This window comes from Dasypus novemcinctus, chromosome 1 (genome assembly GCF_030445035.2).
Source record: "Dasypus novemcinctus isolate mDasNov1 chromosome 1, mDasNov1.1.hap2, whole genome shotgun sequence".
Taxonomy (NCBI): domain Eukaryota; kingdom Metazoa; phylum Chordata; class Mammalia; order Cingulata; family Dasypodidae; genus Dasypus; species Dasypus novemcinctus.
Window position 1 is genome coordinate 12876769 of NC_080673.1, and position 72089 is coordinate 12948857.

At 36.0% G+C, this 72089-nt stretch overlaps 1 protein-coding gene and 1 long non-coding RNA gene across 2 annotated transcripts; both read right to left on the reverse strand.

Annotated features, from left to right (window-relative positions):
* Window positions 1-4274: 4274 nt before the first annotated feature.
* Window positions 4275-30877, reverse strand: LOC139438684 (uncharacterized). Its single transcript, XR_011648388.1, has 5 exons — window positions 30738-30877; window positions 15896-16074; window positions 14167-14318; window positions 10898-11049; window positions 4275-7045 (listed from the first exon to the last, which is right to left on the reverse strand). It is a non-coding gene; the product is annotated as an uncharacterized lncRNA (long non-coding RNA).
* Window positions 30878-53105: 22228 nt separating this feature from the next.
* Window positions 53106-63796, reverse strand: SPCS3 (signal peptidase complex subunit 3). Its single transcript, XM_071214005.1, has 5 exons — window positions 63486-63796; window positions 61931-62004; window positions 60347-60423; window positions 54199-54314; window positions 53106-53294 (listed from the first exon to the last, which is right to left on the reverse strand). The coding sequence occupies exons 1-5, from the start codon at window positions 63626-63628 to the stop codon at window positions 53162-53164; spliced, it is 543 nt and encodes a 180-aa protein (XP_071070106.1). The 5' UTR covers window positions 63629-63796; the 3' UTR covers window positions 53106-53161.
* Between the last annotated feature and the right edge of the window lie 8293 nt (window positions 63797-72089).

The window sequence follows — 72089 nt, forward strand, 5'->3', positions numbered from 1 at the left end:
ACTTTATAACCTGAAATTTTTCTTGGTATGTGCCAATATAGAAATATCTCAAAACTATCAATATATATATTTTTTAATTAAGTTGCAAATAAAAAAAGAAAATTTAAAAAAAAATTTTTAAATCAAGTTGTAGCAGGAGCATACATACATGTGCAGGCACATACACAGCAAAGCTATACACACATACACAAAAGAGACATAAGCAAGAACAGAAAAGATAAACATCCAACTAAAAACAGTTGTTACCTCTGTGAAGGAACCAGGATTAAAGATAATGAAATAGGTCTTAGACTTTATTTACATTTTTTTTCCCGAAATATTTTTACAGTGAGAATGTATGCAAGGGTTATTTTTTAAACTGAAAAAAAAATGCATAATTGAGAACCCAAAAGAGCTTCCTAAAAGATAGGATTATTTCTTCTTGATTATTATTCTCTGTAAAGCAGCCCAAAACCTGAAGAAAGTACTCCTTGATTGTGCATGTTGATGGTAGGAGTAATGTTTCCTTCTGAGAAGCTTTAAAAATTCCCTGATCAGGGCCCCACCCCATATCAATTAAATCTGAACTGATCAGAGTGGATCTCTCTCAACATCCTTGTAATCCTTAAATTCCTTAGGCAGCTTTGATAGGCACCAGCGTTGAGCACCACCATATCTGGCGTCTGCCTGTCTTTCCTAGTCTTCTCCTAGACAAAATGGACCTTCTTACTTTCTCCCAGGCAACTAATTGTTTCTTCCTTAAGCTTTTGCATTTGCTATTCTTATTTGTCTGGAATATTCTTTCCCCAGATCTCTGCATGAATCACCCCTTCTGTTCACTGAGAGTTTTTAATTAATGAAATCTCCATGGAGAAAACTTTTCTGACAAACTTTTAAAAAATAGCTCCCTATTTCGTAACCCCATCTGACCCCTATCTCATGGACTTGTGTCCTCTTTGCTCAGTTTTTCTTTTCTAGTACCTCCTGATGTTATGTTATATTAATATTGTCTTCCAGCTTCACGGGGTATAAGATCCGCATGGCCAAGGATTTATCAACCAGGGTTCTCCAGAGGAAGAAATAGAGAGAGATAACTATATAGAGATCATTTATTTTAAGCAATTGGCTCACACGATTACGGAGGCTGGCAAATCCAAATTCCATAAGACAGGCCAGAGCTAGAAATTCCAGTAAGAATGATGTTGAAGTCTGAGTCAGAAATCTGAGGAAACAGCAGTAAGTTGGAAACTCAGAGAGGAGTAGAGAGTGTTGTCTTGAGGGAGATTTTCTTCTTCTTTTGTGACCTCTAGGTCTCTGACTTTTGAGGCCTCTCCAGTTTATTAGATGAGACCTACCCACATTATGGAGAGAAATCTCCTTAATTTAAAGTCAACTGATAATGCATGATTATCCCAGCTACAAAATACCCCTACAGCAACACCTAGGCCAGTGTTTTAACAAACAACTGGACACCATAACCTAGGTAAGTTGACACATAAAATTAACCATCACAAGGACTTTGTCTTCTTCATCTGAAAAAAACACTTGTTTTTAAATTAAACCTACTGAAGAAAAGTGTTATTTGACTGCAAGTATAGGATACTTTTAAAAAGCTTAGTTATAACTAACTTTTGACTAGTAAAATGCAATGTCAGAATAAAAGAAATTGCATGTTGCCAAGTAAAATGTCTTTCATTTACCTTTTATGAGAATTTTTTAGGGATAATGTAATATATTTACTGTAAATATAACTTAGTATTCTTCACTGATGTATATCAGGAAAAAGTTGATTAGAATAATCACAGAATTTAAATCAGATTTTTAAAAGATAGGAAACTTACTCATATGGTTGGGGGCATTAACCTGGGGTGTTAAAATAAAAACAATTCTAAGTGGAATCCATTATAAAAGATAAGTATCAGCTTTTATCAGATATATCCTTAGGTAGGTTATGGTGACCAAATTTTAATTTTGGCATATTTATAGGTTATATTTTTTATATGTAGGTAGGTCTGCTTGTATGAATATATTTATATATCATATAAATGTAAGCCACCAGTATGTTTTTTTGTCACTGTGGGAAAACATGTCTATAAATATAACATATTCCAGAGGTGACACTGGATATTAAAATAAATTATTTAAGTTTCCTCTTTTTGGTAGGCAGTATCTGTAAATTAGATCATGAATACAGAGAATTAGATCATATGAGTGAGTCTAATTTAAAGATTACAGAAAACTAAGAAGGCTGTGTTTTTGGTCAGTGCACAAAAATACTGAAACAAATTCTGCTAAAAGGATTTGATAAATTAATTAAAGCCGATTTGAGGATTACAAAACCTCAAGACTGCTAACTTTCACAAACAGATTAAATCAAAATATAATCTAATCTTTAAAGCCTTAGCAATAACAGTTTTCAGCATGGTTTTGATCAAATATATCACTTTTTTTTCAATTAAATAAGCAAAATTAAGAAGCAAGCCATGGATTGTCCTTTATGTATACTTAATGTAATCTGCATTTGACCTTCTCATTTTATATATGTTACAGTATCCAAATGTGAAATATAGCTTATTTTTGTTATGCAGCAATAATGTGAAATTAAATCTCTAGGAACGTGATGAATCAATTTGCCTTCAGAGTGGCCTATAAACAGCTAACAACAGAGGTGGTATACAAGGGCGACTCAGTGACCATTGACCATCTTTACTTAACCACTTTGTGTCTGTTTCCTAATGTTTAAAGTAGGACCTAACTCATAAGTTGCTGTGAGGATTTAATGAGTTAACGCATGGTGAAGCACTAAGATCAGTACCTGGCAATAAAAAGTGTTCGATGAATGTTAACTAAAAGAAATGACATAGACCCAAGGAAAAATAAGTCAGATCACAAATATGGGATTTTAACTTCATTTTTTAAGAACAATTGTTTTTCAGAAAAAGTCATAGTTTCAAATGCTGACAGCCATTTAATTGTTTGTGTGACCTTAAAAATGACAATCTTTCTAAACCTCATTTCCTTATTTGTAAAATAGGAACAATAATTGTACTTACCTCATAGGGTTGTGATAGTGATTAAATGCGATATGCTTATAAATAATCTTGTATGGGACACTGGAACATAGTTCTCAATAAATAATAATAGTTGTAGTAATAGTATCATCATCACCAAAGTATTAGAAAGAAGTCACCAACATGATCTACTTTTAGTTTAGATACCTCTAAGCTCTAAACTGGTTAAGTCTTCCTTAAGTTTTATTTAAGTCATATCTCCATAAGACTTAGTAAACAGTCCCTGAAAACAAGACCCTGAAAAATCAGTCTTGCTGGAAAAGTAAGGGGATATGGGGTTTATAAAGGGGATTATAGGAAATAATCCTACATAATAACTAGATTTGGGTCACAACTATAGCTCTGAAAAGAAGATAGATGCCCAGAAGTCTGCCTGGCAAAGGGAAATTGTAAAGTTATAGCAGACGGCAGATGTTGGGATGTTTATAATAGGACTTTCGTTGTTTCCGCTTTAAATGTGAAGTACAAAAATAGACAAAAATTAGTCAAATTAATTCAGTCAAAGAACTAATGGAATTGATGAAGAATAATTAGCTAATCCCATTACTTAACAGGACAATTTAGTCAAAATTGTTGAACCAATTTTTCTGCCTCAGTACAACAGCAGTCGTACATGTAAATGCAGTGTACCTAAGTATTAGAGATAAGTATGTTTAATATTTGAAGCACATGTATTTACATCTTTCATTTGGTCCATTTCAGTGAGACATCTAATGTCACTTTTTTTTCGTTCTGTGATGTGCCAAGATTTCTGAATTTAAAATACTCTACAAATCAAAATGTGGTCTTTTAAAAACAGTAGCATTACTCTGACTCTGCCAAAAAGTTCATGTTGTGATACATACCCTCAGGGAAATTGTTGGACCAGCTTTACACAGTTATACTAATCCACTGAGTCTAGTCAAAATTGCTGAAAAAACAGTTTAGCTTTACATTAGACACAGGAAATTGGGGAGGTATACTTAGAAAGACTGGAAAATTATTTTTCAGGATTATTGCAATAAAAAGGAGCCTGAGCTAAGGAGAAAATGAAGTTAGTTTATAAAGAACCCATTTGAATTATAAAAATTACATGAAATGGTTAGCTAACTTACAACCGTTTATATCTTTCTTTTTTTTCCTCAAATACTTAGTACATTGACTTGCACTTATAGGACCCATGAAAATATTTGAGGAAGATGTTGTATCAAGAATTGCATTCTTGTGCACTTAGAGCAAATCATCTTTAAAAATTATAAAGAATTTATTATGTTTTTAATATACTTAAGCATGAAAAATGATAACAATCCAAACAGACACAAACATGGAAGTTTGACCTCAGAATACCTTCTGGATTTGCAGGCTTCAGTAGAAAGAAGCAGGGCATTATGGAGATAATGCTCAGGCATATCAGTTATCTTTTATTTTTTCTGCTACTGAAGGATGGCTTCTGGACTTCAATACCCTTAATTTTTAGAATTAAATGGTTCCCATATATGGGGGTTGTAGTATATTAAAATTATCTTCCATTATTAATGACAAATTAGTTAAGAAATCACACATGATAATAACACTTCCCTACTTAAAGTTTGCCACTTTATCAACATGCTCCTCCATTTCTTACACAATAAGACGAAATTCCTTAGTTTGGTTTAGATGGTTTTCCGCAGTTCAGAACCATCACTAGCATTTACTCTCTTCCCAATCTCCTTTCAATGGACTTGTTCCCACTTCTTTTCCTTTCAGTATAGTTTCCACTCCCTGAAATTGTTTTATCTACCCATGTGTCCTTCAAGTTCAACTTAGTCACTACTTTTAATGTGAAACCTTTCCTGATCTATCTGCCTCCTATTTATATATAGTCAATAGCAAAATAGTTATAACCACAATGTACTGAGCTCATACTATCTCTCAATCAATCAACTTTTCCTTAGAAAAGGATAAAGGGTAGTGGGTTAAATTAGAGACTCTGGAGTCAAATTATTTGGGTTGTTATCTTGGCTCCATTATTTAGCGTGTAACCATGGGTATCTTATGTAACCTCTCTGTGCTCCAGGCTCTTCTGCAAAATAGATTTATAATAACTAGTGCCTACCTCAAAGGTTGTCATCATACATAATGAAGTGCTTGGTACATAGTAAGGATTATATGTATGTTATTTCTCATCACAATCCATTTCACAGATGAAGAAATTAAAGTTTAGGATTAAGTAATTTACAAGATGGTAGGTGGTAGAGATGGCAATTAAACAAAGGACTCTCTAAATCCAAAGCCCATAGTCATAACTGCTACATTATTCTGTCTTCAGGAACTTGTTACATCCCTTCTGTTTTAGTTTGCCAAAGACCTGCCAATGCAAAGTACCAGAAATGTGTTGACTTTTATAAAGGGGATTTATTTGGGGTAAAAGCTCACATTTCCAAGGCTGGGAAAGTTCAACTCAAGGCACCGTAAGAGGCGCTTTCTCATCTGAGTTAGCTTGGGTGAGCAAGCTGTGCTGAAGCAAAACAGCGGGCAAGCTCTGCCTGGTCTCTGTCTTCCTCTTCGCACTGCACCTTTCCCAGAGCTCAGCTGAGGGCAACCAGACATAGGGCTTTTCTCTTACTGGGTCTCGTCTCTCAGATTCGGCTGCTCAGCCTTCTTCCTGATTTTAGCTGCAAGCTATCAGGCAAATGGCTCATCTCTCCATGGGACCTCATCTGCTTGAGCCTCTCCTTTCTGTTACATGGTTCAAAAAATGGCAGAGCTCTCTTTTCCAGTGTGTCTCTGTTTTTTATCAGACCCAGCAAGAGGACAGAGACTCAACCTGAGTCACGCCTTACTGACCTAGTCCAATTAAAAAGGTTGCTCACCAGCCCACAAACATAATCTTTCTCTTTTGAGGATTCATCAAATAATTTTAAACTGCCACAGCTTCTGACACCAAAGCATCATAAATGTTTCTTTATTATCACTTACTACATGCCTTTATCATTATCCACTTAAATATTGATCACCTTGAGAATGGGACCTCTGTTTTAGTTGTCTCTGTTGGTAGTCCTACTTAGAGGAACAGCCCTAGTACAATGTGTGGTCCAATGCAGATGCTCATCAATTGTGTGTCGAACAAATGATTAAATGGTTTTTGAGAATATATAGGCAATACCTAGGAAGAATTTCTTCCCTGTGTACCAGGGTATCAAAAATGGTAATTGATGAGACACGTGAATATGTTGGACAGATGAGATTCACATATGGGGTAGGGATTCTTGCTCCTGAATAACATCATGTATAAAGCTACTCATTATTTCTATTCAACTTATTTATTTCTTTTTCTCTTTCAGGAGGTACCAGGGACTAAACCTGGAACCTCACACCTGGGAAGCAGGTGCTCAACCACTGAGCTACACCCGCTCCCCTCTATTCAGCTTAGGTTTCCAAATTCAAAGTAAATTTAAGAAGTACCCTTACTTTATGGTGGTTGTGCTGATCACTATAAATTCCAAAATATTCTTAACCCAGAATCTCATAAAATCTGTGCAGCAAACCTTCAAGTGACCAATACTGTGTCCTGAAACTTGTGTTTCTCTGGTTGTACCCAAGAAGTGAGAATTACACTCAACCAGGAGGACGTGGCTCCCCTCCCATCATCGAACCTCACTAACCCTTCTAGAACTTGTGCCAGCCACAGCAGTCCGCAAACTCCCTGCCCTAATGGCCCCACGCCTACGTCCTTGATTCGTGTGGACTTCTTCCCCGCGAGGGTGAATTTGCCAAGGGGGTTTACACGCCAGGGTTCTAGGAGTGGTCAAGGGCAGCTGTTTGTTGGATGGAGGAGGTGCGGATGGGCATCCGCGCCTGTGCTTGCGAGGCCCCGCGCGGTGGGGAGCAGGGCTCAGCACGGGAAGGGAAGCAGGTGAGTCACAGCCAGAGGTCAGCTCTGCTCCCTGCCCACCCTTTCCAGCCAACTCAGAACTCGGAGTGGTCCAAAACGTTTCAGTTCAAACCTGCATGTCCAAGTCATAATGAAGGTAGAGCTGTTAAAACAGGAGAATGGGACATATTTTAAACACATAGCTTGACTTACAACGTTTAACTATTTAACTAAGTGTTATGAGGGCCTATTGGTACTTTTGCCCCAGATCCCGCTAATGTTAGGGGCAGGCCTGCAAGCAATAATATAATTAGAACTAAAACGAGAGTCATTTCTCTATCCTCCTAAAAAGAATTAAGGAGCTTATGAAGACTGAGTAAAAGCAGTGCCACGTCAGGAGGAAAACGGCGTGGTGGATCGGCACCCTTCTTGATGGTAGATTTAACCAATACAGATAGGCAGCCTCGCTCTTAAGTCTTTGCTAAGAAATGACTAACATGGGAAAGATCAAAACTCCACTTTTTACCATGACAGTTACCATGTTTATTCAAAAATAAATGTCCCCAATGCTATGCTTTTTCCTAACAAGAGCCATATGCAGAAAGGAGAGAAGGTTAGCATCAGAAAAAAAGAAATTTGTCAAGGTCCAGGTTCCCAAAAAGAAAGCCTGTTTTCATTTTGTAGCACAGGGAAGTTTTCACTTTATCATCAGCAGAAAAGCAGAAAGCCTTGTTAACCAGGTTGTAATGTCAGAGATTCTGTGGTGGATAGCCTTGGTAAACAGGGGGTGCAGCTGTGTTTCCACATCAATAAGGAAAAGCCATTTGCCAGTGTAAACTTGGGTTGCATTGTTCTAATGCGGCAGCCGCTTCTCTTATCAGAAATGTGGAAGTTAAAAAAGAAATTGGGGAGGTCTCAAAAGCCCACCTCTGTTCACCAAAGCAGATGCCGTATCAGTTTGGTTCCTGTTACAAGAATGGACATTAGGATTTACAATAAATCTGGGGGGTACTTTTGCTCTTTCAGAAAAGGAAAAGGAACTGTGGGACCTTTAGGAAAGGAAACTGCCAGTGAATCCAATCTGCACAGAAATCAATTTCACACGGCCATAATTCAAGGAAATGGGCAGTATGTGATGACGCGGACACGATTTTGCTTTTTCAAATTTGAACTTTCTTCTTGGCTACTACAGTACTTTTGAAAACAGTTTGATTTTTTTTTTTTTTTTCCCTCTGTCTCTCATCTCCCTCTATAAGCTCTTTTGCTAAACATGGGAATCTACAAAACCCAGACTCGGTTGTGACTCATTACGATTGTTTCCTTGAACTTTTCTCACCATCTCATCCTGCACCATTTCCTTTTTCCCAAGAGAAAAAAAACCAGTGATGGGAAAAATCTATGTTTTAAGACATATATTAAACATATAGTGAGAAATATACTAAGATAAACTCACTAAATCTGCTTTGACTTCCCACCAGTGAATACTTTGAAATTCTTAAAACAGCTCCTGTACAGAATTAAATTATTCACGTGGTAAAATAATTAATAAATTTCTTTCCTTCTTTTCCACTTATAGGGCTAGCAAAAGTCAACATGGTTTTGTTTTTATTTCTATTTCTACTGAAGGTATGTCCATGAGTCTTTTTGCTTAATGTCAACTATGAAGGTTATATTTTAATATATTTTAAATAACAAAGGCATTAGTAATATCAACATTAAACAATGTGTTAGAATTCGAAGAAATGGATAGCCTCATATAACTTGTATACTTGCCTCAAAAAATTATGAGAGGTATGATTTTAAGATTTTAAGCATGATCAATAAACAAACAAGAATGATACAGAGGTTAAATTTTTAAATACAGATAGTAATATCCTAATGGCACCTTTTTTGTTTGGTTGTTTTTAAGGAGGTACCCAGGATTGAATCCAGGACCTCGTACATGGGAAGCAGGTACTCAGTCACTTGAGTTACATCTGCTCCCCCTAATGGCACCTTTTATCCACAGAAATCCAGAGGCAAGATATTTGGCACTGTAAGTCAGATGATCAGAAAGAGAGAAAAAAAGTGTCATTCTAGTTACTAAATCAAAGTCTTTCCAACTATCATGGAAAGTAAATAGAGAGTCTATTGGGGAGGAAGGATAGTGTACTCATTTATAAGTCAAACTCAGAGTGCAATAGTAAAAAATAGTATAAAACCTTTTCCCTGCAATGGGTTGCAGAAATCATTAATCTGACCTTCTCATTTCACAACTAAAGAAGCTGGGACCCAAGGGTTGTAACATCTTAGCCATTGTGTATGTTGTTGTTGTTTTACTTTCATTATAAAGTCCTTTGTTGCACAAGTTTTCAATTTTGATGCATTCTCATTATTTTTTCTTTTGTTGCTTGTGCTTTGGATGTAAAAATCTAAGAAACCATCACTTAATACAAGGTCCTAAAGCTGTTTCCTTATGTTTTCTTCTTGGATTTTGATAGTTCAGACTCTTACACTTAGGTCTTTGATCCATTTGAGATTATTTTTGTAATAATATCCCATTTTATCTAAATTCTCACTCCATGAGTATACTTATTCTAATTATACCATTTATGGTATAATATACCATTTTATCATGTATTAAATGGTGTGAAGTAGTTTACCTTCTTTCTTTTGCATGTAATAAAACCTAGACTTAATAGCTTCATAAATATTGCTGAATAGATACACTTTTCCTTAAGGCAGAGAATTTTAAAACATAAATTAACATTATATTTATTCATTTATTTTTGCCACTACTGGATTTCCAGCATAGAGGCAGCATCTTGGATGAGAAAAAGCATGGATGTCAGAGCACGAAGGATCCCACTACTGCCAATTTACCAGATTTTGCCAATAAAAACATTACTTAAACTTCATGAAATTTAGTTTTATCATGTATAAAATAATGATAAAAATCACATGACTTGAAGACTTTTGTGAAAATCAAATTAGATTATTTTAAGTGAAAATACTGAGCATTGTGCCTCCCAGCTAAAAGGTACTTTAATATAATACCATAGTAAGAGGAATGAAATTTAATTGGGGATATGAAGCAGCATTAATTTTTTAAAAACTAGATAATTCAAAACCAGTCATTACCTTTTGGAAGTATGGCAGAGAAAAATTATATAAATAGATGCTGAAGAATTCAAGTGGCAAAAACAAAAAGAATCCATGTTGAGGGATTCTTTAGCTAGGTTTTAAAAGACATAGAATATCATGATTGATGGAGTAGGCAGACAAAGATGTTCCAAAGCAGGCTAGGAAGACTGGAGATGAGAAGAAACAGCCATGAACAAAAGATATAAGATGACCTTGGACGTAGGAGAAATGGAGGAAACATTCTGGAAAGTATTGAAGCTGGAATTAGGTAAATAAATGGAAACCAGGTAAACAAAGGCCTTGAATGCTAACCTGAGTGGTTTGGATTTGATATAATATTAGATTCCAAAGTAGAGGAATGATAAAACTAATGATTTAGAAAAAAATCAGGCAATCATGGGCGTGATAAATTATATTAGAAAAAAAAATCTTTAGATATATAAAAGCATGGATTAAAGCAATTCTGATAATCCCAAGAAAAGATGATATAAACCTGGAATAGGATGGGACAGAGAGAATTAGAAAATGTTGAATCTAGATGAGATCCTAGTTCTGATCATCATCCTTGTTTTAAGCAAGTCTTCTACATTCTCAGTGATCAAGAACATAAACTATAGTTTGTAATCTGGTCTGTACCTAGGCATGATTAAGTTATGATTAGGGCTTTGAAAGGGCCACATCATTAGCCCTTGGTGGGCAGGGACTCACAGATAAAAAGCATGGCATAGGACAGAGTTGGGGGCTTTTAATGTTGGAGTTTTGATGTTAGAGTTTGATGCTGAAGTATTAAGCTGGAACCCCAGGGAGAGAGACAGAGCTGTTCACCTGATAGTATACTGCTGACCCTGTGGAAAGAGGAAAAGTCTAGAGAGGCTCATGGTCTACAGCTGACCTTGTCGGGAAAACAGAGGAGCTGAACCCAGAGAAACCCAGGAAGCCTGAACCCTCGCAGACGTCGGCAGCCATCTTGCTCCAACTTTGGTGAGGGAAGTAACTTATGCTTTATGGCCTGGTATCTGTAAGCTCCTACTCCAAATAAATACCCTTTAAAACAAACAAACAAAAAAAGAATATGAACTACATTTGAAAAACAATTGAAGGGAAAATTTATCAATATTTAAAACCTAGTTTTAAATTCTATAAACAAGGATCATTGAGGTATTTCAATTTCAAGTTTATATAAAATATACAAAAAATTCAAATCTCATGGTATAGACTAATTTGAACAAAACCAGCATTTGTAATGTAAATCCAAAAGTCAAGCTATCTGTAATTACTGTATTCAAAAATTGCTGAAAAATAGTAAAGCATGGATACCTAAAATCTCATAAAACTGTGACAATGATTGAATACCTGGCAACTCTTTAAAAGTAGGGTTATGGGAGAATGGGAAAGAGAGGTTTATATACTTCTATCATACCCATCGCTGAGACTGAATATTCAAGTTCATGCAAAAGCAGTGTGTTTATTTTACTGTGCGTTGATATTGCGATAACAGTTGTAACGCCTTATGGGAATATTGGGGCATAGCAGTTGCAAGAGTAGTTCAACAATCAGTGTTTCTCAAATGCTAGCAGCTCATTAGTACAACCTGCTCGAGAGGAACCAGTATCTCTCCCTTCTCTGCTTCATCCTGCAATGTTTCACGCCCTGAGTCATCATCACCGTGGACATTCCTGCTCTTCCTTCTTCCTTTCTGTTGTCATCTGTCCACTCTCCCACATGGGCCTAAAGCTTAGATCACTGAGTCCTTGGCCACTTAGATAACTGAGTCCTCAGTCACTTCTAAAGTTGACAAAATGTAAATAAATGAGGGCCAAGCATATTGCCCTTTTTCTTCACCTTGTAAGTTTTGATATGTGCATTAATAACATAACATTTAGGGTATTAGTGGGCCTCAAGGAAAAGATCTAGTATAAAAATAACTTTAAAAATCCTTTCTAGATGCAACTGTTATGTTTGCAAAACTCCTTCCATGTAAGATATTTAAAATTTAGTAATAGCATTATTTCTTACCCATTCTCTTAACCTGTACTATTTTTCATATTAATCATTAAATAGTTATTTGATATGGAACTGTTTTTCTTCTTTCCCTAATTTTACAGGTTTGGCATCTTTCTGTCACTGATTCTTTCTGTGAGTTACCCAGTAAATAGTTATAGTTAAATATATATAGTTTAAGACTGGTTTTTTGTATTTAAAAGCTGCATTATATCTAAATTCCCCAATAGTTGAGCCAAAAAAATCCTCAAGAAATAAAGTGAAGAGAAACTTGGTGATTTTGGCATGTAAACAACAATTATCTAAATGTGGAGCAAAAGCAGGTTAAGCTGGGATCCTCTCAGAGGCAATCTAACTACCAGAATATGGAGTAGCTACCAAATACGGTTTAAACCAATATTGAATTGTAGCATTAAGCCAAACCAATTTGAAGTTAGAGTAAAAAATGGGCTTGCAAAGAGGTTATCTGTTTCCTCATAATAAATTCAGGATTTGTTGAGAAAGAAAGATGACAATATTGCTTCATTTTAATGAACATACTCTTCAAGGATAAACTAATCCCTAGTAAAGTGACAAGGTAGATTTAAAACACAAAGACGGTTTGAGAAACATCTAAGGATACACTGACTTTTGCATTTACTATGTTCTCTTTTAAAGCAGCACTTTTTCTTTTAGTAACTGGAAAAAAATTACCTCATATAAATTAAGCTTGTTTTACCCTGGTTTTATAAAATCTGCTCTTAACTAGCAAGCTGTATGCCAGCACCAATGAATGGATATAATGACCTTCTGTCATTGATCCACAATGGTCAAAAAGCACAACATTGCACACATATCTACGCAAATATACACCATAAACTGCATGGCATTTTTTATTCAACTATACAGTGTTGTCAACTTTACATTGACATCAGTAGGGATTGATCTTATTTCATAAGAGTACAAACTATTTCATCACAAATTCAGATTCCTTGCACATCCTTCCCTTTTTGTCATTTACTTACTGGTCATACATTTTGCAAACTGAAATGGAGATTTTTTTAATTAAATGAGGAAATAAAACTTCATCATGGTTTGAGTACAAAATGTCTCGAGTCCAGGAGAGGTTAATGGGGAGGATTATTATTGTTATGGTTCAACAAACATGTCAGACTTCGACATAACTAAAGGTGATTTCTCTTCAGCTGCTTCTAGGTAGATGAGAGTAAACATAGACTAGCTAAAGAGAACGACTGACATCTGCTGGATTATAAGAGCACTGAAATGAAAAAAATTTAAGTGTATAAAAGCTCAGAGTTAACCATTCTATAACCCAGATCTACAATCTGTAACATGACAACATTAGCATTAAATTGTCAGGGAGGGAATATGGGTATAGGTGCAATAAAAAAGAAGTGTAGTGTGTAATTCTGTGCCATTGCATTATGGTAGACTTAATCAAGATAACTTCAGCTCTGGAGCAGTTATACAACTGCATTTCTTTTGTCTGTGATTTTCTATGTCTTATTTTGATTTCTGTAGTCTGTGGGTTTATATCAGTTTGACTGTGACCAGGTCTGTGCAATCAACCAAATGGGCTTCGCAAATCTAGGGCAAGGAATTGATCAGTCTCAATCAGTTGATGAAATTCATCATTAGGCAGGTCAAAACACAACCCTCCAGGTAGGCAGATCCATGGCATCAAGCATTAATGATCCATGCTGTAAAATTGAGCTTTCAAATGCATTTTCCATTTTAAAAACTATTTCTTAATGAGTTAAGGAAATAAGCATTTATTAAGAGCCTTCTACACTATTTCATTTAGGCTGCACTTCTTTTCTATGAGGTAGGTATTTTTAACTCCATTTTATAGATAAAATGACTGTCTGAAAGGTGCAGTAACTTGCCCAAGCTTACATAGATGTAAGTTAAGGAACTATAAGCACTATTCAGTTCTACCTGACTCCAGTCTGCACTTCTCATTATGCAAGCTGATTCTGGGGAGTTGGCATTTTTGTATCTTATAGCACCAATACCGTTTCATGCCACTTTTTAACTGTACAAGTTTTATTAAAAATAATAGTGTTCATAAAAACTGACAGGAAACCCTGATTCTTCAATTATGACCTAGTTTAGTTTGGGGACACTCCATAAGCGAGTCCTTGGTGAAGACCTACAAACCAGTTAGACTGAACTCAGCACAGTGACAGGAGAGCCCATCTTTTACTTCCTTTCTAAGTACAGTTGAAGATGTGGTCTGTGTCCTCTGTTTCCTATTTGTCCAGTGATGGAGATGGATTAGAGAATTCCTAAAGTCTTTTCCAGCTGTGCATCTAGTGAGGGAAGACAGCAAAGAAAAATAGATGGAGCTGTTTGGTTCATTTTTGTTCTGCGATAACATACTTAGGGAATCAATACAAGTTGTCATATATTGTATTCAGCATTCACTATTTGGAAGAAGCACTTTCCAGCATTTTTGCTTTTGTTTATAATGTCTAATGACAATTGAAGTAACAAAATATGCACACAAAGATAGTTTGTTTTCACATACAAACACACCCACTCAAGATGTCTTCTCACCTGATTAAAAAATTGGGGAAAATTTAACTTCATGTTATTTTCTCCTCCTCTTTCAATGGTCTGAAAATGAAATTTATATTTTGCTTGAAAAGAAAAATAGTTATGGCCGAAGGTGAAAACGTGATGAAAAATGTTCTATAATGATTTTTTTAATGAACTACAATACAAAAGATCAGCTATTATATCTGCTCCTTAAGTTACTAGTGTTTTCAAATTTTCAGAGAGGTTTATACATTGCCTTACTTCTAAAATGGATAAACATGGTCTGAGTATTTTTTTAAATATTAATGTAGAAGGGGAAAGTAGAACAATGTAAATGTCTTTATAATTAGTCAAATTCTTGCTCTAAAATATACAGCAGATTGAATATTGAACTCAATAGTACCATCTAGTGGAAATCAATCAGAAATGCTATTATTGAATAATTGATGCTAGTTTTCTTCTGCAAGTACAACTGCTGTTCTTCCCACTGTGTAGCACTAACCAGTTCAATAGTCTTCCTGATATATTTTTTTCTTAATAAAAATGCTATTTGCTGGGAATAATTTAAACACACTAAAAACTATTTAACCCTGAGCTTATTCTTGGCAACCAGTTTCTCATCATACCAGACATTGGTAAATTTTCTTTAGCAAAGAGATGGCCTGAATGATACAATAACTCATACTGAAAAGTAGAAAAACCATGGGCTAAACAACCAAACTGACTGGGATGAGCATACTGGCATCATCAGTTACTCACCGTGGGATAGTGGGTTTCAGTCTTTTCATCTGAAATATGAAGTTCTAACTAATTTGGGGGGTTTCTTTTAAGAGGCTAAATGTTAGATATATTTATTAAACATGTAACTCATTTATTAGCACTCGTTCTTATTCATTTTCCCTTTGTTAGAGAACAGGGTTTACAGAACAATCATGCATAAAATACAGAATTCCCATATACCATCCCACCAACAACAACTTGCATGGGTGTGGAACATTTGTTAAAAATTGATGATAGCACATTTTTATAATTGTATTATTAACTAAAGTCCATAGGTTTACCTAGGGTTCACTGCTTGTATGAACTATAGTTTCATGGTTTTTTCTTTATTCTGTATCATATATACAATCTAACATTCCCCCTTTTTAACCAATCATTCTTACTCTTAATCTGTCGTTTCTTTCATCTTATTCTCTACTTCTGCTGCTGCATGTTTATCCACACTAGGCTCATGCAAATTCCTGTTTGCTGCCTAATCTGCTGGCACTAAACAGTATCCCAAAGTTGCACGAACTTTCTCTTTCTTGCTATTTCTATTACTGTTGCTTCCTGAACTATCCTGGATTACCTGGTTTATGATGCATTCGCTTCCATATGGTTCCATGCTTGATGTATTAAAAAGATGCCCATTCTTGTGCAGGGTAGTTATGAAATTCTCTTCCAAGCTAATTCTGGGTGGTGGTCAGGCCATCTTAGTGGAAGCAAACAGCTGGCTCCTTGATACATTGCCACCAGAAAGAACAGTCCCTGAGGAACAGACTGACTTGTTATTTATCCCCAAGAGCAACCATAGTCAAGACAAAAAGAAAATATAGGCCCATCGCAAATTCAGAACTAAAAGACAGCTGATAATTCTGTACTGTGCACATAGATTTCAAATATTCCTCTTTCTCAAAGCTAGTCTGAAAGGCTAGAATTGAATACACATTCTGTCTCTCTCTCCTTCTTAGTAACACTGTGTGCTCCAAAAGAAAACTGGCGAAGTAGAGGCCTTTTTTTTTTTCTTTCCTTTGGGATGAGCAAGGTAAAAGGATAAGACATATAGCAAATAATACAAAAATGAGAAAGAAAGAAAACCAAGAAGGGGCCAGCTTTACTAACTAAAAGTTAATTACTAAACAAGTTTAGGAAGAGCAAGAAAGACCCCTATCCCCCAAAACACATTTCACACATATCTGCTAATGCCCTAAACCCCACAATTTTTCCCTCTGAGTTCGAGTTTCTTATGCCTTGTTAAATTGCAAATACACCTAAGAAAAATAGCAGATTAGGCACTAATCTGTAGCAGCTCTATATCCATCCCAACCCTTAACCTTGGTTAGCAATAACATGATTTAAGGAATTGACCCCAACTTGAAAAATGGGTCCTGGTTAGGCCAAATTAATTATGGTAACTCCTTTCTCCTTTGTTGGTATTAAGCTTATATCAATCTGCCCATGTCATTATTCATATCTCAGTTTTGATCTACAGCACACAACTAAATTGAATGTCTTTATGGTTGGGAGTGAGGTTTGGTCTCCCACTGAATATATACAAGGAAGTACGTGGCCCTAGTTGCATTGGCAGCCACCAGATAACTATAAAAGAAGCCAGCTTTAGAACAAAGCCAACACCCAGGAAAGGGGCCAGCTGAGAAAAGAGCGGACAAACAGCGTTGAAGCCACTGTTGCCCAAAGTCTAGAGCCTGTTTTGGTCTTGCCTTTCAATTAGCTGAGCCAACAAAAATATATGTTTTGGTTAAACCAGTTTACATCTATCTGGTTTCTCTTAGTTACAGCCAAATGCACAGTAATTTACATAAGACCTAGTAATATATATAAGTCTATCAAATCCTGCAGAGTGAGCAAGATTACATTAAGGTAACTGTGTGGATAGTAAAAAGATTAAGAAGACACTTGGGTTATCTGAGATGAGCCACCTAGGCAATAAGCTCTAAACACATTTAATCATGCACCACAATCAGTAAAATATTTTTAAACATGAATCTTCAATAAAGATAGTTATTTACAATATATATATGTATATCACCCTACTCATATATTAGCATATTATAAAAACATCATGTAAATATTTTTAAAGAAAAAGACAATTGTCAAAGAAACAATATTTCTTCACCAATGTTATAAAAAACTTTTTTCTCTCAGAAAGGTTTGCACTCATTTTTTAAAGATTTTATTTTTATTTATTCCCCTCTCCCCCCATTTCCTCCATTGTCTGCTCTCTGTGTCCATTCACTGTGTTCTTCTGTGCTTGTATTCTATCCTGGGACCTTCCAGAGTGGGAGAGGCAATTACCCTCTTGTGCCAGCTCATCTCCCTGTTCTGCTACGTCTTCTTATTTTTTCTCCTCTGTGTCTTGCTGTGTCATCTTGCTGTACCAGCTCTCTGCATTGGCCGGCACCCTTGTGCAGGGTGGCTTTCCTGCGCGGGGCAACATTCCCACTCAGGGTGACAATCCTGCATGGGGCCACATTCCTGCATGGCCCAGCACTCCGCGTGGGCCAGCTTGCCCTCACCAGGAGCACCTGGGCATTGAACCCTGGACCTTCTACTTATTTGGTAGACGGGAGCCCAATTTGTTGAGCCACATCCATTTCCCTGAACTCATATTTTAAATGCTTATTTCTTTTTTGCTAAGTGTGATAGCTTCATAATATCGTTAGCAATAATCTCAAAGCAAAATACATATTTAGGTAGAGGATCATTGTTAGCAATACCAAATATAAATCAATATTTTGGATAATTTATAGATTTATTGATAATTTTGAACTGTCTCTGGCAACTTCTTAGCTGCACTGTTAGGAATACATTTTACTGTAACATAGCAAACAGTCCCTTAGAAACCAGGATGTTCATTCAAGGCCTGACATCTTCTAATAAGTAGACACTTTCAGTATGGTTAATTTTTGGTTGGTTGGTTTTTGTGCCCCCATCCTACTTACCACCCACGTCCTCCTACCCCTACCACTATCCCTTTTTAACCCTGTGCTCTATACTAGTAATTGTTTTTATTCCCAATGTATACAACATCTCACCAAGAAGTTACAGCATGGGGTCTAGAAGTTGGGACCCAAAAGACAGTCTGAACTCATAGCCCACAGAGGAGCCAGCCCCCACCCAGCAGCAGTCTCCCAAATTCCATTTTCAGAAAGGAATTCAAGGCTACATGGACACGTGCATGTCAATGCACAGAAGAAAACACAACAAAGTCCACTTGGGAAAAGAGTAAAGAAAGGAAAATAAACTTCATATTTGATATTTATTAGGAGGAAAGAGGACTGAACATTTTCTTGTGTAGAAACAGAAAGACAGTATTTCTATTAGTCATTTCCTGGGGGAAAAATAATATTTTAAGGGGAAATTATGGAAACAATCTAAATGTCCTATTGCTGTGCTGGTGGCAGGGTTTATTGTCTGGTTGGTTTCTCCTTCTTTGGGTATGTGTGAGTGCTTGTGTGTTTGCACACATGCCCTTCTGCTCTTCTGGAGGGGAGGAACTGTGTGTGTGAGCACATGAAGTTAGTTGGGGGCCTTAGAGCTGGAAAAGAGCCGCAGAACGAAGCACATCCAAGTGCCCCGGTTGTCAGGAGTATGGGCAACCCCCGCAAATTACTGATACCTTTACCTAGCATGTGTGTTTGAGCTGTGCATTCAGGCAGCTGCCACATTCCAGTGCTGGAACTGTCACTGATTTTTTGCACCCTAGACAAGCTAATCAGGTTCACCAGCTCACTCCCAGTAGCAACCAAGTCAAGTCTACAGCTCCATTTCTGCCTGAGAATTTGGTGTTTGGAATGTTTTCTCACTCTTGGGGCGGGGTTTCTCGCCTTACCATCCTCTCCTCCTCACTGTGGAATAATGAGGAGGAGAAGGAGAATCTTTATCAGAAACTGGTTTTGTGTAGTTGACTTTTGTGTTGTTTTGTTTTTCTATTTGTGTGTGTGTGTGGTTTGTTTGTTTTGGTCTGTCTGCAAGACCTGCAGCTGCTGAAAAAATCAGCTTTGCCTTTAATGAAACCATGTTCTCTCCAATCTCCCCAAAAAAGACTATCATTACTTTATCTCAAAATTTGATTGACAGAGCTCTCTGTACTTGACGTTGGAAAGGTATCAGCTTTCTTATCATCTTTGATATTTTATTTCACGTTTATTTTGTGAAGATGGGTACTCAGTCCTTAGAGCTGTTCATAAATATATAAACATTCTGGTTTTCCTTTCCTTCTGGACACATGTAGAATTGTTCTTCCCCACCGCTTTTAATTTTGCTTTTGGTTAGTTAGATTCTGCCACATAATTTACTTTGGCGCACATACAAAAAATGTGGTTGAAAGTGACATCTTTACAAGCCAATGCATGAATGCTTCCCCATGTTCCTTTTTTCTTTCTTATCTTCCAGCTTCAGAGATCCTGAAGTTTGTACTGAGATAGAGTACAACAGCCCAGGTCACAGGCTCTGATCTTTGTCATCTTTGCCACACTCTTATGCATGCATCATGAGCAAAAAGAAAGCATGTGCTGTTATTAAGCCACTGAACTTTGGACTGTTTGTATTCCCAGCTTAACCCAGCCAATCCTACCAAAACAAAGGATTAGTTCAATGTAAAACTATGTAAGGCAACTCATAAATCCACTTAATTGAGTAAAGGGAAATATATCTTCATATGCTGAAAACAAACAGATGAAAGTATTACTGAGTTCCTCTGCATTGTGGAATTGCCACTTTTTCCTCACAATATTTTATGTGACATGAATTTCTCATAAATTGAATGAAGGGTCTCCTCTCTGATCTCAATTGCTTCTCCTGTAAAAAGACACACACAAAAATATCCTTACCTAAAAGTAGGCTTAATGGACATCAGGGTCCCTTCCAATTATAAAATGCATGATTCTATAGACAAAGTGGTAGGTAAAGATCTCCAATATTAATGCACTGGAATTTATGGAGTTATTTATATAAAAGGAATATAAAGTGGGTTTCCAAGAAGAGAAAACCATTTAGGGATCAATGACTAAAGAAATGAGGTCCTGGGGTTAAATCTGATTTGACTATTGTAAACTGTTGGTAGAGACAAAAGCCATTTAATTTCAGTCCTGTTACTGATTTTTTCCTGCCATCCTTTTTAATCTTCTTTCTTATGGCTTAGTCTGTCCACCACCCATCTCCACAGGCCACAAATCTGAGAGTGGTAACTTACTCCATGAACTTTCCAATTGTTTAGCCCTAGTGATAGCACATAGGGAAGCAAAACTTTAGTTGAGTAGTTATTACATAAGAGAAACTGTGATAGAAAATGTAAATATATTATGTAATGTAATCTCCACAATAACATTGTGTAGTATTATAATATGCATGTATTATAAAAATAAGGAAACTGAGACTCTGAATAATTGTTGCACAGTAGTAAATACAAAAGCCCCTGGTATTTTGGCTGCATGACACAGTAGCCAAAGGAAATATTTCTAAAAATTCATGGGCAATACTAGCAAGGGATGTGAAAAAAACAATCACCAAAGAAGAAACATAATGAGAAAATAAATATATTAAATTTTGTTCAGTCTAACAAGTAATCAAACAAGTATAAACGTAAAATGTAGGTGAATTTTTTCCAAATCAGCAATTTTTAAAATATAATGAAATTCAGTGTTGGCAGGTGGGTGCATGAGAAACTCCATGAATTGTCAAGTGATTTATAAATTACTACAGTTTCTCTGGAAATCAACTTGGTAATATGAAATATAAAAATATTCTCCAAAATATTTTTTATCTTCTAATTCCAGGCCTAGTGATTTATCCTAGGGAAATAATTGTGAATATATATAAATATATGCACATAATTATAGACTAGAATGTTTATTGAAGCATTGTTTTTACTATTTTGTTTTGTGTTTTATTATAGAAGTTGTAGGTTTACAGACCAAGTGTGCATAAAATACAGGATTGCCATATATATAAACACATTGCACTGGTGTGAAACATTTGTTACAATTGATGAAAGCGTATTTTTATAATCGTACTATTAAGTACAGTCCATGTTTTAACTTAGGGTTCACTGTTTAGTGTAGTTCCATGGATTTTTTTTTATTCTGTTACCATATATACAATCTAACATTTCCCCTTTTAATCACATTCAGGTATATATTTCAATGCTGGTAATTATGTTCACAATCCTGTGCCACTATGGCCACCATCCATTACCAAAACATTTCCATCATTACAAATAGGAACCCATACATTTTAAGTCTTAACTTCTCTTCCACTATCCTCACCCCATCCCTTGGCAGGCTATATTGTAGATTCTGACTATGAGTTTGTTCTTTCTAATTATAGCATGAAAGTGAGATCATAGAATATTTGTCCTTTTGTGTCTGGTTTATTTCCTCAATATGATGTCTTCAAGATTCATCCATATTTTTGCAGGACTTCATCACTTTTTACAGCTGAATAATACTCCATTGTGTGTATATACCACATTTTGATTATCCATTCATCAGTTGATGGACACTTGCGTCGCTTCCATCTTTTAGCAATTGTGAATAAAGTCACTGTGAACCCAGTGTGCAATATATCTGTTTGGGTCCCTGTTTTCAATTCTTTCAGTTGAAAATCCCAGAAGTGGGATTGCTGGGTCATATGGAAATTCTATACTGAGCTTTCTGAAGAATTGCCAAACTGTCTTCCACAGCAGCTACAACATTTTACATTGTCACCAGCAATGAATGAGTGTTCCCATTTCTCTGCATCCTCTCCAACACTTGCTATTTTCTAGGTGTTTTTTTAAAAATAGTAGCCATTCTAATGGGTGTGAAATGGTATGTCATTGTGGTTTTGATTTCCATTTCCCTGATGGCTAATGATGATGAACATCTTTTCATGTGCTTTGTGAGCATTTGTATATCTCATTTGAAGAAATGTCTATTAAAATCTTTTGCCCTTTTTTTGTTTGGTTTGTCTTTTTGTCATTCAGATGAAGAATTTCTTTATATATTCTGTATATTAAACCTTTTTCAGATATGTGGTTTCCAAATATTTTCTCCACTGTGTAGGTTGTCATTTTACTTTCATGATAAAGTTCTTTGAGTTGCAAAAGTTTTTAATTTTGATGAAGTCCCATTTATGTGTTCTCTTTTGTTGCTTGTACATTGGGTGGAATGTCTAAGAAACCATTACATAACACAAGGTCCTAAAGATGCTTTTCTAAGTTTTCTTCTAGGAGTTTGGTGGTTCTGGCTTTTATATTTAGGTCTTTGATTCATTTTGAGCTGATTTTTGTAGGTGTGAGGTAGGTGGTCCTCCTTTTTTTGCAAATGGCTATCTAGTTTTTCCAGCACCATTTGTTGAAGAGACTATTGTTTTTCAATAGAGTGGTCTTGCCCCCTTGTCAAAAATCAATTGACCATATTATATATTTTATCAAAACCTGTAAAATTGTGTGGTACAAACTGTAAACCTTGATGTAAACTCTAGACCATGGATAGTAGCAATGTTTCAATATGTGTTCATCAGTTGTAATATATATACCATACTAATGAAAGATGTTGTTAATGGGGAAAAGTGTGGAAGGGAGAAGGGGTGGGGTATATGGGAATTCCCTATATTTTTATGTAAAATTCATGCAATCTAAGTCTTCTTTCAAACAAAAATAAAAAATAAAAATAAAAAATCAATTGGCTATAAATATGAGGGTTGATTTCTGAGTGTTTAGTTCAATTCCAGGGATCTATATGTCTTTGTACCAGTACCATGTTCTTTTTTTAGGGTGTCTTTGTAATAAGTTTTAAGATCAGGATGTGTAAGTCTTCCAACTTCATCATTCTTTCTCAAGATGGTTTTTGTTATTTGGAACCCCTTATGCTTCCATATAAATATGATTATTAGCTTTTCCACTTCTGCAAAGAGGGTTGCTGGAATTTTGATTCGGGTTACATTGAATCTATAAATTGCTTTGGGTAGGATTGGCATCTTAGCAATATTTAGTCTTCCAATCCATGAATATGGAATGCCCTTCCATTTATTTAGGTCTTTGACTTCTTTTGGCAGTGTTTTGTGGTTTTCTTTGTACAAGTGCTTTATATCTTTGGTTAGTTTTATTTCTAGATATTTGGTTCTTTTAGTGACTATTGTAAATGAAAATATTTTTCTTGATTTCCTCTTCTGATTTTTCATGGCTTGTGTATATAAATACTAGTGATTTATGAGTATTGGTCTTGTACACTGCCACTTTCCTGAATTCATATATTAGCTCTAGGAACTTTGTAATGGATTTTTCTAGATTTTCTGTATATAGGATCATGCTATCTGCAAATAGGGAAGGTTTTACCTCTTCTTTTCCAATTTGGATGTCTTTTATTTTTTTATTGCCTAATTGCTCAGACATGAAGTTCCAGTACAATATTGAATAATAGTGGTGACAGTGAGCATCCTTATCTTGGTCCTGATATTAGAGGAAAAGCTTTCAGTCTTTCACCATTAAGTAGGATGTTAGCTGTGGGTTTTTCATAGATGCCCTTTATCATGTTGAGAAAGTTGTCTTCTATTCCTAGTGTTTTCAGGGTTTTAATCAAGAAGTGGGGCGGCGGACTTAGTCCAGTGGTTAGGGCATCCGTCTACCACATGGAGGTCTGCAGTTCAAACCCCGGGCCTCCTGGACCTGTGTGGAGCTGGCCCATGTGCAGTGCTGATGTGCGCAAGGAATGCCATGCCACGCAGGGGTGTCCCCGCATAGGGGAGCCCCACGTGCAAGGAGTGCGCCCTGTAAGGAGAGCCGCCCAGCATGAAAGAAAGTTCAGCCTGCCCAGGAATGGCGCCGTACACACAGAGAGCTGATACAACAAGATGACACAACAAAAAGAAACACAGATTCCCATGCCACTGACAACAACAGAAGTGGACAAAGAAAACGCAGCAAATAGACACAGAGAACAGACAACCAGGGTGGGGGGGGGAGGAAGGGGAGATAAATAAATAAATAAATAAATCTTTTAAAAAATAAAATAAAATAATCAAGAAGGGGTGCTGGTCTTTGTCAAGTGCCATTGCTGCATCAATTGAGATGATTATGTGTTTGTTTGTTTTTTTCCTTCATTGTATCAATGTGGCATAATAGATTAATTAGATTTCCTTATATTGAACCAATCATACATGCAATGGATAAAACTCACCACATCATGTTGTATAATTCTTTTAATATGCTGGTGAATTTGGTTTGCTGGTATTTTGTTGTGGATTTTGCATCTATATTATTCATAAGAGATATTGGTTTGTAGTTTTTTTTTCTTGTGGTATCTTTATCCAGCCTTGGGATGAGGGTGATGTTGGCCTCATAGAATGTTAGGTTTTTGGAAGAGTTTGAACAGAAATGGAGTTAAGTCTTCTTGGAATGTTTGGTAGAATTCCTCCTGTGAAGCCATCTGGTCTGGGACTTTTCTTTTGGGGAGGTTTTTAATTACTGATGAAATCTCTTTACTAGTAATTGGTTTCTTGACCAATTTCTGTTTCTTCATGAGTCAATGTAGGTATCTTGGTGTTTCTAAGAATTTGTCCATTTTGTCTAGTTATCTAATTTATTAGCATACAATCGTTTTTAGTAGCCTCGAATGTTTTTTATTTCTGTTGGGTTGGTAGTAATGTCCCCCTTTTCCATTTTAATTTTCGTTATTTGCATCATCTCTCATTTTTCTTTGTAAGTCTAGCCAAAGGTTTGTCAATTTTATTGAACTTTTCAAAGAACCAATTTTTATCTATTTTTTTTTTCTATTTCATTTATCTCCACTCTAGTCTTAGTTATATCCTTCCTTCTGTTCACTTTAGGTTTAGTTTGCTTTTCTGTTTCTAGTACTTCCAGTTTTGAGGTTAGGTCTCTGATTTGAACTCTTTCTGCCTTTTTAATATAAGCATTTTGAGCTAAACTTCCCCCTCAGCACTACCTTCACTAAATTCCATAAGTTTGGGCATGTTGTACTTTCATTTTCATTTACCTCAAGATATTTCCTAATTTTGCTCATGATTTTCCTCTTTAACCCATTGGTAGTTTAAGAGTATGTTGTTTAATTTCCAAAAAAATGTGTGAGTTGTCCATTTCCCCCTGTTATTGATTTCTAGCCTCATTTTGTTTTCATCAGAGACTATACATTGTTTGATTTCAAAGTTTTGAATATTCTGAGACTTGCTCTATGACCTAACATATGGTCTGTCCTGGAGAATGATCCATATATACTCAAAAAGAATATGTATTTGTTTTTGTTGGGTGAAGTGTTCTATACATGTCTGTTAGGTCTAGTTGGTTTAGAGCAGGGGTCCTTAACAAGGGGTCCATTAGCTTGAAATGTTTAAAAAAAAAACATTGTTCTTGTGGGGAAATGTTGGTGCAGTTATGATATACTTATTAAATATTACACCTTATAGTATGGACTTAGTAAGGGGTCTGTGGTTTTCACCTGACTGGCAAAGGAGTTCATGAAACAAAAAAGGTTAAGAATCCCTAGTTTAGAGTATTGCTCAAGTATTGTATTTCCTTATTGATCTTCTGACTACATGTTCTATCCATTACTGAAAGTGGTGTATTAAATTCTCCTACTGTTAACGTAGAACCAGCAATTTCTCCCTTCACATCTTTCAGTATTTGTTTTATATCTTTTGGTGCTCTATTGTTAGGCACATATATATTTATAATTGTTACACCTTTTTGTTAAATTCTCCCCTTAAACAGTATATAATAATCATCTTTGTCCCTTGTAACAGTTTTTGACTCAAATTCTATTTTATCTGATAGTAGAATAGCTACCTCAGCTATCTTTTGGTTACTACTTGCATTGTGTGTGTGTATGTGTGTGTGTGTGTATATATATATATATATTTTTTTTTTTTTTTGAAGTACAGGGGGCCAGGAATTGAACGTGTGACCTCGTATGTGGGAAGCCAATGCTCAACCACTGAGCCACATTGCCCCTGAGTTGGTTTTTTCATTTGCTTTGCCTGTAGTTGTTTGTTTTTTCTAAGAGGCACTGGGAACTGAACCTGGGACCTCCCATGTGGTAAGCAGGTGCTCAACTGCTTGAGCTACATCTGTTCCCTATATTTTTTCCATCCTTTCACTTTCAACCTACTTGTATCTTGAAATTTAAGGTGAGTTTCTTGTAGACAGCATACAGTTGGGTCATGCCTTTTTATCCATTTTGCCAATCTCTGCCTTTTTACTGGAGAATTCAATCTATTTACATTTCAAGTCACTACTGATAATGCAGAGGAGTTTCTTCTGCCATTTTGCTGTTTAGCCTTTGTATGTCTTATTCCTTTTTGTCCCTCAATTATCGTGATAATGCTTATATTTATATTTATTTGGTTTTTGTGTGATTCCATATGGAATGTCTTCTCTTTACTATCTAGGTGTATATTTCATCTATTTTCCTTGTGGTTACAGCTGTGTTAAAATTTAACATCCTAAATGTATAACAACCATATTTGGTTTGATACCAACTTAACTTCAATAGCATACATATATACTTTTTCCTATACCCTTCTATCCCCTTCTCTTTTTTTGTACTTGTTCCTTGTATCTTTGCATGTTGTATATGCAGAAACATAGAGTTATGCATTCACTCTTTACCACTTGTAGGAAGAAATGGAGTTACTTACAAAACAATACACTACAATGATACTGGCATTTATAAATACTCAAATGGTTACCTTTACTGTAGGTCTTTAATTCTTTAGGCTGCTTTGAACCATTGTCTGATGTCCTTTCCTTTCAGTCTGATGAAACTCCCTTTAGCACTGCTTGTAGGGCAGGTATAGTGGTGATGAACTCCCTCAGCTTTTTTATGTCTGGAATGTCTTAATCTCTCCCTCAGTTTTGAAAGAAACTTTTGCCAGATATAAAATTCCTGGTTCGTAGATGTTTTCTTTCAGCATTTTAAGTATTTCAACCTACTGACGCTGGCTTCTATGGCTTCTGAAGAAAAATTGTCACTCAATCTAATTGGGATTCCCTTGTACATAACACATTGTTTTTCTCTTGTAGCTTTCAGTACTCTATGTTCTTTTCATTTGATTGTATGATCAATTTATGATGGCATGTATTTTTCTTCAGGTTTATCCTGTTTGGTGTTCTCCAGACTTCTTGGATGTGCATATTTATGTCTTTTATTAAGTTTCAGGTGTTCTCTGTCATTATTTCTTTGAATATTCCTTCTGCCCCTTTTTCTCTTCTCCTTCTGGAGGTCCCATAATACATATATTGTTACATTTAATTTTGTCCCAGGGGTGTCTTTGTCTTTGGCTATTTTTGCTTTTTATAATTTTTTTCCCCCTTCTCCCCAGCCTCACTCATTTCAAGTGTGTTATCTTCAAGTTCACTGATTCTTTGTTTTCCCAGATTCAATCTGCTCTTGAAACTGCTGGGAATTTTTCATTTCAGTTATTGTGGTCTTCAACTCCAACAGTTGTGTTCAGTGCTATAACATTTCAATCTCTTTATTAACATTAACTTATTGCTCATTCATTATTTTCCTGATATCCTTTAGTTGTTTCTTTGTATTTTCCTTCATCTCCTTGAGCATTATTAAAATCATTCTTTTAAAGGTTTTGCTTGGTATACCATCTTCTTTGATGTTTTCTGGATTTTTAGCCTCTTCCATCAGAGGGACCATCATTTGCTGATTCTTTGTCTTGTACTTTTTTGTTGTGCACTATAGATTTTAATATTTTATCATGTTAACCCTGGGATTTATTCCCTAAGATGTCTGTTTCTTGATTTTGTAATGACCTAGTGATAAGAGATGAAGTTTTTTTGAGCTTTAGCCCTCCTGTCAGGAAAGTCTACCCAAAGCAAATGCTGTGTACAGGGTTTTCCTTGTTGTTCTCAGCCCAGGTCTTTTCCTGGGCTTTTGCTTATTAGTTGTTTTGGAGTTCCTCTGTTTACAGGAGTTCATTATCCCTTCTGCTTCCCAGAGGAGAGAGCTCCCTCTTCTGGGCACTTGAGGCCAGCAGTTCTTTATACCAGATTGTCCACCTCTATAGTTTCTTTCATTCCTTTCATTATCTCAAGCTGCTTTGGCCTAAAGGGCAAATTCTGGGAGGAGGGCACACTGGAGAGGACTTTCCCAAATCAGTCTGTCCCAGTCAAAACAGGACCAGAGATCCATGAAAGGGGTGAAGACTCCAAAATGCCCTGGGGAGGGAATAAGGAAAGGTACCAAACACTTCTTCCTTGGCTTCCCATAGCTGAGCTTTCTTGACTGACCCAGAAAATCCAGCCCTTCAATTAACTGGCCCCTCAACCATGAGGAAGTGTAGCACCTTTATGTCTCCTCTGCCAGGGCTTTGTCCAGGGCGAGTTGAAATAATGGCCCCTCAGAGCCAGGCCCCCAGTCATCTGAAATTGCTAATCAAAATCCATAATCAGTGATTGGTCATGCCTACCCCTGGTTTTGGGGAAGAGGATTTTTACATCTTTTTCTGTCATCAGAGAGCTGACCAGGGCATGGACCCCATGACAGTCTGCCATAGGATTCTTGGTAGCCACTGCACAAAGAGAACAATTTACTGTTCTTTACCATAATGTATTTGCCTCCTCCTCCTACACTACCCTGGGTACCATATGGTATTATTCTGGCATCCAGAGTTTCCCAACTGTTGTTTCAGAGAGTTCCTGCCTGTTTAATAGTTGTTCTGGTGAAAGAACTGAGTCTTGGAGCTCCCTACTTTGCCATCTTCCCACAGTCCTTTGAAGCATTGTTTTAATATTAGAATATTGCAAAAAAATAGTTCATAATGGTAATCCATACAATAGAGTACTTTTAGTAATCCATACAATAGAGTACTTTTAAAATTGAAATAGAAAATATTTAATAACATAGTAAAATTTCCATGATATAGTAAATGAAATAGATTGGAAAAAATGTAGAAAACTTTCATTTTCATTAATATATTTATACATTTATTTAAAATGTACACTTATATTTTGTATAAATGTAAACTATAACATGATATATTATAAATATGCACGTGCATGTATATATGTACTCAAATGATAAAATCTCCATTCACTTTGACAATTAATTTTGAGGGAAAAGAGAAGAAAATGCCTCCTCAGGATCAAACCCCTTGATTACTGCTTTTCCAGTAGTTTATTTCAGTCACAGCCTGGAACTGATGAAGTTTTTTTTCCTTTTGTTTTTTTTACTTTTGAAGCAATGATACTACCTTCCCAAGAGTATGAAAGGCTTTTCATTTTTCTTTAGAACTCAATTCTCAATCACTTGACATTATTAGATTAGAGTGTCTATCAGTATGTGTGTATATTTACACATACAATATTGGTTAGATTTTAAAAGTTCAAATGATACAAACTATTCTAGTTTAAGCAGAAAGGGCTTATAAAGAGCTTTCTTGACACCTTGCAGAATTAGTGAAAAACTAAACTAATAGATTCTAGGCTAAGTTCACAGAAACAATTTCATAAATAACACCATAAACCTGTCTGCTATGATCAGGATGCCACTGCTATAGTATTTAACTAGACAGAGGAAAGCAGAAATACATCTTAATATGCTGACACAATTTGTATAAACAAAATGGGTTCCCCCACACTGCCTCTCTCCTTTTGTGACAAAGTTCAGAATCAATCTTACATACATACATCTGACTGGTAGAACCTAACTCATACGTGGAACACTAGCTGCGAAATTCTGAGAAATATGATTTTACTTTTCTAGTGTCTACACACTGGAAAACCTCTGCATGGTGGCTGTCGACATAGTCAATCCAGTTTCCTTGCGTGTTCATCCCTTTGACAAGACAACATCCATACACACCATCCTTCCAACATTTACATTCAGAAAAACAACACATTTTTCTTACAAATGAAGACTATCATGCAAACAAATATATGCTCACCCTGTCCCCAAAAAGAGAGCCCAATGTCTTATCAGTCATCTTCCAATTTAAGTATATTCCCATTTTAATATTCTCAAAGTTATGGACTAAACTTTTGGAGTAAAAGTAAACAAAAGCAACAAACTTGGTATAAAGGGAGAGAAAGCAACAAACTTGGTATAAGGGGGAAGTTAGGTATATATACCTGTGAAAGGAAGAAATTATTGCTAGCTGTTATAGTCCTTTGCAACCAGTAAGAAGCCTTAGATGGTATTTGCAATTTCCTTCCTGCACTACCCATTTGCACTTCAGTTGGCTGAGGACTTTTACATGGTGGTGTGACCCAGGTCTTTCTTAGGACCTCAGGTGGTCCTACCTACACTGTGTTGCTATATATACTCTCTTGTTAACATTGACCACAGTATAAAGCAATACCAGAAGGCACCTCTGACAATCTCCTGATTTCCAAATGTATTCCTTCCAGCTTCATTATATATACACAACCATATTTCTCTTTGATAAATAAGAGAAAGAATAACCTTTTTGCCCCTTTATCCAATAGCTGAGGATTTCAAAGCGGTAAGTTGCTGTTTCAACTTCCAGTTCAAAGCAACCATTTTCGTGTGTCCTAGGAAAAGTATTTCTCCTCTGGATAACAAGAACTTTAGACTAGCAGATCCTAAGTCAAGAAAACGTAAACAAAAACAATAATGTCAGTGGGTCATGGTGTTAACGTGCAAAGTGATACTCCCTCTTCTACTCTTATTTCTTAGACCCCTAAATATGGCTGTGAGAAAACAGCATTAGTTGCTACTTCTAAGTATAGACTGAATCCTATAGAATAGCACTTGCAATTTGCATCATGTTATATTTCAGGTAACTCTGTAAATAAGTCTTCAAGAAACCATTCCACCATTCTAAAATGGCAGCTAATCTGGATGATGGGATAAGATCAATTATCCCATAAAAATCAGCCTTTTTTTTTCTTTTGCCATAAAACAATCTTAGTTCAGAAACAGTGTTGTACTGGATACTAATGCTATGAATTAGGCATTCAGAAAGCTCACAGCTATTTACTGAAATGCAAACCTATATTCAAAATAAAGGTTCATTCCAGTGGAGATGACTCCTTGCTTTCTCCATAATATAAGGGATCCAAAATAGCCAGTTTAACCGGACAGGATTACCCTCTCCCTCCCCCATAAGGTAGGACACTCTACTGGAGACCTTCGGTTGGCCAATGCTGCTGGTAATTCAGATTCTCAGCAGTGGTAGTAGCCACCTCAAATTTGGCAAAGGGGAAATCTTTGTGCTTCAGCCCATGAAAAACTGCCAACTCTGAAAAGATGACCACTTTATCCATGAACCCACTGAACAAGCATTGGAGTAGGTAAAGAAAGAAGCTAACGTGCACAGAGCAAATCATCCTTATACCTGGTTATTGAGAGTCTCTTCTTCAATGGGTGCCCTTTGGGGAGCTTTAGAGTCATGAATGTTCTCACATTTTGGGTCTATTCATAGAGATTCATTCATATTCTCCTTCCCCAAAATTATCGTCAGCAATTCTCTTATTTTACTTCTTCCAAATAACTGACCAGCCACCCAAACTATAAGCAAGTCCTTAAGTATTGGTGTAGACCCATATTTCTTGTAATCTCTTTTTCAAGGAAAGAAGATCCTGGGACACAGTACTTAAATTTTATCAGTTCACTGAGATTTCCTTCTCCATTGTGATATAGACCTTACTAAGAAGGTCAGTAATACTAGTGCATATCACTCCAGGTTAGTGCTAGAATATCATGCAGAGCCCTCTATACACCAGACTAGATTTTATTTTTCTTCCATATTCCTCCATATGAGATCATAGATGTGGACTGAGAAAGGGCTAGCCATGAGTTTACTAGTTCATTTTCTTTTTTTTTTTTAATTGATAATTTTTTTTTCCAAATTCTACTCAATTTATTCCTTTTTTTAAAAGATATTACATTAAAAAAATATGAGGTCCCCATTCGCCCCCACCGCCCCCACCCCACCACTCCCCCCACAATAACACACTAGTTCGTTTTCTGATCCTGAATAATCCCTTCGATTTAATGTTAGAAAACTATAATGATTTGCAGCTTAAAGGATCAAACAAAACTTATTTTATGAGGGGAAATTTTAGGTTGTCTATACATTGCTACAGTAAAAAAAAAGTTTTAAGGCCATAGGACTATACAACATAAACAGTGAGCCCTAATGTAAATTATGGACTACAGTTAAGAGTACAATTACAGTAATATTTTTCCATCAGTTGTAACAAATGTACCACACTAATGCAAGGCATTAATTAAAGGGGTTGGTACTATGGAAGCTCTGTATTTTCTGCATAATTTTCTATAAACCGAAACATCTATATAAAAAAAAACTTATTTTATCATGGATCTCTCAGTTTTCATAGTTCCCTGGCATTTCAAAGTCCAATAATAAGCCAAGAACTATTTTCCAAAAGAATAGTTGCTATCTCAAAAGGGTAGGGCTTTTCTCCAAAATCCTAAATTTATTCACTCTGATTCCCCCATCAGAGCTGGCCACAGGCTCCACATAGCGTCCCAAGCTGGCAGACACTTGAAACACCCCTGGATCCATGAGCACGTTGAAGAACTGCTTGCACAGCAAAGACTGGACAAATTTCTCTAGTTTTGGGTCACATTCACAACTATCAGTCTATGGATTATTCAGTAAATGGCCTGGAGCAGTGCATATGTTGCTTCTTAAACACAAGATACCCAAGAAGAAGGGCTGCTGTCACAGTGGTAGTGGGCATAGAGGGCTGCCACTTGTGTTTCACTTTAGACATGGCATACAATTATGCTTTCGATTTCTGAACCTTCAGACAATTCACATTAGTGACAGGTCCCCGAAATTTTTAGGAGTTTCTACCCTCTGATATAAATATATATTTATAGATTACCCAGAGTCCTTCCTACTCACACGATCCTATCAGCAATATGTCATCAAAGTAATAGCTGTATTATATCTTGTGGGATGGTTAATAAGACCCCAGGTCAGTACACTAAACTGGGTCCAAACAGAAGAAAAGGCAAATTTTCTTTGGAGGAAAGTATCACCAATTTAAATCCTCAGCATTTTACAGAGTAAGTCCAAACAGATATGGACTTAAAATTAAAAACAAAAACAAAAAAAAACACACCAATACCTAAGGAATAAAATACTATGAGTGGCATTCAGCAGAAAAAAATAATGGCCTTCAGATATTGGGATTTTCAGAGATGTTAAATCATTTTAAAATGTTTAAAAATAAAATATGGAATTAAGTATATAAAGAAGAACCAAGAAACCTAAAAAAAAAATGAGAAAAAAATTTGAAAGAATAAAGTGAACTTTAAAAAAGTTAAAAAATAGTAATTCCACAGGTGGGTTAAACAGTTAACCACAGCTAAAGAAATAATTAGTGGCTTGCAATACAAATCTGAAGAAATATCTAGATGGAACCAAGAGAAGACAAGAGAATAAAATATGAAATATTGAGAGTTATTAAATATAAAGTGAGATCTAACATACAGGTAATCAGAATCTTATAAGGAGAGAAAAGAGAGAATAAAAAAGAGGCAATATTTGAAAAGATAGTTAGAGTTTTCCAGAATTCATAAAAGAAATAAACCCACAAACACAATAGACAAAATATCAGAAGCTAAAACATAAACTGAAAATAGAGGAATAATATCTTCAAAGTGTTCAGAGAAAAAAAGTCAACATGATCATGTACCTAGCAAATCTTTCTCAAAAGCACAGGCAAAATAACATATTTTTTATAATCAAAAGCCAAGAGCATTACCATTAGTTCTTCATCAAAGTCCTTTCTAACAGACATTTCAGCAAGAGGATTGGTGAGACAAGAAAATGGTAAGTATATATATAAGTATAAACTGCCATTTATTGTACTGATGATGATGTCAAATTTGTTAGTAACTAAAATAATGTGTAACAACAATATGTAAGCCATGAAGGATGATTAAAGTGTTCTAAGGTCCATGTATTGCCTGGAAGTCTTCTGGGTATTGGGAATACAATAAAGACAAAAATCTCAGATCTCATAGAGTTTACATACTTAATATTTTATGTTCTTAAGTATTAATTTAAGAATTCCTAACTTAAGCATTTGTTACATATGAATAATAGTTCAAGGTTAACACCTGTATTTTCATTGGCAATGACCATAGGAATGTGAGAAGCCTAATTTATTCCATTAGTCTCATTCTAAAGATTCTTTTTCCTCATGAAACTGGGTTTTGAGCCTAGTCTCAGATTATGAGGTTAGATATTGCCTTCTCTCACCTTAAACTAATGGCTTTTGGCAATTTTTATGAGGCAAGGCTAAATTAACTGAGAAATGCACAATCAGTCCCATGGATAATTTTTCTTCACACTTTTTAGTATAAAGAAATTTGTACACAATAAAAAGCAATATATATAGCATGAATTAGAGCTGTTATTTGTTTTCACCAGTTTTATCACCAGAGGGCACCAAAGCACCAGTTACCAGTAAAAGATAAACTTTTGAGAAAAAGAGTTTTTCACAAGAACATATGTGGCCATGGTGAACAATTTCCACTGAAAGCAAAATGAAATACAGTAGCATCAAGGAGTAGAGTGTACAATGCCCTGCCGAAAGCATTCTGTGAAATACTTTGGCAATATAACTTTTTATTGTAAAGAAATAGATTTTAAAATGAAGAAACAAGGAAAATTTTATGGCTGAAAATGACTTCCCTCTCTAGTGATTTTATGGATTATTTTCAATTAATATTTCACTTATGTAAAAATCTTCTATATTTTCTCACTAAATAATTAATTGAAACAGCAGTGAACCGAGGAGAATGGGTATATTTGCCTCTTCCTCCTATTAATTTAAAGCTTGTTGGGTCTGAGTGTCATTCTGCTATTGACAATTCCCTTTATTACATGATTTCTAGCTAGAACCACTTACTCCTTTAGTAGACCAAGAAATGTGAACCATCAAACATTTAAAAGTTGAGAAAGGATGGATTAAACCCTTAACTTGGTGCATGACATATAGCAGGCAAGCATTTAAATAGTAAATTTTTATTATCTGTAATGGAGAAAGCTGATTTTTGAGTCAGCTGTGTTTAGATCTCCCTAATATTGTCCTTAACTAGACTGGGCTTGAGCTAAATTTTCTGAACTTATTTCTATATTATTTCTATAAGTATTTCTATATGATACCTCTATCCTGTTCCTAAAGTGTGTCAAGAATTCTCTTGCCAGAGGGTCTTGCTCTTGCTATTTATTCCCTAAGCCTGGTTTCTCTTCTACCAGATGTCCATATGGCTCACCTCCACACGTTGTTCAGGGGTCACTGACAGCCTTATTTAAAATAGCACACTAACACTCCCTACCCCTTTCCCTGCTTTTTTTCCTCCATAGCACTTCCAACACTGACACAAAACACATTTTACTTTCTCATGTACTTATTAGTGGTTCTCCCTACTAGAATCTAAGTGCCGTGAGTACAGATATTCCTTTTCTGCTTTGGTCACTGCTCTCACTCCAGCAACTAGAACAGTGCCAGGCAAATAGGAGCGTAATGTATAACTGTTGCATAATGAATGAATTCCAAGAATGTTATGACTGATAATGTTTGCAAATCACCTAAAGCACATAATAGGAACCCAATAAAATGTAGCTGTTATTACAAAGTTTTGTTAGGCTCTTAATTTTCGTGATTCCTATTAACTGTTTGAACTGACTTAACTAGATTGCTATTTTTTTAAAACTGGTCTTGAATTTGATTTACTATGTCACAACCACCTAGTTGTGTTTATGGAAGGCAAGAAGAGTAAATGAGCCTATCCCCAGTCCAAGTATTATTTTGTGACACTCTAGTTGGAATTTTCATGTGTGTTGTGTCAAAAAAGCTGATATAGACACTGATACAGATAGAATATGTTTTATGTTCTGAAGATCTTTTAATTCCCACAGGATGTCTCCATTGATGGGAGGGAAATGACCACAGGAGGACTTACATTTGGAAAAATTATTCCCTCTGGCCTCTTTAGCAATATCAATCAGGTAATGTAGCTGACCTGTTTCCCTTTGCAAGCACTTTGCTTACATCACCCAAGAGGAGAAGATAATGCAGCTCAAATATGTTGCAGAAGAATTGGATAAGAGCATCTGTTGGATAACAACATCCATTGTATTAGCAATGCGGCCAACAGCTGTTTTTTCCTTAGAAGGCTGAGCAATTTACTGGGTGATGGGCCAAACAATGGTTAATACCATTCCACTAAAATCAGCTTTCCTAAACCTGAACACAGAACACAAGTTATTTAGGCAAGTGAAGTTCCTTAGTGTTATCACTCAGGGCAAGGACTCTTAGCCATTTAGAAATTTAACCTTCCTAGCACATTGCACCTACCAATAGGATAATGGATAGGTGGTTCAATGTGATAAGTGATGTTATCCTCCCACAGCAAACCCTCTTTAATATATTTATTCTTTAATCATTGCAAGTACAATACTTCATATATCCTGATTTTCTGTGTTACTGCACCCCACTCCAGCTGCAAGCACAGCATCTGGTCCGTTAAAGATGTTGAACATATGAAAATGAGTCAACTGGTGAAATCTGAAAAAAAGCCTATGGATTATATCAGTGTTAATGTCAAAGGTTTGATACTGAACTCAAGCTATGTAGCAATGTTACCATGGGGTGAAACAGTGAGAGGCTACATGGGACACCTTAGTACTACTTTTTTTGAGATTTTTATTTACTCCCTCCCCCATTGTTTTGTGCTCGCTGTTTGTTGGGTCTGCTCATCTTTTTTAGGAGACACTGGGAACCAAACCTGGAATCTCCCATGTGGGAGGGAGGCGACCAATGGTTTGAGCCACCTCCACTTCCACTTGTTGGGTCTCATCGTGTTTCTTCATTCTCTCTCTTCAGAGTCATTTCATTGCATCATCTTGTGTCTGCTCACCATACCAGCCTGTCACATCAGCTCAGTCTTGCTCATCTTCTTTAGGAGGCACCAAGAACCAAACCCAAGTGATAGTTGGGTGCCCAACTGATTGGGCCACATCTGCTTCCCTGTACTATTTTTGTAATGACAAGGAAGTCTACAATTTAGAGATTTTAAAGGACTTTAAATGGTATAGTCAGTCTTCTTCCCATCCACTACCTTTCTCAAAGCTGAAATTGAATTACCTAGCAAAAATGTTTCTAATTAGTAAGGATGGGTAAGCAAAGGAAAAAAATTAGAATCTGTTAAATCTTACAGAAATATTTCACTGTCAGAGAGAAATCAAGTAGACAAATGACCAATGGAAAGAAAGAACAATGTAATGCACTGGTTTTAAAATGAAAATAAAAACTTAGGACTTAATAAGAGATGCTGGGTAAATACTTGCTATTGACTTAAGTGGAAAGAGGTGGTGGTCAGAGAACTACCAATCTTTTAAGTTAAAAGTTATAAACCATTTGAAATAGTATTGCCTCCAGTGCACCTTTTTGGTGTGCTTAAGTCTCCTGACTAGGTTTCTCATGTGTCACATTGACCAGTCAACTTCCTGGGCACCAACCCTTGGCTTTATAGCTGAGGCTTCTCATTTTCCTTTGCTTCCTACTAGCAGTGATGGACTTCATCTGAGTCCTGTGCTACCAGACAAGTGATGGCTGAGATCCCCATAGCCTTAAAGCCCAAGAGGGCCCACCCTCCCCTGGCCTGTTCCAATAACCACCTCTGCCCTTCCTCATGACACACGTGACTGTGTCCTTCCTCATGACTCCCTTGTGTACCTGCCTCTAAAAAACCTCATGTGGTCTTCTGCAGGAATGAACGTCTCCCCAGTGCAACAGCCAGAATAAAATCATCTCCTTAACTGTTGAGTGCATTCTTTCACACCAAATTCTAGCTTGTGTCAATGTTTTGCTGTTTCTTGATTTTTCCCCCAGCCCTTATGTCAAATACTTTAAAAAGATAAACATTTTCCATATTTTTCAGCATCAGTAATAAGTTAACTTATATGATTAAGAAAGTTTTGACTGAGTTTAGAACTATATCCTTTCTTCCCAGGAAAACCAAGGATGTTTTGTCTTCTACTTTAAAGTCACTTTGGCAAAACTTACTGTTCTGAATAAAGTTCTGTATAAAGTTAAAAAATCTTTACAAATTGTACAATAATTTGTAGAATATATCCAGACTATAACCTATTCAGTTATGTTCCTCAGATCCCTTTGCTTCATAGAATAAAATGTTGTCATGTGCCAGGAATGAGACAAAAGTCCTTTTCATTTCCCATAGCAATTCTGAAAGAAAGTTGTGATCATTCCCATGATTCTGAGGAAACAGTATGGCCTGCCTGGGGCAGTGTTTAGGCTCTGGCATCAGATGCTGCATTTTGAATGTTGGTCTTACTGCTACTTACCTATCTGAGTTACTCTGGACAAGTTACCTATCTTTCAGTTTTCTCATCTGTAAAATGGGGGTGATAATCGTACTTACCTCATAAGGTCAATGTGAAATTTTAAATGAGCTAAGTGTAAGCAAAAAGAATAATGTCAGTACATATAGCTCCCTTAATATCAGACATTATGCTTGGGCAAGTAACTTTCTATTATGAAACTGACTGTGTACCCTTCCCAAGTTCATGGAAGAACCAGAATCCACACCCAGATATTTCTGATTTCAAAGTTGATAGTCTTTCTATTATAGAGTACAACATAAGCTGGTAAAACTAACCAATAATAGAATAGAATGATATATCTGGTTATATTAAAAACTGATTTATCAAAAGACACTATCAACCAAGAGAAAAGGCGAGATATAATACATGTAATTAACAAAGGATTTGTATTAAGGATACATATAAAACTCCAACAAATAAGACAGACAATAGAAACTGGGCAAGATTGGAACTGGCACTTTACAATAGATATCAGAACAGGCAATAAACATATGAAAAGGAATCAAGCATTTTAGAAACAAAGGAAATGCAAATTAAAGCCAAAATAAGACACCATTAAATATCTACAGCTTTGCAAAAGCTAAAGTTGGCAAAAACACAAGTAGGGAAGAGGCTGGAGCAAAGAGGACCCACACACTATTAGTAGGTATATAAATCAGAAAAAATATTTTGGGAATCTGGCACAATATTGTAAAATTGGTGATATGCATTTCCCCCAAGACTAACAAATTTCCAAACATAAGTATTTATGTTAGAGCAGCAGTCTTCAGGATGAACCAAAGGGTAAAACCTCTGTGGCAAGGACGATTATTTGACAGTTCCTTTAATCAAAGTACCAAAAACTAACCCCCACATCATCAACTTCATCTTATTAAAAGTTAAAATTATTTAGCAATTACTTTTCAAATTTCCTAATGTATATTGTTTTTATCAGTTATGTAGTATTACAATTACAGAGATAATTTATTCCAGAATAACTCTTAAACACTTAGAATGTAGGGTTGCAAAATTTTTTTAAAGATCAATTCTAATTTATGTGTGTACTCTTGTTACAAAGAAGTAAGACAGAGTTTTCAATAACTCTGAAAAGAGTTCCATCTGAACTATGACACTAAAATTTTATTAGAGAAGAGGAATGTAAATGAGATTTTAAGGAGAAAAAGGAAAGATAAAATTTCTAACCATTAAAGAAGAATTTGTTCATATACAGCCTTATGAAAATGATGGTTGTATCAAATCATTACAGTATTTATATTCCACTGGATACATTTTTAAAAGAAATGTAGTAGTTTGTAATTTAAAATGTCAATATTTATAGTATGCCAGAATTACATCCTTTTACTATTTAAACAAGATTAAAAATTTAGATGTTAATAATGTGAAAGATAAACATTTAAAAAAAGCTTTATGTGCTATGCAAACAAAAATAGGTTCAAAGATAACTTCCCTAGACACCTTACTTAAAACATAACCACCAGGGTACATATTCAAGAATGTACATTTACAAGAATATTGACAGCAAATGTCCATTATGAGAACTGGAAAATAATTGTGCTTTAGTCATACACTGGATTACGATTTAACAATGAAAATGAACTACAGCTACATACAAACAATCTTTTAAATTTAATGGTTAGTGAAAGGAGCAAGATAACAAATGCTTCCCATCATAAGATTCCATTTATGTACGTTCATAACCAATTGAATTTATACCTTTCAGGCATGTGTGATAAATTATAACATTGCTCTAACAGTTCTCTTCCCTTGTAAGAGGATTACCCAGTTCCATGTGACTTGCACTATTTCTCTAAGAAAATTTATATCCTCAACTATTTAACTTTCAGTTTTGCCATGTGACAAGCTTGGGCCAATTAAACAAGTAGACATGATGCTTGTCATATTCAGAGGCTCTAAGAGGCATCAAGAGTTACCACTAGCTCTCCTGCTTTTAATGTCCCAAAAGGAACTACCCTTTCAACCTGAATTTTGTAATAAAGAGAAAAGTTGACAGTAAGCTCTCACTGATTCAAGAAACATGTTTGTTTTCTAAGCCACTGGAAAATTGTTTTTCATAATGGCAGCAAATCTAACTAATGGAATGCACACATCAGTAGTAAAATAAACAACTAGCACAAAGGTGAGAGCAGTGGAGAGGGAAGAGATTGTGACCCACAATATAGGGAAGGAGGCATTGTTCTAATTGTTGATCTGACTAGTGGTTAGAGGTAATTTATAATTACTCATTAAACTGTACATAAATATTCCACACACTTTTCTTATGCATTTCATTTTTCCCATTATAAATATAAAAAAGGAAAAACACAAAATAAATTCTTAAGACAGTTCTCTCTACCTAACCCATGTGAAATATAAACTCCATTCTTTTTATCTTTTCCCAGACCTCAAGAAGTCACCCCTCCTTAGACAGTAGCCAAAGATGAGTATTCTTTTTATCACTTGATAAAAATGATCTCTTCTTTTTAATCGTTTGAATATTAAACATTTTATCATGACAAGATATTAACATGAGGAAACTTTTGTGGTTAATAACCAGCTGATTATTGGAAAATTCATCAAGAATGTTCAGAAATGCCATCTTACAGTAAGTAAAACACCCATGTAAACCAATAAAAGTAAAATTTATTAATCATACTATCTTCTTGCTTTTAATTCACTTAACCAGTATGTATTAAATGTCCCAAAGAGTTATGAATAACAAAAACCCTCACTATCAAGATACTGAAGAGTCAATATGTCTTATCAGGTGGCAACAAGAGCTATAAAGCAGAGGAAGAGGACAAAAAATGGCAGGAGTGCAATTTCAAGAGGGTGGTCAGGAAATAAGGAGATGAAGGAGACCCTCTTGTATATTTGAGGAAATAATGTTCCAGGAAGAGGAAACAGTATGTGCTAGGACCCTATGGCAGGAACTTTCTTGGCAAGTTTGAGGAGCAGCAAGGAAGCCCATGGCTGATGTGTGTATATTATACAGTGGTGTGTTTTCAGTGGCACACATTTTGCTTAGGCTCTTGTAGCAAAGATATGGTGTCCCAGAAGTTTTGCTGCTTCCTGAAGTGTTCATTAAAAGGCCCCCTCTCATGTCTATCTTCCAAACCCAAAGAGCAAAGACAATTCAATCAATGTTGAATGGCTGCATTGAGCAGCATTCACTAAAAGAGATTTTTTTGCATATTTGAATTCTTAAGTGATATGAATAGCAGCAACCAATAAAGAAATGAGAAATAAACTGGGTGCCCCATCATAGAAAGCTTAAAAATTAAAATTAAAAGTTCTGGGTCAAGTACTAAGCTAGAAATTAAACACTTCACAGGTTAACTCTCATGCTTCATGAGGGCTTTGAAACTGAACTCTTAAAATCAAACACACTGTTTCTGTCAACCAAGATGTAGTGAAGACACTCTAGGGTAACATTTACCCACAGAATTTTTTAACAACTAGCAAAAACTGCCAGAGCCATCTTCCTCAAAACCCTGGAAAACGGTTCAAGGATTTCAACAACTGGGCAAGTGCAGCATAAAGAAAATATAGACTGAAAAATGAAAGGAGAGCTGGTGGCACCCTTGACGGCCCCCACTTCCACTCCTCCATGTTGTGGTACGGATTCCATTGCAGGTCGTTGGTCCTGTTCTGGAGTGAGCAGAGAAATCCCTGTGAATGCTGCGGTGCCTGCATGTATGTCAGTGCCAGACTACTGGGTGGCAGCCTGGAAACTTGAACCAGGAAACTCCTCTAGGGCTCACCCTCCAAGAACATGACCTTCAGGCAGAAGCAGTTTGCACACAGGTGAAGCAATGTGAGAAAAAAGCAAGCAAGAGCTGAGGAAAACACACACTACACAAAGGATCTTGTACTTCATTTCAGCCTCAGGGCAATCTTCATGATAGGCTAAACTCTGAAGAAGAGCACCAGCCAACCCAGAGTCAATCTGCAAGGACTGTGAAAAGTGTTTTTTGTGTTGATCTGTTCATTTAGGTAGATACTGGTAATTAAGGAAATCTCCGTCATATAACTAGTTGGATACAACTTAAGAAACAGACAGCTCCGGGACTAAATCCCAAAGATGACACTTTAAAATATTAAAATATACAGATGCAACAAATAAGAGAAACAAAGAAATAGGAAATGATAGCTGATCCAAAGGAATAAGATAAAATCAACGTGATCACTAAAGACCAGATTTTGGACCTATCGGACAAAGACTTTTAAAAAATGTTCCTCAACATGCTAAAGGAAATAAAGGTAAACATGGAAAAAGAATTAAAGGCTATCAGTAAAACGATAGCTGAACAAGATGAGAATTCAATAAACAGAAAAATGTAAAAGGAACCAAAAAGAAATATTGGGGTTTAAAACGACAATAACTAAATGAAAAACTCCCTCAAAGGAATCAACAGCAAATTGGAGCTGGCAAAAGAAAAAAATCAGTGAACTTGAAGACAAGACAATTGAAATGATTCATGTTGAGAAATAGAAAAAAAGAATGAAGAAAAAACAACAAACTTAACCTAAGAGCCTGTGGGACACCATCAAGCATAGCATAATATACCCCTTATGGGAGTCCCAAAAGGAGAGTAAAGAACAGGGCAGATGGAAAATTCAAAGAAATAATAACAGAAAATATCCCAAATTTAACAAAAGACATGAAGAAACACATTCAAGAAGCCCAACAAATTCCAAAGAGGATAAACTAGAAGGGAACCAAGCTTAGACACACCATCATCAATCTGTAGATTGCCAAAGAGAAGAAGACTGTTCTGAAAGTTGCAAGAGAAAAACAAGTTATATACACGGAAGTCCCACTAAGATTAAGTACAGAGTTCTCATCAGAAACCAGGGAGGCACAAAGGCTTGGGACAAATATTTGAAGTGCTGAAAGAAATCAACTGCCAACTAAAAATTTTGTATCTGGAAAGACCGTTTCTCAAAAATGAGGGTGACATTAAGACATTCCCAGATAAACAAAAGGTGAGGGAACTTGCAAGCACTAGACCTACACTAAAGCAATGCTAAAGGAAGTTTTTCAGTCTGAAAGAAAAGGGCACCAAAAAAAAAAAAAAAAAAAAAAGAAAAGGGCACCAAACAGGGGACTGAAGCAGCATAAAGAAAAAGACTTCAGGAAAAGGTAACCATATGGATAATTAAAAATGCCAATACTACTGTACTGTATTTTTGGTATATAACTCACAGGTTCTAAAAGATAAAATTTTATACAAAAAGAAATGAGAAGGAACTTTAAATGGTACACTCCAAAAAATTAAATATGAAAATAAGCATTAATGTGAGAGACCAAAAAGATGTTACAACATACAAAGACCAAATAGCAAAATGGCAGAAAAAAGTCTTGCATTAATAGTATTAATAGTTACTCTAAATGTAAATGGTTTAAAGTCTATGAAAAGGCAGAGATGGGCATAATGGGTAAACAGCATGACCCAATTATATTCTGTTTACAAGACACTCACCTTAAATTCAAAGGTGTAGGTATGTTGAAAATGAAGAGGTAGAAAAATATATACACCATGCAAATAGTAACCAAAAGAGACTGGGGTACACTGATATAGTAACATCAGTTAAAACAGACTTTAAGTAAAAAAACTTTCAAGGGACAAAGACAGTTACTATAAACTGGCAAAGGGGTCAATTCAGTAAGAAGACTTAGAATTATGAATGTGTGCACCTAAGTGGCAGAGCACCAAAATGAAATGAAGCAAATATTGACAGACTGGAAGACAGAAAGACAGTTCTACATTAAAGGCAGGAGACCTCCATTTACTACTTTCAATAATGGATTGAACATCTAGTCTGAAGATCAATAAAGGAACACAAGATTTGAATGATATTATAAACCAAGTAGACCTAACAGGTCTCTAACACACATGTATCATTCTTTAGAATAGATAGACCATATGTTAGGTCACACAACAAGTCTCAATAAATTCAAACATACTGAAATCATACAATGTATTTTCTCTGACCACAATGGAATAAAACTAGGTATCAAAAACAGGGAGTACTGGAAAATAACAGGGAGTGTGGGAATTAAACAACACAAACAACCAACGGGTCAAAAAATAAATCACAAGGAAAAATAAGTATCTTCAGAAGAATGAAAACAAAAACACAACATACAAAACTTATCAGATGAAGCAAAAGCAGTCTAGATAGAGAAATTTATAACTCTAAATACTTACATTAAAAAAGAAGAACTCAAATCAGAGACCTAACCTTACAACTGCAAGACTGAGAAAAAGGAGAGCAAACTAAACCCAAAGCAAGAAGGAAAGAAGTAACAAAGATTAGAGCAAAGATAAATGAAATAGAGAATTAAAAAATCAACAAAACCAAAAATTGGTTCTTTGAACAGACAATAAAATTCACAAAACTTTAGCTAGACTGATCAAAAAAAAAAGAGGAAGACACAAATAACCGAAATCAGGAATGAAATGGGGACCCTACTACTGACCCCACAGGGTAAAAAAAGGATTATGAGAAGATACTGTTAACTACTGCACACCAACAAATTAGATGACCTAGATGAAATGGACAAATTCCTGGAAACGCACAAACCCCCTACACACCAACCCATGAAGAAAGAGAAGATCTCAGCGTACCAATAACAAGAGACTGAATCAGCAATCAAAAACTTTCCAACAAAGAAAAGCCCATGGCCAGATGGCTTCACTGGTGAGCTCTACCAAACATTCCCAGAAGAATTGGCACCAATCCTGCTCGAACTCTTCCAAAATAAGTGGAGAGGAGGGAATACTTCCAACCTCATTCTAATAAGGTCAAAATCACTCCAATAGCAAAGCCAGATAAAGATACCATAAGAAAAGGAAATTACAGCCAATACCCCTTATAAATACAGATGCAAAAATCCTGAACAAAATACTAGCAAACTGAATCCAATAGTACATTAGAAGAATTATACACCAGGATCTGTGGGATTCATCCCAGGTAGGCCAGGGTGGTACAATATAAGAAAATCAATACTTGAAATACACTGCACTAATAGAATAAAGGGCAAAAAAATCACATGATCATCTCAATTGACACAGAAAGACATCTGACAAAATTCAGCACTCCTTCTTGATAAAAATACTTAAATTACTAGCAACAGAAGGAAGTTTCAACATAATAGCCATATATGAAAAACCCACAGCTTAAATCACACTCAATGGTGATAGACTAAAAGCTTTCCCTCTAAGATTAGGAACGGACAAGGATGCCGAATGTCACGATTGTTTTTCAGCATTGTACTAGATGTTCTAGCCAGGGCAGTTGAGCAAGAAAATGAAATAAAAGGTCTCCATATTGGAAAGGAAGAAGTAAAACTTGCCCTAGTTGCAGGTGACATGATCCTATATATAGAAAATCCTGAAAACTCCGCAACAAAGCCACTAGGGCTAATAAACAAATTTAGCAAAGTGGAGGGGTACAAGATCAACACTCATAAATCAGCAGTGTTTCAATACACTAGTGAAGAACAATCTGAAGAGGAAATCAAGAAAAAAGTTCCATTTACAATAACAACTAAAAGAACCGAATATCTAGGAATAAATTTAACCAAGGATATACAGGACTTAAATATGGAAAAAAACTACAAAACATTGGTGAAAGAAATCAAAGACCTTAATAAATGACAGGACAGTCCATACTCATGAGTTGGAAGACTAAATATTTTTAAGATGCCAAATCTACCCAAAGCAATCTATAGACTCCCAATCAAAATTCCAACAGCCATCTTTGCAGAAAAATTAAAAACTTCTGTCCAACAAAGGACTTCATCAAAACAGGAAAAGACAACTTACAAAATGGAGAAAATATTTAGAAACACATATCCAACAAAAAGACAAACCCACTAAAAAATGGGCAAAAGATGTGAACAGATATTTCCTTAAAGAAAATATACAAATGCCCACAAAGAACATGAAATGATGCCCAACAACATTAGGCACTGGGGAATCATGAGATACTATTCCACAAATATAGAAAGGCTAAATTTTTATTAAAAATTGGAAAATAACATGAGAGACTATGGAGAAACAGGAACACTCATTCATTGTTGGTGGAAATGTCAAATGCCACAGCTGCTATTTACAGAGTCTGAAGGTTCCTCAGAGAGTTAAGTACAGAATTACCATATGACCTGGCAATTCCACTATTTTTATATACTCCAAAAATTCAAAGTGGGGCTCAAACCTATTTTCATACCAATGTTCACAGTGACTTTAATCACAATTACCAAAAGACAGAAGCAACCCAAGTGTCCATCAATCAAATGAATAAACAAAATGATATAATACAATGAACTATTATTCAACTGTAAAAAAAAAAAGCATTGATACATGCAACATGGATGAACCTTGAAGATATTATGTTGACTGAATAATCCAGACGCAAAGACGAATATTACATGAGATCACTGATATAATCAGAATAAGGAGATTCATAGCCAGAAACTAGAATACAGGTTACCAAGGTTGGAGTAGGGGTAGGGAACGGGGACTTACGTTTAATTGGTACAGAGTTTCTGTTTGGGCTGATGGATAAGATTTGGTAATAGTGATGGGAGCACAACACTGTGAATGTAATGAACTCCACTAAATTATATATTAGAATGTGGTTAAAGGGAAGAGATTTTAGGTTGTATATGTGTAAAATTTCTTAGAAAACCATAGGACTGTTTAACACAGTGAATCCAATGTAAACTGTAGACTACTTAGCAGTATCTTTTTAATTGTTTCATCAATTTTAACAAAGGTAGCACACTAATGCAAATTGTTGATAAAGGGACAACTGTGAGGGAGTGCATAAAGCAACTATTTTATGCATAATTTTTCTGTAAACCTACAACCTCTCTAATAATAAATTTAAAACTAGTATACTCACCTAGAGAAAGTATTCTTAATACCTACATACCACATAATACACAGAAAAATATAAATATATATGTAAGAATGTTCACAATAATCAATTGGTCACATCCTGCTGGGATATACCATGGAGCCGGTCAGGTAAAGTTGATAAGCATAAGCAAAATTAGTTGGCTAGCTATACAAGAACAATTCATGCTCCCCACCAATTATATAGCCATTTATAAAAAGTGACTGCCCAACTCAAGAATGTTTCCCAAATGTCCCTTGCATCCGCATGGTGCCCGACAATTTGTTCTCACCCACAGAAATGAATTGGGGTCTGTGACATTTTGAGGCCAAGTTAATTAGGGAGATGCCCCTCTATCCCCATCAGCCAGCTTAAAAGTGAAGGACTGTAGGATGCTACCTCTGGGTGGCAGGGTCACAAAATGGAAGGCACCTGGGTCTTTCAGTCCTACCATGTGGACTGCTGATTGCACACCTACATAGGTTTCTTGTATGAGCAAGAAATAAACTATTTTCTTAAGCTATTTGGTATTTTGATGATATCTATTGTAGGAGTTTGTATTATTTTAGGTAATGCACAGAAAATGTAATTGGAATCTCAAATTTAGATCTCAGAGCAATTTTCCTAACACAATGGCATTTGCAAACATTTTATAAAATGTGAGCATAATCCACCCAATTTAATAATTAATAGTTCCTGGTCATCTCTGCATAAATAGGTTACAGCACTTGACTGCTAAAGCAGCAGCAGAGACTGCAACAATGAAACAAGTCCAACTTAAATAAATCTGGGAGATGTCCACACAACAGTGGGAATACTTCTAACAGGATCCAATTTCCTGTAAGTTCAAGATGACTGTTTCAGATCCCTCAGAGCATCTTAGCGCCCTCCTCCTCCCCATTCACAGCCATAAGATTCCTTACCCGCCTTTGTACTCATTTGTACTCATTGACCATGTTACAGTCATCCCAATCCACTAACAAGAGAGAGGGGTTTAGGAGCAATTAAGTGGTAGCCTTTAAGAAAGGGGCAAAGATAAAGACTCCCTTTGTCTCATATACTGCTAACACCTTCTTTACTTCTTCAACCTGCCATTACCTACTTCCAATCATATTCAAGACTTTCAAGTGGATTATAAGCAAACTACATACATGGAAGTGTACCTTTGCTATTCTCAAGTGGGAAAGAAAGGGCTAGATGAGAAGCTACTTTAAGGCTGAGCTTTGCAGGGATATATTGCAGTGGAGTCTTTTCTTCATGCAGGGAGGACCCATTAATCAGGCAATGGTTTAATGAACCCAGAATTCTTGCTTTAACACTTCACTTGGAGATAGAGAAAGTGACCAAGGAGTGCACATGAAAATATCTAAGGGCTAAAGACAAAATTGTGACAGAGTTCTCCAGTTTGGGAGAAAAAATAAAAGCAAAATCTAATTCCACCCCCATATCATCCCAGATAGAATAAACCAGGGTTAGAAAAGGTTTAACCCTCTAAACTTACTCCTTTTATTTTGAAGTTTTTCTGTTGTTTCAATAGTTTGAGTTCACTAACAAACATTACTTCTGAGAAATTATATGTTTTGAGTTAAATAAGGACAAAAAGTAGAATTATCATAACTCAGTGAGTGCTATCCTCAAGCCAGATGAGCTAATGCAATAAGCCAAACCAGCTAATGTGCCCAAGAAGCTGGGAAAGGCTCAGCAAGACACTGAACTTTCCAGGAGTCACCTGTGTATTTATGACCCATTTCTCATGGAGCAGAATAACATATCTTGAAATCTGTAGAGTCATGTCTATGTTAAGGTCTCGTAATATTGTTTTAAGGTGAAGCAATTTGTCTATCAATCTTGTCAACTAGCCACGTTTCATTTGGATCTCATTACCAAAAGTCAAAAGAAAAGTTGAATTTAAGCAGCATTTGCCATGACTGGGTAGTCCAATTCAGCTAGAAAGGAAAGAGGAAGAGCATTCATCTGATGCTACCAGGAGCTCAAGAAAGGCAAAACTTACAGAGGAGGAGAGTGTTAATTACAAACAGTCCCCACGGTTTGGTCACAACAGAAACACAACCATTCATCATCAATATTTACTGGGAGCCTATTATGTGCAAGGCACTATGCTAGGCACTGAGGAAGATCCAAAGATAAATGTAAAGATCTGCCCTCAGAGAGCTTACAGTCTAGTACAAGAGTAGACAGTCTCTGTAGAAGCTATTTTAGGTTTAACTGACCTTCCTCACCCACCCCACAAAAGGAAAAAAAAAAAAAAACTTCTGAAGTGTACTAGACTTCCATTTACTTTTAGGTCAGGAGATTTACACAAAAAGCATAAATCTGAAAGTCTTAAAATGCAAACTTATATTCATAAACAAAATTCCTTTTCATTAAAAAAATGCTTAATATTTATTGCAATTAAGAAAATCAGCAAACATATCTTCATTTTCATGAATTTTTCTTCATGAATCTGTATTTGTGAAGTAAACAATTTCCCAAGTTGCATTAAAAACTTGCAACAATTTTCTGAAACAGATCTCTTTAAACGAACTGGCAGTCACATATAATGTACACATAGGCTCTCTGCTAAAAGAAAGGCTTCTAAAATAGATGGATGTTTGCTTACTACCCAAGTTCACAGCTAATGGGTTCCCCCCCCATAAATCCAATTGCATATCAATGTCAAATAAAATAATACCTCTGCTAACCTATAGGCCAAAGTCCCAAACTTTCAGATCTCTAAGCTTTAATAGAGAATATAGTGAAAAATGTTCATAATAACCTTAAAGCCCACCTCTCAGTGCTATTAATAGGCTGGATGGACCTACCAAAAACTGTAGTTACAGGAAAGTAAATTCTAAACTCGCTTTCCTATCACTTTCTAGGAAATTTCTGAAGTTGTTATTTTCCTTTAGCACAGAGAAACCAAATTTAATCAATGTGGGAATAAAAAACACTGATATAGCTGCTTAGCTAGGTTAAACTGCTAGAGAAAAGGGATTTTGAGTTCATTTTAAACTTTATATTACTGCCCTGTGACCATTATTCTCTTTTTTCCAGAATCATATGCAGGTTCAGACAATTCTAATCGTACTTAGGGGTTTACAAATCTGAAGCCTTGTTTCCTTGTGGGAACTTTGAGACTTCTTTAGAACATTGGCATTAAGATAGATGATATGTTATTAAGTCAAACACAAGTCAATTTTTAAAATTTATAATTATGGTAATCTAATAAAGCTGTGCACACCCAAAATGAGTTCCTGAGAGGGAGATTCCTTATTCCCATGTTGAAGCATTCTTTTCCTGAGCAGTTTCTATTAGTTAAGGAAAACAAAAAAACAATTTTTCCATTGTGCTAGTTGGGCTTCTTTACTCTTCCTCACCATATTCCAAAGAAAAAGTGGGTTTGTCAAATAAACAAGTTAAATTGTAATTCAAGTAAATTCAACACTCATATCTACCAAACTAAGATCCACTCATCATAGAGGTATTAATGAGCTACTAAACTGTCATCCAGATTCTGATGAAGACTGCAGGCTTATGGTGCGTACCTTTCTTACTGAGTATGTAAATAATTTTTAAGCTTTGATACCCACAGACTTTAAGTTTTCACGACTAGTATTTGCACAAACTAAATAAAGCCAAACTTTCTTGATGTAAACTCTAATGAAGATCAATATGAGTTATGTGTTAAGTCTTTCCATCATTTTCCTGTCTTTGCATTAAATAGGTGCTCTTCTGATCAATCTCTTTGCTGAACAGAGACAATAAATTTTACAGAACTGTGTGATAACCTTTTAAGTTTATGATATAGAGCAACTATGTCATTTTACAGATAAAAAAACCGAGACCCTGAAAGGTTTAATGAAAAACCTGGGAGGCAAACCCAGACTAATATTCGTAATATACTACTGACTTTTCTGCTTAAAGAGGTCATACAAAAAATCTTTCACATGAACTGTACGACTACATACCACTGCTGTTAAAACTAATGTTGTAATTATATGCTGATGTATCTCATATGAGGTATACTCAACAAAATGTTAGCTATTAATTTAAACTGTTCTTAGAAAATAGTAGCCCTTTTTGGTTACTGCTTTGTGTGTAACTACAGTGCTTGGTCTTGCATTTAAAGTTAATTGTTTTGCTGTTGCTAAGTTTAAGGATGCTTATTTGCCCACTGCAGAAAAAAAATTATGCTAATTATGATCATGTATTCAATTATGTATTAGTATTTAATCTCTAAATTATTTTTAGATACATGTAGATTTTCCTATACTTGTAAGTAAAATGAACTCATGCAGAGAATAAAATGAGATTTACCTCTATATAAGTTGTTGGCAGCTTGAAAATTAGTCATTTCCATATAGGATGAGAAATCTCTTCAAGAAGTGATAGAAAAAGGTGTCCACAGTAACAAAAATATAATGAAAAGTATATGTGAGTTCTGATTAGTCTGTAATCTGAGGTACAGGAGAGAAGGTAAGCTTAGAAAGTAAAAAGAACTGAGTTCAAGTTTTAAGTCCATTCCTGGATAGCTATTTGATCTTAGGAATTCGTTAAACTTCTGGGTTTCAGTTTCTTCATCTGCAAACAGAGATAAAACTTGCACTATTTACTTCATTAGATTATTGAGGATCACATAGAATACATGAAAGTGCTTTGTAAATGGAAAAACACAACACAAATATTGGTTATTATTATTACCCCAATAAATTATTAAAATATGAACCTAGAGAAAATTTTAAATAATTACCACTCTGTGGCAAAAGACATGCTCACTAGAACAAGCCTGACTCGGAGAGTAAACCATGCAAACATTTTCAACTTTCAATGGCAATGTTAAAAAATTATACAAAGATATGATAAAAAGGAATGCTTTAAGAGAAGGTACTGAAAGACAAGTGGCTGACTTGAGATACTAAAAAATGAGTTAAAATGACTTACAGCATATAAAGAGGTATTTAGTCTTTAAGTGAATAAAGTTGCTAGTCATCAGTAAGACAAAGAAGAATTATGGGCTTTCCTAAGATTAAGGGAATAAAATTGTGTCACTTCTGGCTCTGTTGTAAACCTGGCTTCTAACAGATATCCCTATTAATGTTTCCAGTAGTCAGAAATATATCCCAAAAGAGACAGAAGAGAAGGTCTACTTCGAAATCATGCCCAATGTGATCTTGCATGATTGGAAGGTGTAAAATAGAGTTCTTATGACTCTACAGGTACCTGAAAGTTTTAACGACCCTTCATGCTCACTTTATAAAGAGTAATGGATATACAGGGAATACATTAAATATATATATATTTTTACAAATCCTTACCATGATGTTGTCTTATTCTATTAAGGTAATAGTCCACTTTGGTGGCCTTTCTTTTCTGTTTTATTAGTAAATTTATGTTTAAATAGTCCATTAACCTTTCCCTTCAAATATGCCTTTTGAGGTTAGTTCTGATACCAAAAAAATTTAAAAGAATAATAATAACCAAAAGCAAATGAAGACACACAAGGGAAGAGATAAATGAGATACAATTCATTAAGTATAAAAATAGGTTGTTTCAAATTCAGAATAATTTAATAACTCTTCGTTATTTCATATGTATCTGGGAATGGAACAGATACATGTCCTGATCCTGTTACAAGAGGTAGAATTCCAGCATTTGGCACAACATTCCAAGAGAGGGTTAAGGTGACATTCCTGTTTCCTCTGTAAAAAGATACAATAAACAAAAGTCAGCAGAACCACCTGCAATTCAATAAAAACATTTGAATTCAACCACTGAGACATCAAATATTTTATAACCAGCTAGTCCTAATAGAAATTCTCATCTGTAAACAGAACTGTTTTCTCACATCATTTGAAATCTAAGAACAAAAGCAAGCATCCCATAATGTCCTACCCAAACTCACAATTATTAGAGCTATCAACAAAAAGCTTAAGTGAGTAAAACACAGAGACTGTAAAACAGACTTGGGCTAGGAATCAGAAGAGGATGACTTGAAGCCTAATCCTATCATTATCAGGATGGGCAAACATGAACAAATCAAAATCTCTCATGGTCTCAAATTTTTCATCTGCAAAAAAAATAGGTTTGGTCAAGAAGGCTCTCATGGGGAATGAAAGAGTAAAAAATGACCTGAGAAATCATATCATTCTAATTCCTCATTTTGTGTAAAAGGAAACTGAGGTTCAGAGAAGGTGAGTTAAGAAAACCAGGACTAGGAACCTTAGTACATACTCCTATGCCAATGCGCTGCTTCCTTATAATGGTTTTCCTGGCAAATCGCTCCTAAATTCAGAAAAGAGCCCTTTATTTTCACAATCACAGTCCTATTTCCACATGAGCATGCCCATGCACCTCATACAATTAAAGTAGAAGCCTTTATTAGTTTGACTACTATTCATTCCACATACTACAAGCATTTATCTTAGATCCCAGTTTGTATTTCCAACCAATCTTGCAGGTTAGATCTACATAAATCTTTCCTTCTCTCACAATCTTCTCCTTTTTACCCTCTAATATTTTTCTTTAAATTTTTAAAATACATTCCATCTTTCCCTCCCCTTAACAACTCATTAAATGTAAAAAATGATGTAAAGAATTGCTTACTTGAGACCATTTCCATCATCAAAGAAAAAATATTTTGTTTTCATGTCTTTCAGCAACAGCTTCGGATTATCACCTCTCAGAACAATCTTGTCCCAAAGGACAACTTGGTTTAGAGCCTACAAAAAAAGAAAATGAATTAGATAACTCATCAGAAATGGTATCTTGTCACTTCAAATTAAAAGTAGTGGCAATTTTTGGCAGAAATGGGAAAGTCAATAATGAAATTTATTTGAAAGGGTAAAGGGCCCCAAATAGCCAAAAGTCTTAAAAAAGAACAAAGTTGGAGGACACTCACTTCCTGACTTTAAAGCATATTACTTAGCTCCAGTGGTAAAAACAGACAGACTGACCAATGGAACTGAATTGAGAACTCAGAAGCAGACCCTCGCACTTACAGTTAATTGATTTTTGGCAAGGCTGTTAAGCCCACCCAGCTGGGCCTGAACAGTCTATTCAACAAATGGTGCTGGGAGAACTGGAGAGAAAGCCATATCCAAAACAAAGAAAGAAGACCCCTATCTCACAACTTATAAAATAATTAACTCAAAATGGATCAAGGACCTAAATATAAAAGCAACAACCATAAAACTCCTAAAAGAAAATGTGGGACAGCATCTTCAAGATCTTGCGGTAGACAGTAGTTTCTTAAACCTTACACTCAAAGCAGAAGCAGCAACAAAATAGTTAAATGGGACCTCCTCAAAATTAAGCACGTTTATACCTCAAATGACTTTGTCAAAAGGGTGAAAAGGCAGCCAACTCAATGGGAGAAAATATTTGGAAATTATATATCCAATAAGGGTTTATTACCCATAGAGATCATATAACTCAACAACAAAAAGACAAACTATCTGATTAAAAAATGGACAAAAGACTTAAAAGTATTTCAAGTGGTGAAGAAGCACATGAAAAAATATTCAACAACACTAGCAATTATGGAAATGAAAATCATACTATAATGAGGTATCATTTCATATCTTGCCACCATTAAAAAGTCAGAAAACTGTAAACGTTGGAGAGGATGTGGCGAGATAGGAATGCTTATTTACTGTTGGTGGGGATGGAGAATGGTACAGACAGTGTGAGAACTGTTTGGTAGTTCCTAAGAAAGTTGAATATTAGCTTGCCATGTGACCCAGCAATACCATTACTTAGCATATACCCAGAACAGAGGGCAGTGATACGAATAGACATCTGCACACTGATGTTCACAGCAGCATTATTCACAATAGCCAAAAGCTGGAAAGAACCCAGTTATCCATCAACTGATGAATGGATAAACAAATTGTAGTGCATACACACGATGGACTATTTGCAACGGTAAGAAGAAATCAAGTCACGAAGCAGATGACAACATGGATGAACTTGGAGGACACTATTTGAGTGAAGCAAGCCAGACACAAAAGGACAAATACCATATGACTGTGCTATTACGAACTAAATATATTATGTAAACTCATGGAGTTAATAATTAGAATATAGGTCACCAGAAAATTGAATAAGGGTCAAGAATGGAAAGCTGATGGTTAATCTGTGCAGAATTGGTTAAAAGATGGTTTGTATATCTTCGAAAATAAATGGAAATAATGAGCACATTATGGTGTTTGCCACTAGCAGAGTCATTACATGGGTATGACAGTGGTTGGAAGGGAAAGTATTAAGAACATGTACATTACTAGAAGGAAAGCTTAAAAATGTAACATGGGATTGTGTAATAGTGAAACTGCACATATAAAATACAAATATGGTGATACTGCATATGTAAGACTTTTTACAATACATAAATACAAATAAACTGAAGAGAAGGAAACAGGATAGCAGCTATGTACAGGAGGGGAAGCATAGAGAGATCGAGAGGTGATGAGTTTCGTTTGTTTGGTTTTTTAGTATTATAACTGGACTAATGAAATTGCTCTAAAAATGATTAAAGTGATGAATGCACAACTATGTGATTATACTGAATACCACTGATTGTACATGTTGGATGAATTGATGCTTTATTATGTACCAATAAAATTGATTTGTGAAAAAAATTTAATTTAAAAATCTTAAAAAAGAAAAGTACTGGCAAGCATAGCTGACATCTTAAGGTTTCATAGCTTAATAAAAGTTTGTAGACATATATGCTCTCCAAGAAGTGAGGCCCTTGGAGAAACACAAGTATTAAAATCCCTGAAATGTAAGTATTCTTTTAAATTGCTTTTCCTTTTAAAATTTCTGAGACCCTCCAGCCCTGGGCAGACACTAGAAGGTAACAGGGAGAAAGAGAGAACTAACTAATCCCTGTTCCATTACACTCTTAGACTATGGCACTGATGCCAGATTAGTTCATGAAAATCTATGAATCCCTAAAGACTCTAAATTACAGAGAATCACTAAAGAAAAGAAGGTTGTGAAGACCTTTTTCCTTTTTAAATAAAAAATATATAGGCACATCATTGTATTGTGGCACAATTCTACAGGCTTGACAACTCTTTTAAATCACTGTGTTGACATATTATATACAAGTTCCATTTATATTAAAAGAGAACACCTACCTATTTAAAACTAAATGAAAACTGGGGGCATATGAAAAGTAAACACATTTTTAATCTCTATCAAATTTCAAGAAATGTATTCTTATTGGTTAGTTGGGCCAATTGCTCAATGTATGGTTTACCACATTAACTGTAAAGAAATGTAGAGTAGTTATTTCTAAAGTAGGGTTCAGGCGCCTATATTTTCAAATCATCTTTCTAACATTAAACAGAAATATCAAGAAGGACAAACACAGAATCAAAGATAAGCCAAAGTGAAATGACTTTTTTATGTAGCCTTAATTCACTCACCAAAGCAATAATCTGTCAAATGCCAAACTGCATTATTTTATTAGTCATGCTGGGATAAGCCAGAATTATAAATATAACTTAGGTGCAACTGCCACAAAATTTATCTAGATAATTTATTGAGAATTGTAGAATATGTTCCATTTGTTACTCTTATCTTCATTTTTGCTTGTATGTTTTAACATTTTATTGATTCTCAAGGGCAAAGGTCAAAACTTATTCATTCCAATATTACTAGGTGCCTAACAAAATACCTGATATAAAATAAATACTCAAAATGTACACTGAACTTAAATGCTAAAAATTCCAGCTAACTGAATTAAACTAGTAAATTTTTAAAATTGATCGATTTGTCATCTTTGAAAATAAAGAGTCCAAATAAAATGCAGAAAGTACACCCAACTTTAACTATAAACTACCTCCAGGCTATGTTTATGACAAATGTAGAAGGTAAACCAGGTAAAATCAAGATATAAGTATATTTTAATGCCACAGATTTCACGTCTATATTTTGATTCACCTATGAGAACGCTTCATTTTATACTTTTAGTATCAATTATGTATTTACAAGTATAGTAATCAGACTGTGATATCATGTAAAGAATAAAATATGCTTTGAAATGTTTCATTTATACTTTGAAATTTGTTTTTTAAACAGTTCATTTATATTTGCCTCCAAGCCTTTTAAACTAGCAAACTAGGTCACTTCGTTTGTGTTATCTGTTTAATTTCTAGAGTATCTATAGCCTAGAGGATTATCTAAGATTATGCTTTTCAATATTTCCTATCCCAGTTCTAGAAAAACAGTTTGTAACTCAATGGTGGAAAGCATCAATAAACACAACACAATTAAATAATAAACACTAAAGTAGGACCTAAGATGATTTCTATTTTAGCAGGATCTGTATAAACAGCTCAACTCCTACCCTACCTACAACAAAAGATCTAAATCAGACTGGACTAATAGTTTTTAATCATGAACTAGTAAGTTTTAATAGTGTTTTAGTAGGTCCCAATCTACTAAATAGCTTTCAATTATAAAACTAAGTTTCAATCATAAAATGTAACTTATGAGTAAAAAGACTAAGTACTCAAAATGGTAAATTCCATACACCCTCATCACAAAAGCAAACATTCCTCAGTAGACATTAATTGTAGACACATGGCTTAATAGAAGGACCAAAACCTGCAAACTCATTGTATTAAAAAAAGAGAAAAATATAAATATTGAGAATTTTAAAATAATCTTAGAGATGATTTAAAAAACAGTAATCTACACAGCTTTTTTTTCTGTACAGCTTTTAAGTACATATCTAGGTAAGGAGTTTTAAGCACAAGTCATAAACTTTGTTGATTCAAATAACTTGCCATCTTTCTCTCTAATCCTAGGTGTGGAGAAATGCTATTTTAGCTTAGAGTCCCATGGCTGAGCAGCAATACTATACCCTGCATTTCCTAAGCAACTATGATGCTCAGCAGCAGCAGTTCTCATCTTACCACACAACGTGGTATCTGAGGGTTTTTTTTAATCTTTTAATTTTTATTAGTTATATATTACCTAAAACTACATCTTTTAATCACATTCATGTATATAATCCAGTGCTTAGTTATACTCCCAATAATGTGCTACCATCACCACCATCCTATTCCAAAACTTTCAAACAAGCTAAATAAAAATTATGTACAAATTGAGCATTAACTTCCCATTCTCTATCTCCAACTCAAACCCTGGTAACCTATATTCTAGATTCTAACTCCATGAGTTTGCTTATTTTAATGATTTCCTACCGGTGAAATCATACTATATTTGTCCTTTTGTGTCTGGCTTATTTTACTCAGCAGAACACCTTCAAGGCTCATCCATGTTTTCACATGCAGCAGAACTTCATTCCTTTTCAAGGCTGAAGAATATTCTACTGCATGTATCTACATTTTGATTACCCATTATTCATCAGTTGATGGGACACTTGTGCTGCTTCCACCTTTTGACAACTGTGAATATGCCACTGTGAACACTGGTATACTCCTACCTGTTCAACTCCCTGCTTCCAAATCTTCGGGGGCACACACCTAGTAGAAGCAAGTCCAGGTCATATGGTAATTCTAAACTTAGCTTTCTGAGGAAGTGCCCAACTGTCTTCCACAGTGGCTGCAGCATTCTACAATGCCACCAGCAAAGGATGAGTGTTCCTATTTCTCCACATCCTCTTCAACACTTGCAATTTTCCATTTTTTTTAATAGTAGCCATTCTAGTGGGTATGAAAAGGTATCTCACTGTGGTTTTGATTTGCATTTCCCTAATAGCTAGTTAATGTTGAGCATCTCCTCATGTGCTTTTTAGCCATTTGTGTATCCACTTTGGAGAAATGTATATTCAAGTCTTTTGCCCATTTTTCAATTGGGTTGTTTGTATTTTTATCGGCGAAGTCTCTGGGGGTTTTGGATCACAAATTATTTTAAGCACAAACTCCAAAATCTCTATCTTTATAAATTATGTACCTAAGTTATACTTATGTACCTATTATCATTAGTTAATATCATCATTAATTACAATGAATAAAAACCTGTATTTCAAATAGTCTTCTTGAATAATGTTGATTTTCTCAGCCAACTTCTTGTTAAGTTGCCTTTTTTTGGTAATCCTTCATTATGGCTGAGCAGCTTGTAAGAGGAACAGTCCTGCCACTTTCCTGCTGTTTGCATGTGCTTGCACTACTCACATTACTTTGAAAGAGCAATTTCTTTGCAGGACTCTTGATGCCATCTGTTCATTTTGTGAGGATTATTTAAAATATAATTCACTTACTTGGACATATACTTCAGTATTTTGCAAAATGCTTAAAGTGAGCGAATGAATGGAGGAAGGTGGATAGCATGATCAACCTTTTGGCTTACAGAATTCCTCTTCTCTAGATTATTTACATGTTGTAGGAGTCACGTGACCATCATTATAAGGAATGAACCCAAGCCTTAATGTCAGTCCATATAGCAAGTAATAGTAAAATTTAACTTTTTTTCCTTTTATCTTACATTGAAAAAAATCCATATATATTAAAAGTCTTATGGTTTTTCCCTTGAAAGTCTAAGAATTCCTTGCATGCACCCCATTCTGAAGATCAAATACTCAAGAACTACATGAAAGAAAAAAAAAAAAGAGGCTACCAATGGAGTTAACTTTTCTTATTAGAGCAACCTCTCCATGGGCTTGTGATTTTCACTAGGCTTTTCGGGCCAGATATTTTGAATATATAAAATTTACCTTCTTTCATAAAGAGTGAGGTTTTAAATAACTATTAAAAGACTTCTAAACATATATACTTACATTAGTTTTTGTTGAATATTCTGCTGATAAATAAAGAAACAATTGCTTAACATTCCAATCAAATATATTCTCGAGATGTAAACAAATTAAGGAACATATAAATCATAAAGCAAATGACAACTTTAAGCAGAACTTAAGTTATCCTTGGATTAATTATCCACAGGAATACTAACACTAAAAAATAATTAAAAAGTGGGAGGTGGCCCAAAAACACACTAAGCCACTTGTATGTTAAAAGGAATAAACTGATTTAATAAAAATCTATAGAAGGAAATATAATGTAAGATACAAATCATTCCAAAGCCAAACAAATATCAGCTTGAGATTATCAATATCCTCTCTCTGCCTCTTCAAGCATTACTAGCTGAAATACTTAGCATAAGAAGAAAATGACAAAGAAAGCCAAAATTCTGTTTTCTGTAATATCAACTCACTGAGTCTAAAAGAAAGAACTTAATATTTAAAACACATAGGATTCCCTCCTGGAGGTCTAACGTATAATCAACCATCACAATTTAAATTTACCTATATGAAATCCTAATCAAGGCTCAAACAATTAAACCAAGTATAATAAATTGTAAATATTGTTTTTGGTCACAATAACCTAGGTCAAAATGTTTCATGAAGTACTTTGGTTAGAACATGCAGCGGAATACCAGCTTGGCTATATTCAGCTTTCCTAGGTGAAGAAAACACCAGAATTAACTAGAAGAAGGGTGCTACCACTGAGAAATAAACTGAGTTATTGTTTACCTTTTTAGCATACATGTAAACTATCATTTTATTATATGCATTTACTTACTAACAGCAAAGCATTATAACTAACTTTTAGATAGCTATAGCCAGTAAGAATCACTGGTTTAGAATTTAAGACACCTAACTTTCTACAAGCACAAATACAAGCTTTAGCAGCACCATTAAGATATACACTATGAATGATAAGATTGAAAATATATAAATAAAATACTTGAGATATCAGGAAATTTCACTGTAATTCTCTAGGTACACAGTTACTATTTTCACACTAGATCCAAATTCCTGCTTACAAAGAAAAAGGTTATGAAGACTCAAAAGGAGACATACAAAGTATTATAATAGCAAACTGCTAACATGGTTTGCCAATAATCATTTTGACAATGATCTTCTGAAGCATAACAGATGCAATTCACGTTTTTAACATGTTTCTTTCCACTACCATAAAATAAGGATATGTTATTTGAGAGTATACATGAAATATTCTTTCTAGACAAGCTGAGCACTGGTGACATTTTTCTATCTTTAATTCAAATGATCTAATTTTATATTTTCTTTCTAAAACAAAATTTCAAACTCTCTTTTGCAGTTTTGGGTCTATTTAATGTTTCTTTGGAGATTTAAATATTAATTCATCAATCCATAAAAGTTTGTTCAAGCGTGAATAAAGAGGTATTGACATTATTTACTGATAAAAATACAGGCGCTGAAATATTCAAGGCTTGGTAGAGTCAGTGGAATAGTCATACCCACTGTCCCCAAAATCATTAAATATTGGTCTTATTATATAAAACTACAGAAACAGCAATGAAATATTTTCTTAAAGGATATCAACAGTTATATCAAATGTAATGAATCCCAGATCACTTCTCTCTCTAGGTCCAGTGAAGTCTTCTACATTTTTTCTGGAAGTAAAGATAAAAAGTTTTACCACCTTTCAAGCGTAACAACATAAAAAATCCACATGGTCATAATTCCTTAAAGTGAAAGACAGTTATCTAGTCGTGTGCACAGGTATAACAGCAATCCTATGAAAAAAACTGTAAAAATTAAGGAAACCTTCAAGTATGAAAACAGGGTAAACATTCTAACCCAATATAAAAATAGATGTTCAGCTATTTTCATATACTTTAAGAGACTCCTTAAAAAAAAAAAAAAAGCCCTAGGGAGATTAAAAAAAAAATTGCTTTAAAAATTTGGTATGATAGGTGGAAGAAAATTATATACGAGTACAAGATGGTGTGGAAAACTAAGACGTAATGTTAACAGCTGCTATTTATTGAGTGCTTACTAGATTTCTGGCCCACTAAAGATTTTTTACAATTATCTCAATCTTCATAACAAACCTAGGAGTTAGGTAGTACTTCCATTTTAAACAAAATGAAATTAAGGCCCAGAATGGTAAGAAACGCGTTCAAGACAGGAACAGCTAACATTTGTTGCGTGCTCACTAGGTGCCAAGCTCTTTCTAAAGTCTTCACAGAGCCGATGAGTGACAGTGTCGATTTCCGCCCTGAGAGCAGTATCTAACGCACATCAAAATAGGAAAGAAAAAGAAAAAAAGGAGGGCGGTAGGAAATGGCTTATTGGAGATTCTGATAAAGAAATAAAGCAACCTATGTTTGACGAAAGGGAGAGTACTGGTTGGAAGATGGACTAGAAGAGAAAGAAATGAGAACCACAGGGGGGATAAAAAGCTATGTATCAAAGGGAAAAAGAGCCGAAGTATAAAAAATTATCAAAACTAAAAAAATAAGCGACAGCGAAATTGACCGTCATTACGAAATTTTATTTTTGGCATTTTCACACATTTATTCAAACTCTGGAAGAAAAAAAAAAAAAAACTAAGATGTGTAATTCCCTCAATGCATCCTAACTACATCTCTTGCCACCTTCAATGCAGCTGCAAGGATTTACAGCTTTTTGAAAGCGGAAAGACAAAAACCTGTAAAGGAGACGTCAGACAGAGCAAAACTCTGGTTCTCGATGACACCGAGGCTGCTCCTCTCCGCGGCCCCCGGCGAGAGCCCGGCTGCGGGGGACCCACCCCGCGCGGCCCGGGGCAGGGAGCCGGCCCGGCGGGCGCGGGGTGCGCTGGTGTGGAGCTCGCTCATTGGCTGGGCGCGGTGGAGGGAAGTGAGGACCGAGGAGGAAGCCGCGGCACGGACCCGAGGGAGCGCTCTCAGTTAGGAAGCGCAAGCCCGGGGGTGGACGGCCGAGGGAGGCGCGCGGAGTTCCGAGGGGAAGCCGCCAAGCCGCCCAGCGCCCTCCGCGGGCGCCCGCGCTCGGCCAGGAGGGCAGCTCCGGGGGGAGGCCCCGGGGCGCCCGGCCCCCCGCGCCCCGTCCCGGCGCCCCTCCCTCCAGACAGGGCGGCCGAGGCACTCACAGCATGATCCGCGAGACGTGCAGCCGCACCGGCACGCTCCGGTCTTTGAAGGCGGTGGTGATGAAGCAGCCGAAGGTGAGCGCCGCCATCACGCTCAGCGAGAAGGCGAACAGGGAGTTCGCCCGCGACAGCACCGTGTTCATCGCGACGGTCCCCCGCGAGCCCGACGCCCTCACGCACACCCTGGGGCCCGCTCCCGCCGCGGCCCGGCTTCTGGGCGATCCGAGCTACCGGCCGTGCGCGCGGCCCCGCCCGCTTTCCGCTCCGCCGTCGCGAGCGCGCGCGCACCCGCCTCCCGGGACACGCCTACCGGGCGGGCGGGACCGCGCGAAGGCGGAGCCCGGGCGGGCGGGACCGCGCGAAGGCGGAGCCCGGGCTGCGGCCCCGCCCCTTCCCCGCGGCCTCTCGTCCCCTCCAATCAGCGACGAGCAGGGGAGGGCGGGGTTGCGTCCTGGAAGGGGCGCCTCCTCCCGGCCCTGCTCACCCTCTACCCACCCCTGGGCTCAGGGAAGCGGTCGCTGGTCGCCCACCCTCCTTTCTCGGTTCTCCTGCCACGTGGTCTGGCCTTGCGGCTTCTTAGTTGTGTTCCGTTACTTCCAAGTGAAACCGGCAGCGAAGCGAGGTGGTTTGGTGTCTATCCTGACGCGTTGTATTTGGAAGTAGCATTTTACAAACACGCCCCTTCCCCTTTGTCAAACCTCGCCAAACTTAGGACTTTCCTGGGAAGGAGAGAGGGAGGCTAGGGCGACACCCCGGTCCTTAAAAGCAGTCAGTGCACCAGCTTGCAACCTCAGTTCCATCCCTATGAATGCTTTGCCTCCGAAGGCTAGCCACAGCTGTTTTACAACGTAAGGGTTGATGTTACCAATTCTAAATATTTGCATTTTAGCAGGGATTTTCCAATAACCAAAAGGATAACCTTACTGAGTTCTTAGGACCAAAGGAGAGAATGGCTATAGAATTGCTATACGGTGCAATGTAGAAGAGAATTTAAAGTAAACAAGCCATGAGAAATAGTAGAATTAATTCGTAAATTTCCAATGCCCTTAAGGGCTTTTTAGGGTTGAAAGGCACAATCTCTGACCCTCTGCCCGCACCTTTGTTCCTTTCACAACCAGGAATTTTTGTAATTATGAGAATGATGTTCAGAAATTATTAGATTTTGCGTCTGGAAACCAAAAGAGGTGAACACCTGGCGTGGAATGTGACAGTGCCAGCCACGGCAGGATGATCTGGTACTGATGGCGGCTTATGTTGTCTGTTGTTGAGCCCTTGCTTCTTTTCATTATCTATTATCATTCAATTAATTTTCCTACAGCTGTACAGGTAGTAGTGCCCACGCTGCCAGGTACCGTTCTAGACCTTGAAAATACAGCATTCATAAGGCCACATCCCTGCTCAAATGGAAAAAGGACCAGTAATGAAAAATGGGTAACCTATGAAACAAGAGGGGATCTTTAGTTGAGTTTAAAACCTGTTTCTATATTCCAGGCAGCTACAGTTTATTCAATAAAGCAAATATTTATTGGACATCTAGTGCACTGCAAGTGATACAGAGATGTGTACTAATTACTTGCTACCTTCATGAAGCTTATAAACTTGCATAGTTAAGAAGATAAAAGCAAAATCTGAACTGATCAACACCAAGGTAAGGTAGAGAATGCCATGGACTTCAAAGATGATGTGGGACAAAGGCAGTGTGTGCAAAAGATTTAACGCAGTGCCTTTGCAATACATATGAAACTACTATTTTTATAGAATGGCTTAGGGGAAGGATTTTTATTGTACAGGTAGTGATATCCAGGAAGAATATTGCAAAAGATATTGGACTTCCATGTGTTGCTATGTCTAAGCAATACCCTGTAGTCTGGTCCAGCTAAAGAGTGTGTGCATAGGATTAGCAAATAAGGCTGGAAAGGTAAATTAGGGGCCTATTGTAAAAAACCAGGCCAAGGAGTTGGGACTTTTATATCATAGGATTTTACATATTAAATGAGAGTAGCATCACTAAACTGGCAGCCAATTATGAGTTATATGTGGTAGGTAAGTGACTGAGGATGGTGATAGTGACACTGGAAAAAGAAAGATTGATAGGAAGGACATTTCAGAGACAGAATCTGTGCCTTGGCCACTGTTTAGATAGGGATGGAATCTGTAAAATATAGCATGAATGCAGTGTTAAGGCATAAATGAAATTAATATTGTTATGACACCGTGCTTTAGAGCTTAAGTGACTGGGAGTAACAAAAACAAATGTAGATTCACAAAAGAAGCAGGTGAGAGATGGGATAGGGAATTCTATTGTATTTTTTTACAATTTTAAAAAAATTTTCCAGATATTTAATTACCTCATCTACATTAGAGAAGACTTTACTTTTTCCTTCCTAATTCTTATACTTCTAATTGTTTTCTCTTGTCTAACTGCAGTGGCTCATACTTCCCGTACAATATTCAAAGTAATGATGACAGCTAGCATCCTTGTTTTTTTTTTTTTTTGGAAACAAATTATTTCTTAATTCAAAAATATTAAACAGAATATCTGAGAAATGAAACCAACATTATTGATTTAGTACTCTTGTAAGGTCCAAAGAGTGAATAGAGTCACAGATTATCTGTAGATTCTGCTCAGCTGTTCACTGGTATTTTCACAAGATAAAACAATGGGACCACATTCCTCATATGCATTTCACAAATTCATACACTTAATTATGACTTTAACTGAAATTTCACTACATTGTTTATTGTCCAAAAAGTTGTGTATGTATTGCAAGAAAGATTATGTATTACATTTGTCAGTTCATCTTCTATAACATTTTTTTTGTCTTTTTTTTTTTTAAAGATATATCAATCATAAAAAATGTTCTTATCTTTTTTCTACTTTAGTAGGAAAGTTCTTTTTCTTAGTACATCAAGTAAGATTCTGGCTTTTAGATGGAGTGATGTGTGTGTGTTTATGTGTGTGTATGTGTGTATGTATATTAATATATATACATATGTATCATTATGTAATATATATTTCATAGTGATGTTTAGGAAATATCCTATTTTATTGGGCATTTTTTAATACATAAATGAGTGTTGAATTATTTTCAAATGCATTTTCTTTGGCTTTGGAAGTGATCATGTGATTTTCCTCTCTTGCTCTATTAATATGATAGATTATAGGAAGGGGCTTCCAAATAGTGAATCATTGTTCATTTCTGGAATAAACTCCACTTGGTCGTGATGAATTATTTTTTAATAGGCTTTTGATTTCTCTTTGCTAATATTTTAAGTTTAAGTTTAAGTTTAAGTTTCTGTCATTAATATTCATAGTGAAAATGATCTGTAGTTTTCTTTTTCGGTTATAATATACTCAAATTAGAAAATGTGTAACTTTTCCTTATTTTTCTATGTACTGGAATATTTTAAGTAGCATTGGTATTATTTGTTGTTTAAAATTTTGTATTATTTATAGTATTTCCCCTGTTGTTCTGTTTTGATAGTTATTGTTAATTATGTATATTTGTGCTCTCTCCATTTCCCTTTATCATTTTAATTAATGGTTTTATTTAATTCTTTCAAAGAACTAGCTTTTACATTTACTAATTAATTCTTGGTTCTTTGTTTTCTAATTCATTGTATTTTTATTTTAACATTATCAATTTTTTTTTCACTCCACTTTTTGGTTTACTAGATTTTGGGATTGGATATTTGACCTATTTTTATTTTCTTTTTTTTATTGATATGATAACTACTTTAGCTATATTCTGAAATCTCTGACATGTTGTATTTAAATTTTGTGTTTCTCCTTTGACCAAAGAGTTATTTAATAGTATGTGTGTATGGGTAAGGGGTGTGAGGGTGCTACTTTCCGGGGGGGAGGTTTTATTTTCTTTTTGATTGTTTAATGTGTGGTTTTCTTTCATGCAGTCGGAGAATACTGTTTATATTATTTCTTTTCTTTGGATTATTGTGGTTTTCTTTGTGGTCTAAGGTATCGATTTTCATAAATATTCAGTTGCTCTTCAGAAGATGGTGTACCTATTCTCCAGTTCATCGGACTTGCCCAGTACAACTAGCAAAATGATGCGAGGGACAATGCCCATCCCAAAAGACAGAGAGTATCTACAACTGCAGGCAAGACAGTTCCTTCCATCTGAAATGGAAGAACTTGAAACATTGATACAGTGGTTACCAGACGTTCTGAGGGGGCAGGGTGGGAAGAAGAGGTAGAACATGAGGTATTATGAGGACATTGAAACTGTTCTGTACGATATTGCAATGAGAGGGATACAGGCCATTATATACTCTGTCAAAACTATAAAATTGTCTGATGCAAAGTATAAACTGTAATGTAAACTATAGACCATGGTCAGCAGCGGTGCTTCAATATTTGTTCATCAACTGTAACTAATGCATCACACAATATAAGATGTTACTAATAGGGGAAAATGTAAGGGGGAGAGGGGAAAGGTGGGGTATAGGAAGTCCCCTATAGTTTCCATGTAATTTTTCTGTAGTCTAAAACATCTTTGAAAATAAAGTAAAAAAATAAAAACAAAAAAGATATTGTATATTCTACTATGGTATACATATGTCTGTGAGATGAACCTTCTTATGTTTATGTCTTCTATAGACTTATTAATTTTTTGTTCTTTTGGTTTTCTTGGACTGAGAGATCTCTGTTAAAGTCTCCAATATTAACATGTTTTTGCCTGTATTTCCTTGAATGTCCTGTTGTTTCTACTACAGTTGTTACTATGTTGTCGAGTACATAAGTATTAATAATAGTTATATCTTCATTATGATCAATAGCCTTTAGCATTATAAAATATTCTTCTTTGACTCTTTTAGTGTCTTTTGATCTGAATTCTACTTTGTCAAGTATCAAGATTACACAGAAGGAAATTGAAGCTGTTATTTGTCTAAAATAACACTGCTCATCTGAAATTAAAATTTTTAAATTAATTTTTAAAAGAATTGAACAAAAATAAAATAAAATTACAAAAGTACAATATCTTGTACTCTTTAATAATTTCTGCTCAAAACCGAATGACATTAATGAGAGCAGGAGTTGGAGTGCTTTGCCAGCACTTGAACACATAGGGCAATTGGGGAAGACATGCATAATATGTTTCGGAAGGACGGGAAGGAGCCTAGGATAAGGACAACGTTTTATTCTTATCTGAAAATAGTTATACTTCTGTAACACTCAAGTAAAAAGAGAGAGAGAGAAGAGAAGTAAACCCGTTTCTGAGGAAATAGCACCAATAACTCTGTGTGCCTAGTCAGCTGAGCTTTGTAAAAAGGGGATAAGCCTGAAGAGGCATTCCCATCAAATATGTTGTTGCTAAGGATATCTAAAGTGTCCATGAAGTACCAAGCTTCCTAAGGCGCTTGCTGCAATGGAGCATGTTGTGAAAGTGGTACATTGAAAACTCCAATTTGAAAATATTTTTCAGAAAATAATTATAAATGACACCGTCGTCTAACATGGAGAGTCAGGATCATGTCTTGTATGTTGTTCTGTCTCCTTTAGTGCCCAGAACAAAGCCTTGTGCACAGATGCTCAAAAAATATTTATTGAATTGAGATGCCCCGAATCTACAGACCATAATTTTTTTTTTCATTTCCATTGAAAGAATACACATCATGCACAAGTAACAAACACTTAAAGCGTAACAGAAGCTAAATTGGATATGTAGGCCAAGGACAACTGTAGAGGGCTGGAATGCCAATCCAGCAAATTTGAACATCATTCAGGAAACAATCCTTTGAGGATTCTGGATCAGTTAAGTGTCATGATCATGTAGGCTCTTGGTAGATAAATAATTTCTTAGTCAGGGATGGGATTGCCCACTGGAACCAGGTGAGAGATTATTGCAGTAATTTAGATTGAGATAATGGATATGTGAATGAAGGTCATAACTGTGCAAATGAAGGGGAAGGGATGGGTCTATCTATAGGCTCCCTATGATTTCATTCATATCCTCCTGATCTTTTACTACTCTGGGAGTATTTCTAAGAACTCATATCTTCTCATGGTTTAACCTATCCATATCAAGTCATTCAGCCTGGGTTCCAATCCTGGCACTAGCTAATTGGCATTTCATTTTCTTCTGTTGAAAATACTGCAAAGAACATTCTTACAATCTTATCTTTGACCATTTGTGCTAAAGATAGCTGTAGAATAGAGTTGGGGGGGTAGGATATGATTTTACCCTACCTCAAGCTAATATTTAGCCTATTTCATCAATAGCAAGCAGCATGAACATCAAGTTCCCTTTGCCCTCCTCCCCAAGTCCCACCTGGGTGATGTGGAGAATCCAGCTGGATGCTGTGCACGCAGTGGATTTACTCTGTAGCTGAAAAATGTGGAGCTTAAAGAACCAACCCTTTTATAACAAGCAGTAAGCAAGATTGCTCTTTGTCCTGGAAGGAGATCTCTTCTCATCCTTCAAGGATGCTAATAGCAAGTACAACTCTAGGAAATAACCTTGGCAAAAAGCAGTCAGGAGTTTGCATTCTTGGCATACCCAGCAAGATACATAAGAGCACAAAGGACCCAGCAAACACTGTCTATCCTAATGCACAGGTTCCAGAAGTCATGTGCATTTAAAAGTGACAAATTGTCCCTATAAAGGTTATACCCATTGACACTCCCAGGCACAGTTAAGAGCAATGTTTTTTGGTTTTTGTTTTTATTCATCCTGAGTTGATCGCTAGTTTACATTCCTAAACTTCAGTGAGGTTGAGTATAAAATAGATTCATTGCCTATTTGCATTTTCTGTGAATTGTCTACTTATATTCTTCACTACCATTTCTGCTATAAGATACTGTTTGTCACCCCTTGCTTGCCCTTTTAAGACCTCAGATACTCGAAATCCTCCCCACCTACCCAAATTTGTTTCTCCAATACTCACCTTCTCCGCTAGCTCTGGCTTCATTGCCCCATGGAGCTGACAAATTCATTATGCCTCTGTGCCTTCACTCACGTCCCCTTCTCTTAGAATGCCTTCCCCTTCCTTTCTGCTTCTCCTAGTTCTTTCCATTTTCCAGGTTCATCTTAAACTCCCCACTCTTCCAAATGTCCCTTGATAAATTCTGCTTTCCTAGATTTCACTTCTTTGAACTCTTACAGTGAAAATTCTTTTTCATATTACAGAATTTATTATTTAATTTTCTATTCTACTCCATTGTTTATATTGTTGATGTCAACCTTACCTCCCAGTTTCATTGCCAGCACTTTGAGAGCAGGAATTATGACGATCCTTCTATATCCTATACAAAGCCCTGCAGAGTACAAAAAATGATACTTTCTTGGATAACTGAAGTATCTTTATCACGCAAGACTATTCAATAGACCATGCCAGTGTGATAATTCCAGAAGTCCCATTTTTATAAATTCCTTTAAAGAAAGAAAAACCAGAAAAAAAACCCAGTTACACAGAATGAAAACCACTTTCTGGGAATTTGAGGATTGCAAGGGCTATGTAGTAAAAAAAAAACCTGCTGCTGTTTACAGGTCGTTTTACTTCCAGGTTGTTTTCCCAAACATGATTCCTATGACACATAAGGAAATTTAAGAATATATTTAAATTTTTGTTGCAGTGTATTTCCTTCATTTATTTTCCTTTTTACTTACATTAAAATTGCCTATTCAGCCCAGGGCCCTTTAAATGAAGCTAATTTATCTACTCTGAAGTCCATGGGGAGCATGTAAAAGCCCATTATCAGCCACCAGCATCTATCTATAGTATTTCTCTTAGTAGCTTCTGTATCCTTTTGCTGTGATAAATCTTAGCTGTGAGTATGACTAGATGCTGAGTCTTTTGAGTCCTTCTAGCAAAACACTAAACCTGAAGGTATTCCTGGGGACCCCCAACAGAAGGACAATCTCCCACTTGAGAAATTTTCATTTTCAGAATATCTTAAGTATTTCCACCTGGACCTACAGACTCTTAGCCCCATTCTCTTCTGTAAGGAAAAGAGCATGTTTGTTTGTTTGTTTGTTTTAAATCCTATTAACGCAGGAAGCGGACTTGGCCCAGTGGTTAGGGCGTCCGCGAGGTCCGCGGTTCAAACCCCGGGCCTCCTTGACCCGTGTGGAGCTGGCCCATGCGCAGTGCTGATGTGCGCAAGGAGTGCCCTGCCACGCAAGGAGTGCCTGCCATGCAGGGATGTTCCCCGCATAGGGGAGCCCCACGTGCAAGGAGTTCGCTCCATAAGGAGAGCTGCCCAGTCGGAAAGAAAGTGCAGCCTGCCCAACAATGGCGCCGCATGCACGGAGAGGTGACACAACAAAAAGAAACACAGATTCCTGTGCCCCTGACAACAACAGAAGTGGACAAAGAAGACAACGCAGCAAATAGACACAGAGAACAGACAACCAGGGCGGGGGGAAAGGAGAGAAATAAACAAATAAATCTTTTTTAAAAAATCCTATTAACGAAATCAACCTTTTGTTCAGGGTGTTGTACTATTCACACATTTGACCTATGATATCTTGCTTTTATTCTCTTTGGCCCACAGATTCTTTGCCTTCTTCCCTCTAGGTCCCTATGCCTGCACCAGGCCCTACTTGTCACATTAATCCATCTGGATACACTTCTCTAGATTCT

Coding starts and splice junctions, on each gene's coding strand:
- SPCS3 (XM_071214005.1), bottom strand. CDS start 63,628: ATGAACACGGTGCTGTCGCGGGCGAACTCCCTGTTCGCCTTCTCGCTG. Junction 62,005..63,485: donor CACGTCTCGCGGATCATGCT/GTGAGTGCCTCG, acceptor CTTTACTTCCAG/AAAAAATGTAGAAGACTTCA. Junction 53,295..54,198: donor GATGATGGAAATGGTCTCAA/GTAAGCAATTCT, acceptor ATCTTTTTACAG/AGGAAACAGGAATGTCACCT.